At 34.9% G+C, this 72,089-nt stretch overlaps 2 protein-coding genes, 2 long non-coding RNA genes and 1 pseudogene across 4 annotated transcripts in view; 1 reads left to right on the forward strand and 4 right to left on the reverse strand.

Annotated features, from left to right (window-relative positions):
• Positions 1-1,632, reverse strand: part of LOC145120377 (uncharacterized) — a 1,782-nt gene extending 150 nt beyond the window's left edge. Inside the window, exons 1-2 of the long non-coding RNA XR_013714174.1 lie at positions 688-1,632; positions 1-396 (exon numbers count right to left, since the gene is read on the reverse strand). The exon at positions 1-396 is cut by the window's left edge and continues 150 nt beyond it. This is a non-coding gene — a long non-coding RNA (uncharacterized LOC145120377). The remainder of the gene's footprint in view (positions 397-687) is intronic.
• A 19,299-nt stretch (positions 1,633-20,931) lies between these two features.
• LOC145120659 (uncharacterized) lies at positions 20,932-23,598 on the reverse strand. Its single transcript, XR_013714291.1, has 3 exons — positions 22,942-23,598; positions 21,138-21,868; positions 20,932-21,067 (listed from the first exon to the last, which is right to left on the reverse strand). It is a non-coding gene; the product is annotated as an uncharacterized LOC145120659 (long non-coding RNA).
• Positions 23,599-33,734: 10,136 nt separating this feature from the next.
• On the forward strand, positions 33,735-34,242 carry LOC145121812 (17.4 kDa class III heat shock protein-like). The gene is made up of 2 exons (XM_079057513.1): positions 33,735-33,936; positions 34,046-34,242. The coding sequence occupies exons 1-2, from the start codon at positions 33,735-33,737 to the stop codon at positions 34,240-34,242; spliced, it is 399 nt and encodes a 132-aa protein (XP_078913639.1).
• An 807-nt stretch (positions 34,243-35,049) lies between these two features.
• Positions 35,050-36,825, reverse strand: LOC145121813 (receptor-like protein EIX2). Its single transcript, XM_079057514.1, has one exon. It carries the CDS (start codon positions 36,823-36,825, stop codon positions 35,050-35,052), a length of 1,776 nt encoding a protein of 591 aa, XP_078913640.1.
• Positions 36,826-52,904: 16,079 nt separating this feature from the next.
• On the reverse strand, positions 52,905-57,110 carry LOC145118739 (receptor-like protein EIX1; annotated as a pseudogene).
• Positions 57,111-72,089: the final 14,979 nt, after the last annotated feature.

Below are 72,089 nucleotides of genomic sequence, written 5' to 3' on the forward strand. Positions count from 1 at the left end.
CAAATTAATTGCACCGCCTACAACTTTCATACCCTTGCTAGCGTTCGCACCTCCCCCACAGACTGTCAATCCTTACTTCCCGTCTTCGCTGAAGGAAACACACACAGATCCGGTATCTAACAGGCAACCATCTAGACATTTAGAAGAAGAACAAGAAATCGGTATACTGTCTCGACCATCTCCTGGAGACATGGATTTTTTTTTGCAAAAATCCTCATGGTGAAACTCAAGTTGCTTTTACTGGGAGTGACATTATCGGTTGGTTTGAGGCTGGGTATTTGGGAACAGATTGCTTGGTACGATCTGCAAATTCACCACAAGACTCAACATTTCTTTCACCATGTGATGTAATGCCCCACTTGTGTACAAACGCCCGACTACCCACTGGATTTATTGCTACAAAAGAAAAACAAATAAATGAGAACTCAAGTATACCGAACACTGAAGTTGAGAATAGATTCAACAAGACCCTTATGTCTAGTAAAATTTGTGGCGAAGGTAAGCAAGGGTTAAACAAACTTCAAGATAAACATGTTCCTCCTCGGGAAGCCTTTGGGGTCCACCATAGGCTGGAATCATTGAATCTGCCCTCACGGAAGGTTCTATATTCTGGTCTTTCTCATGTTCAAATCATAAGTACATTTCAGCAGCAATACATAGGCCTTGAAAATGTACCACAAGACTCACCATTTACTCTACTCGGTGATATTATGCTATATATGTGTGCAAAACTGCCACCTGACTTCAGTGCTGCATCACAAAGTGATGTCAATTAGGTAAGTCAAAATTCACTCATACCATGAGGAGAAATGGAACTGGATTTAAACAAGGGGTGGCTATGGAGGCTGAGAAGGGGATTAGTGAGTCATTGACCTTTGGTAACAAAGGTGAGGGCAACTCAGACATGAGTACATTTCATGCAAATGAAGAAAAAAATTGTCAAGGCAGGTCTTGGTTTATACCTCCAAAATGATGACAATTCAAAAAGCGAAAACTGTTATATACCAAAAAGAATGATGCAAACATGGAGTGGGCACACAAAGGGGGTTTCCGCTATTAGGTTCTTACTTAATAGCAGTCACTTGCTTTTGTTAGCTGGAATGGATAGCAAGGTCAAGATTTGGGAAAAATTTAATTCAGACAAGTATGATGAATTAATGGAGGTTGATATTACTTATCCCATGAAGATGGCGATATCTTATTTGGAGTATGTGTCACATGTGGCAAAGACATCCCTCACATCAGATCCAGTGGAGCAAGCAAGTGGGACATATGTAGGGAGTGCTGATCATAGTAAGGCAAAGGGCAAGACAAAAAGGGTCACAAGGAGAGTTTGGATGCTATACACCATTTCTATCCACCTTGAGGACAAGGTGGTTCTTTTGGGGTGGTGTATTGTTATACATCAACTTACGTCACATATTCTACATAAGGGCAATATGGGAAATTCAATAAATAAAGAGAATCTTATTAGTTCAGGGGCAATTTAGGTATTTTATATTATTTAGTTTGTTAGGTAAGATAGTATAAGAGGGTAGTGAGAATGGGGAGTGAGGAATGAATCTTTTTGTGAATTTTGGAATTTATTCATTGTGAGAGTAGCTATCTCGAATCAGCTAACCTATCATTTGTTTTTGTAATCTTTTGGATAGAATTGAGGTTATCAATCAATATTTGAAGTTGTTGGTTGCTTTTTTTTTTATGTTATAGAATTTGCTCTTATAAGTCCAGTTCATAACAATTTCCTCATTTATTTGCAAATGTAGCATTTGTTTTATGACATTAATATGTGTCTTAACCCTAATCATACATACTTATAAAGCTAGCATTTTTTCTTGAATCTCATGCATTTGAAACCCCATTTTTTAACTTCCTCAAACCACATTCATTTGAAACCCCTTTTTTAACTAATGCAACTCAAAAGTTTTCTTAATTATGATTTAACACTCAAAGGTTTTATAACTTATATTATGTTTAATTAGCATTTAGTGAAAAGTTTACTATAAAAAGGTCAATCTTTTGTGTCTTTTGTGTTATATAAAATCTTACATGTAAGAAGAATGTCATAAGAAAATGAAAAGAAATTTTTTTCAATAGGCACAATTCTTTTAGAACGTATTTGCAGTGGAGTCCCTAAAATAGCTCTACAAATCAAGGTTGTTGATGAATGTATCATTTTTTTACTCATAATTTGATCGCGTTATATTTTTTTCCAGTAATATAAATAAGACCATTCAAAATAATATGTTTAGAGATATTTTGTTTTCTCAAACCATATCATTCAAAATCATATGTTTAGAGATATTTTGTTTTCTCAAACCATATTGATTTGAAACCTACATAATTTTTTATATTCCTTAATTAAAACCATTTATAGTATTTATAAATTTCCAATAATTCTTTTGCATTCTTTTATTATATATGTAGTTATGTTAGTACATTTTTCTTACAAAAAGGCGTCATTTGGTTGAAGATATTGTGATTCAAAAATTTTCATATAGTTGAAGCATTCAGATCCAAATATGATTATTTGAAGAAATAGGTGATGTCGCATCGATGGTAACTGTAATATGATTTTTTCTTTCAACCAAAACAAATGAAGCTTTTCTATTCTTTCTTTATATTCAGTTTCTCATTTAATATTTATATGTGATTTGTGTGTATTACTCAATCTTGAATGTGACTCTCCAAACATCAATGTTTTGCTTGGAATATCTTTATGCTTCTTCTTTTTCAAGAAAAATATTTTGATTGCAGGTTAGTGAAGAATTGTCATCAAGTTTCTATGGTTGAATGGTGTTAAATGAAGAAAGAAGATTCATAAAATGGATATATGTTTTTTTGTTTGAGCAAAGTTGACGAATGTTAATTTTTTCTTTTGATTTAAATGCATGTTTATGTAACATCTTTATTTATATATTCAACTACCCAATGATCTTATTTATTTGATTGTAGTTTTTCTATTTTGATTTTATTTATTTTCTATTATTTTTTTGTTGGGTTATTCTACACAACATATTTAAAAGATAATATTTAAAAGATAGCATAATTTTGAAGATTTGATATGTAATTATGATAGACTTATCATGATATGTTCTTCATATGAAAGTAATTTATCCATATTACTATGACAAGAATTACATATAACATTTACGAAAATATATATATTATATGCGATTTGTTTAACATGTATATGCACCTATGTATGTTATAAATTTATAATTAAATATCTTTATGTTTAATAATTGAAGCGATTAAAATGATGCATCAAAACCAATTATTTAGACGAATATAATAATAATAATAATAATAATAATAATAATAATCATAATAATAATAATAATAATAATAATAATAATAATAATAATAATAATAATCATAATAATAATAATAATAAATATACATTTCCAAGTACCGCATTCATTTGAAACTCACACTACAACTCAAGAGTTTTCTAATTTATGTGTATTTATTAGTTACAACTCGAGTTTTTAACTTATGATTATTAATTAGTAATCACTAATAACTTTTTATTTTCCTTTCTTTTATAAGGTTGTAAAGTTTTGCTCATTAAAAACATTAATGTATTTGAAGAGATTTGTGATTTAAATATGAAGAGTTAATATAAATGTTATAATAGATGTTTTAGTGTTTTTATGTTATTAAAAGTTATAGTGTTTATTTTTCATATTTTTTATTATTCGTTGTATATATATCTTTTTTAATACAAATGTTATAATATATGCTTTTCTATTTTTATGTTACTAAAAGTTGCAGTTCATATTTTTGTTCATACGTTTTGTTACCCGTTATATTATCATTCATTTGATATATAATTTACACAATTTTAAACGGTTTATAAAATTATCAAATAATTGTATATATCACAATGACATAAAAATTAAACTATAATGTTTGATAAAACTAATATGTTAACTATATGTTTGTTTTACTACTAACATTTTGTTTCAAAGTAGAAATATTAAATAATAATTTGAAAAAGTTATTATTTTAACTATATAATTCTATTCTCGCGCAACGCGCAGGGATCCGCCTAGTTATATATAATACTTTCAAATTTGATAAATTTGGGGTATTTTGTCCTCTCCATGTCTTCCATAGGCTTCAACGAAAGAATTACACCACCATCATTCTTCTCACTTAGGCAGCGTTTGGCACATGGACAGAAGTGGACTGGACTGAACAGGACAAAACATAACTGATTATTTGTGTAGCGTTTGGTAAAAATTGGACATAATAGAAATGACACGTCAAAATTACCACATTATCCTTATATCAAATACCACAAAACAACAAACGTTGTTTTGAAACTAATAAAATCTGTAATAAATCGTTTAAATCGTAGAACCATATTTGGGTATATTTATTTTCTAATTCAATTTGAGTGTTATCAATTAAAATGAAACCTCTATTCCAACAAAAAGAATTATATATTAAACAGTTATATAGACTTTTTGATTCAACAACAAATTTATATGATTATAAATAATGGGTCGGAAACATAAATATATTACAGGTTTACTGTCAAATATATAAAACAATGAGCTCCGTTAAAAGAAATCAAACGATGAGCTGTTAAAAAAACCTCAAGCACAATTCCCAACTTGAAAACATGTTAAAGACTCCTGAACAAATCATAGAAACTACAACCATGGAGGATTCAAGAACAAATCGCACATCAACGGGAGCAGGTGACTGTAAAAACATATTGACCCTTCCCTTTCTTCTAAATCGATTATTGTGTAAAACATAATCGCCCTCTTTTACAACCTAAATCGAATTTTAAAATTTCATCTTCCGTTAGATATGATTTCAGTCAATTGTCTGATTTGTTGAATGATAAAGCGCATGAAAGCACACGACCAAATGCTTTGAGGGTTTCTGGAAAGATATTGATGCGCTTAGCAGCTTTATCGTATCAGGTGAACTCGTGGATGTATGCCCTGTGAAGATACTGGAATTCAAAGACAGAATGGACGAAAAGGAAGAATTCTCGTGAAGTACGACCAACATTGACGAATTGAGAGAGGCAATAGATAAAAGAATTGTTCATATTTATGATTTGTATAATGATTAGAGACGATAGCAGAGAAGATGGGGGTATTTTGGTCTCGGTAAAGATGGTTTTATTTAGTCCAACTCGGTTCCACCCTTTTGGGTGGGACTAAATTTACAAATTTTAGTCCCATTGACCATATTTTTGTCCCATTGACTTTTTGTTCCATCAACGCCAAACACCTTCTTAAATGGTTTTGTTCCGTCCAGTCCAGTTCTGTTCCGCGTACCAAACGCTACCTTAATGACCGATTGTTAGCACCGATGATACCATTACCATTTTTTTCGATAAAACTCATCAGAAACCAAATATAATAGAACAAGTTAGGATGTGTTTGGCACGCCACAACTAGATTACTTTTTCTTTTTTCATGTTTGGCAAGCCAAAAAATAGTTATAAGCTACTTTTCAAAAAAGCTACTTAGATTAGCTTTTTAGGAACTTTTTAAAAATATTTCAAATATAGCTTTAATTAATTATAGAAAACTCATTATCTATCGTAAATGTCTTTTTATGTTATTTTATATCTTTTAGCTAGCTTATCAACTAGTTTTTATCAATCGTCATTTTTTTTAGCTTGCTTATAAGCTCACGGCTACCTTTTTAGCTATCAGCTAGTTTTTCAGGTAACAACTCGCTGTCATAGTGGTAGACTATTTGGGTCAAAATTATTATTAGTCATTAATATCAATGATAGTTCAAGATTTTATGCCAAACATCCTTAATTATGCAATTTCTACAAGAATATAAATGAGTTCAATCTACTGTTTACATTGTTGTTACGGATAAAGATTCGACTAAAACCCTCACACAAGCGGGCAATCTAAAAAATTAAAGAGGGGATGAGATTTACATTTAGAAATTGACTATAAATTTCCTTAGAAGGGGTGGATTTTTATTTAATTTATGATCAATACACTACTACATGATGTGGTAATATAATCTGATTTTGCAACCGGTCTCTATGTTATGAATAATACATACTTTTTGTTATAGCTCTTAATAAATTAAATTAATACATTGAAATAATAAGATTATACAATAGAGTTAAAAAAACTACTTCTATAATTACCTGCTATTATGTAAATAACAGACATATAAATGAAAGTTCTAAAAGGTTATTGTACTGTGTAATTGAACCTATCCTTTTCAAAAAAAAAAATTTAAATTAAAAAAAAAACTAAAAAAAAATATTTTAAATCAAACAATAAACCTTTTAGTTTTTGATTAACTGAAAAAGAAAGTAATAATCAATAATATTAAAATTTATATCATTTTAAATGATTGATATCTTTGTAGTGATTTAGCTTGCTAAAAACAATACATATCTTTGTTATTTGTCACTAAGAGCTAGGTTAACTTAAAAGTTAATACAATGAACTGATAACCAAATAAAATTTATGATGAAGAATTGAAACAGAAAAAACAACAATTGATGATTGATAGAGAAAACTGGAATTGATATTGATGACTGAATGAAACCAGATAGAGAATACAATCTTGTGATAAGATGATTGCTCAGGGATGAATCCCTCTCTCAAAGGCCTAGCCAATGAGCCAATCTCACTCTAGAGACTAACACCAATCTAAGATATTTCTCACTCAGTAACAATGCAATCATACCCTCTATTTATTAGCAAACCTCTACCAAACTCTCTTACGAATTACCCTTTTACCCCTTTAAGTATTTAACTATCTAATTCCTATCAATTTATATACAGTAACTATTATGCAATTAAAATGAAGGTAAATAAAAATTTCAAAATACCTTTCTGTTAATAGACCAGGTAAACATGCCTAGTTTTTTTTTTGTGAGTGAAGACCGATAGTGGCCCTCTAAATTCCAAAAGACAAAGTAGGACCTAATTTTGTGAATGGAAGACTCCAAGTGGCAGATTATTAATTTGGGTCAAGTATCATGATAATGTTCCAATTGCTATAGGAGTGTAAACGTGCTCAATCCAGGCTTTAGATTGTTAATTGTTACAAAATAAATATTTTAATAAAAACCGTGCAATAGCATGGAATTTAAAAAAAAAAAATAAGAGGGTGGTAAATCTACAATTTTTTTTTAAATGGGTGAAAATTTTAAATTTATGGTCTACAAAATTCCAATATGGCACTCTGATTATAAACCCTTGTTTTGCACTGTGTGTAATAGGCAGATAGAGTCTGCTACAATTAAGCAAATATTTATTGTTGAATGTGAAGCCACAATTGTTGAATGTGAAGCCACAATTGTTGAATGTGAAGTTTTTTTTTTCAAAGGTTGGCTGAAGACCCGGTTGTGTTTTTTGACTACTTCTGATTTCCATCTTTATATAAGAGATTCATCTGTATTTGTAAAACTTGTATCTAGAGTAACACAGAAAGAGTGCAGATTAGCACCAAGAAATATAAATTCCTAGTTACCGGTGGACGTAGGTCAGAGAAGGACCGAACCACGTTAAATCCCTCGTGTTCATTCTTGTGTTCTTGTTTTTCGTGAGCTGTGTGTGTGTTTAGAGTCGCGTGTTAAGTGTCTCGATCCTAACAAGTGGTATCAGAGCCTTGGTTTTAGCTCCAAAGGGTGATTTTCAGTTTTTGGTCGAAATTGTTTTTCGTCAAAAACGATTTTGGTGTATACCGTTGGAAAGGTCTCGTTCCGAAGATTCCGAAAATAATTTTTTCTAAATTTTTTGACCACCGGAAGACGTCCAAATCGCCGGTCAAAGGTTTGCCAGAATAGTTACCGGGAAAACCAGTTGCCGGAGAAGACGACACTGTAGCACCGAAGTTCTGCCGGAGAAGACGACACTGTAGCGCCTGAACTCGCCGGAGAAGATGACACTGTAGCAGGAATTGTAGCACGACGTCAGCGGTAACGTCAGCAGACACTGTAGCAACACTGTAGCAGATTTGAAAATTTGCAATTTGGCCCCTAAATTTCCAGAAAATTGCAAGATAGGTCATTGTTCTTTCAGAAAATGGCAGAAAGCAGTAAGCTTCAGACTGAGAAGTTTGATGAGAAAGATTTTGGTTGGTGGAAGATGCAAATTGAAGATTTGCTCGTGCAGAAAGACTTGGACGCAGTTTTAGGTGAAAAACCGGAGGCGATGACACATGCAGACGGGGAGACTTTGGATAAGAAGGCCAAGGCATTTATTAGACTGACGTTGTCAAAGGATGTTGCCTTCAACATTTTGAAGGAGACCTCGGCAAAGGGAATAATGGAGGCATTGTCTAATATGTACGAGAAGCCGTCGGCAGCAAATAAAGTCTTCCTGATTTGGGAACTAGTCAACACGAGGATGAGGGAAGGAAGTTCAGTTACAGTACACATCAACAATTTGAACTCGATTTTATCCAGACTTGGGTTAGTGGGAATAAAATTTGAGGACGAAGTTCAAGCTTTACTACTGTTATCATCATTACCTGACAGTTGGTCCGGAACAGTTACAGCCGTTACTAGTTCCGCAGGATCAAAAGAGCTCACTTTTGAGGGAATTCGGGATTTAATTCTAGGAGAAGACGTCATACGAAGAAATTCCGGGGAATCATCAAGTGAACAATTGAATGCGGTCAGAGGTAGAAGAAATAACAGAGGTAGTGGGAGCGGGAACAGGAGAAGGAGTCAGTCGAGGACTCGAAATGATGTGACTTGTTGGAACTGTAAAGAGGTTGGACATTTCAGTAATCAATGTCCAAAAGACAAGAAAGAAGTTAACTTTGCAGTAGACCATTCAGATGATGATGTTTTGATCTGTAGTGTGGAGAGCAATGTGGATTCCTGGGTTATGGATTCGGGTGCTTCATTTCACGCTACCCACATCCGTGAAGCACTGCGGAATCTGAAAGAAGGGGATTTTGGTAAGGTAAGACTGGCGAACGATGAGGTTCTTGATGTGACGAGCATAGGTGACTTAAATCTGAAGACTCCAGTCGGTCCATGGACTTTGAAGGATGTCCGGGTAATTCCAAGTCTGAAGAAACAATTGATTTCTGTTGGACAGTTGGATGAACAGGGACACGAGGTTAAGTTCATGAATGGGCGGAAGGTTGTCAAAGGAAATCTTGTGATAGCTCGTGGACATAAGAGGGGTTCATTATATTTGGTCAGTTTACCGTCTGAGGGAGTAACCGTCTCAGTTTAGAAGAAAAACAAAATCCGGTTCATAGAGTCTAGTGGACAGAAGAAGGTTTGCTTTGCAGATGGCAAACCCAGAGTCACAGGTCAGATTCAGGTTGAACGTGTTTGGAACGGTTCAGAAAAACCAGTCAAGGGCATTCATAGCAGTGGGAGCATGGGCTTTGTTTCAGCTAGAATACCCAGAACACAGTGGGTTAAGAGAACCAGTATTTCATCTGTAAAAGTCTCTCCAGATTATCTGCTTCACATGGAGAGTGTCGTTTGTTCTCAGGTTGTTCCAGGATCGAGCAGTTCATTTCAGTGGGAGCCGGTGGAGACAGAGAACAGGTCAGTAGCAAACTTAGCCATGACTGATGTGTTGGAGCTAACGAAAGCTTCAACTGGCCTTCAGGTTAATTGAAGAGAAGGCCAGGGTAACTAGGAAGGAGTTAAGATCAAATTTTTTTAAAATACAGATGCACAGTTGAAGCACAGGTGAAGATTGTTCCGTGGCTTCAAGTGGGAGATTGTTGAATGTGAAGCCACAATTGTTGAATGTGAAGCCACAATTATTGAGTGTGAAGCCACAATTGTTGAATGTGAAGTTTTTTTTCAAAGGTTGGCTGAAGACCCGATTGTATTTTTTGACTACTTCTGATTTCCATCTCTATATAAGAGATTCATCTGTATTTGTAAAACTTGTATCTAGAGTAACACAGAAAGAGTGCAGATTAGCACCAAGAAATATAAATTCCTACTTACCGGTGGACGTAGGTCAGAGAAGGACCGAACCACGTTAAATCCCTCGTGTTCATTCTTGTGTTCTTGTTTTTCGTGAGCTCTGTGTGTGTTTAGAGTCGCGTGTTAAGTGTCTCGATCCTAACATTTATATCATCTCAATTTTTTTTTTAAATAATAGCAAATAAAGGAACCTGACATTCTTCAGCTGTCAGTAAGTTTAACTTCAAGAATACAAGCCTCACATATGCCTACAATCATCAATTTAAATTATAAGTTTAACTTCAAGAATACAAGCCTCACATATGCCTACAATCATCAATTTAAATTATAAGAGAATGGGTAACAGCATTTTTGAAAAAGAAAAACTTCAGTTCAAGGAAATATTAATTTCATTGTCTATGAATCCAACTAATATATTACAAAGCATGACATGTCAAACAACTGAGGTAAGAAAATCATTTGCTCAAACAATATTAGTCTTTGTTCAAATTTCAATTCATAAAACTAAGGTCTTAAGATCACAAACTGGATCAATGTATTTGGTCTCTAATAATGGCAATTCAGGAAACAGGACTAAAATCGTTGACATTATTAAAAAGTGAACAGTTACAACTTGACCTTAATATAAGATCGATCTAAGGTCTTTCAAATGTCACAATGACTAGAATTTGTTTGTTTGTTACTCATCTTGTCAAATAAAAAACATTGATTTCATTCAAACATTATATCAAACACGTCATATGCATGTAAAAGTACAAAACATAACTGAAAGAATTAATCATCTTCAAACATCCTCTTACTTCCTAAATCCAAATATAACATGGATAGCATCAGAAACTTGACATCCTCATATTTCATATCTGAGAAGAATTTGTTTAATTTCAACACAATCAAGAAATACACAAAAAATATAAGGACTTTAAGATTACTCTGATGCAGACTTACAGAATTTAAGACGAATTAAGATGTACTAGCATAAACAAATATCACGCATGCTTAACATTTTGGGTCACTTCCATGTTTTTTTTTTTTTTTTTTTTTTTTTGCAAGTATTACATCATAAAATCATTCAAAATAACACAAATCCCTCCGAATATCACTACAACTATAGATAAAACACAAAATAACTTTTTGGATTTCGAAGTCGAATTGGTACCATAGATATGCAGAGACGAGAAGTTACATGAATTTCAGCAGGGAATGAAGAGGCGTGATTCAGAGATGGACGTAGGAGAAGGGCGTCAAATACTCAAATGTTTCATTTGCGATCTCCTAAATTTGAGCGACTAAATCTGAGCGATTCTGATGGTAAGTGACCAAGGGGTGCTTTGGATTGTTTATATAACCAAACACGTATTTATAAAATGAGTTTTAAAAATAGAAATTAAGTAATCATTTTTGTATTGTTTATTTTATAAAATAACAGGTTTGATTTTTTTTAAATGACCCTCTTGTTCGGAATGGACTATTGCACACTGATGTTATCCGGTCCGACCCATTCCGACTGAGTTCTGGATACATAGTATTACATAATTTATTTCGGAATGCATACCGAATATTATCATATTTCAGACTCAATGAACAAAGAAGATATGACATTTTATTTCGATGAGTTCGAGGTTTTATGAATTAGTTCTTGACTCCTTTGCTTCTATTTATTTAATTTACTGATTAAAGTTGTAAAATCGTTAGTCCGGATCTCGAAGAATTACTCTAGAACATGAAGAACAGATCCAGAATGCTATATTGATATTTAGAGTGTTCCTAAATTACGTCTTTTTTAGTGTTAGTACAGACCAAAGTATCAGCGAAATAGTTTTTTAGTTCCTTAAGTTATTCCACATTGATTTTTTCTTATTCACACACACAAACAAATTCCGAAACATATTCTGAATACAACGAACTAGTCTACGTACAGTTCAGGATTATCTTGAAAGTAATTTTTTCTTTTCTCAGCATGACGACATATTTATTGTGTCTCTTACAATATCTTGCAAACCATATATTGTTGTGAATATTCTTACTAAACTCAGACTCGACCACTATGCGAGACTATGTTCCGAAAGACGTGTTTTGGTATGTAGTTAGATATTTCTCCAGGCATAGAAGGTGATCATTTGTTTATACATTATGTATCCTGCAAAGAAACAGACCCTTAAAGCCCGATACAACAAAATGCTTTTTAAGATCCTTTGCCTTGACATCGTCTTGCAATTTGGTGAATATTTTGCAGGCTCTCATTGAGGTCATGCCTTCTGATCATGCGTCTTTCCTATGGTTAAGATAACCGAGTCTATAAAATTGCAACATGTTGTTGATGCGTTCCAAACACCACTTCATAAGTTATCGGATGAGGATGAAGATGCGGTCGGTGTGTGTATTAAATTTGTTGGATACGGATTTCAATGACCAGTTGGCTCGTCAACTTGTCAAAGATGAGTATTTGAGTTTGGTATCCTGCTTTGATGATTTCAAAATGTATCATATCGTTAATTTATAATTATCATTAGTAACATTTTTTATGGAAATAATTGTACACTTTTTTATGTCGCGGATATGAGTGGGGGAGGATAACTTGGTATTAATTGTACTCTCTAGATACACTATTTGTCATAGATGATACAACTACTTTATATTTTCAACTTTACACCTGTAACATTCGGATTCCTTAAGGTATTATTATTTTATTTATTTAATTTATTATGTTGAGTCCGAGTGGCCACTACGTGGTGGAGGCACCACCACGACGTGCCATATTTGGAAATGTTCGTGGGTATTAAGTTGGTTCCCACGGCGTGGCAACATGATGGCCACGACGTGGCGACCATCTGATGAGAAAACCCTAATTTTCGAGTGTTTAAAGGAAAGTATGGGCTAGGGTTTTTTCACCCTCAGCCTCCATCACTCTCAAACCTCAGAACCTTGATCATAATCCCTTTTGGTGACCTTTAAGTGTATTTTGGTGATTCTTAAGCTCTCTTTGGTGTTTTGGTGTCATTTGAAAGAAGTAGACGAAGATTTGGTGCAAGAAGAAAGCAAGCAACGCTCCCCAATCTTTGAAAGTACCTTGCTAGACCATTTGTAAGGTTTCTTCATCTAATCTTTTAGTTCCATATTAGTGGATTTAAGGTTATCTTGCATATTATAGGCCTTTGGTGGATTTTGACTGAAGCAAAGAGATAAAGTTTCCCACTTTATGATTTCTCTGAGTCCCAAGAACATTATATCTCATAGATCTAGGAGTTTGTTATGGTTTGGAAATCATGCATGATTTTGAGTCCTTTTTATTCACATTTTTGACCTAAAATGGAAGAGACATGCATTGGACATGCATGTCCATAAAGCACCAATCTTTATGATATATTAGGTGAAGCAAAACCTTCTGGAAAGTTTGGAGGAATGTCTTTAGTGATTAACGGCTTTTTGGCTTGGTCTTGCTTCTTAAAGCCTTTAAGGACCTAGGTTTGGAGATCTTGTCTTATTGAGATGTCTTAATGGATAAAGTTGGAAACTTTATCCATCAAGACCTTGGGAATGCTCGCATTGAGGTCATGCCTTCTGATCATGTGTCTTTCCTATGGTTAAGATAACCGAGTCTGTAAAATTGCAACATGTTGTTGATGCGTTCCAAACACTACTTCATAAGTTATCAGATGAGCATGAGGATGTTGTCGGTGTGTGTGTGTGTGTATTAAATTTGTTGGCTCATTAAGTACCAAGATGGTCCATCTTGCGTCATTATGGCGCAACAGGAATATGGATGGCGCAAGTGCTTCAAGTGTTGCACAAAAACATCAAAATTGGAGCAACAGCACCATCATGGCGCAATAGGAACATGCATGGTGCAACAAAGGGCATGCATGGTGCAAGAGCATACCTCACGAAGCAATAGGGATCCTCATGGTGTAAGAGGAACCCCTCATGGTGCAAGAGGGAGTGTTATGGCGCAAGAAGGAATGTCATGGCGTAAGAGCATCCTTCTTGGCCCATCCCTTTATCATATGGCGCAACAAGGTCCCCTTGATGCTTCATATCACTCCCAAGTGCTCCAAACCTTTTCCAGGTGCTCGAGACCCCCTTCTATACAATCCGTACCTTTGGTACTTGATCCGTTCCTTTGTCAGATGATCAATTCCCTTATCAGATGATTCATTCTTTTGTCACATGCTCCATGAACCTCAAGTCGTCCATTGAGTTCTAAGTGCTCCAAATGAACTCAAAATGTTTCATCCAGGTGCTCCATGTTGGACAAGACTTCATACTAATATAGTTGGTAAACAAATACTAATGGACCTGTGAATGGTTCCATTAAGATTTTTGCTTCCAAGTTTGAGGTACCGTAATTTGGTCATGAACCAGTTGACCAGAGAATGTTTCCATGAAGAGAGTTATTGATAAGGTCAATGTACCTTAATTCGGTCATGGAACCAATGAAGGTGTGAATACTTCCATGAAGAGAATGAGAGTGAAGATCAAGACGATTCAAGTAGCTTAAGTTAAGCAAAGAATTGTTCATCTCACCATTAAGGCCAGCGGAGCTAATACTTAGCTTAATGACACGGTTGTTGTATGTGACTCCTCTCAATTTACAACAATCATCTTCTTCAGCTCTCCATGTAGAGAGATTTTCACAGGGGTCTTGGAAGTGGGATTTGAAATGATGAAGAGCATGTCCCTCCTTATCCAAACACTTCTTCATGACACCATTATCATCTTCTTCTCCCGCTGCTACCAACTGGTTGGCAGTTGTAGTCTCAAGACGTAGCAGGAGAAGTGAGAAAACTATAAAAACACAAAGATTCATTATGTTAATGAAAATCTTGGTGATTTTTTGCTTGAGCTTATGCATATATGAACTGCCCCTCATGATGGTTGAGAAGAAGAAGGATTCAAGTGAACAGCTTCAAATTGATGGCCTGTTTGTGTGGGGCATACAATACTTAATTTCTATGAAATTTCAACAAAACCACAAAACAAATTAAAGATGATGAACCTGAATTATATATATATATATATATATATATATATATATATATATCCATGAGATATGTGATATGATATTATTTGGGTCTAAGAATTTAATGACTATGAAATGAACTTTTCTCACTTAAATTAATTAAGCTGTGAACTTCTTAGACCATCTCCGACCATAACACCATTTTTTGAGTAACTTCATTTTTAGTGCAAACGAAGTGGAGTTGGTGAACAGTATTACACCATTTTTGGAGTTGGAAAGTTGAATTGGAGCATTTTAACTCCAAAATGGCGTTGGGCTAGAGATGCCCTAAAAAAGAAGCCAATTTGGTCCATTTCGGTTTGATACATGCTCTTTTACGTTGTTAAAAATACATATGTTTGTTAAAAGTGCCATAATAGTAGAAACTTAAAAAAAAGGGTAAGAAATCTAGTGATTGTTATAACTTCAAAAACAATTGAATGGATTCTTTTCATTAACCATCTATACAAAAAAACCAATAACATCTATATTAACTAGATAAATTAAAGAGTGGGCGATCACACTTTCTAGACCTCCCTGAAAAATATTTGATCATATTTTTATTGCCACATACTATGAACATCCCATAATGTATTTCGTAGAAAAGAATGAAATCTTGATTAATAATGCAAACAGAATGCAATGTTTATTCAATAATGTAATAATGAGAGCAACAAGACATTTAATTAACTGTAGTTGCTAGCCCAAAGTGAGAAGAAAGCTTTGGACAGACTGGGACTACACACCAACTTTTTCTTTATCTTGGGAAATCTTTCTATATCTTGAGAAATATTCCTTCTCAATAACCACATCTTATAATAATTTCTTGGAGAAAAATCAAGAAAAACAGCTAGATTCTAAGCGGCGTTTGGGATTTCTTATTTAACTCAATAAACATTTTTTCAGTAAAGTGCTTATTGTAACATCCTGATGTCAAGGTACTTCTAAGTTTAGTCCTTTTATTTATTTATGTCACATTTTGGTCCCTTATTTCAAGAATGTATGCAATGGAACCCTAATGGCAATATTGTAATTTCGGGGACTTCGGAGTATGCCATGCATATGTGGTGTACGTTGAGCATACTAAGGCGCGCCCTAGTACGCTGTGCGTACTTGCTAGAATGAGAAACCCTAGTCTTTAGGGTTTGTCTAGTATTTAAACATCCATAAGTCTCATTCATTCCCTATTTTTCAGCCTCCATTAGCAGAAAACGTGTTCCCTTATAACCCTAGCCTCATTTGAGTCCTTGGAAGGTTGAGTGTGAGTTTTTGAGTGCTCCAAAAGAAGAAGTAGGTGGTGGTAAAGCTTGGAAGCTTAAAGCAAGGCTTGGATCTGGAAGTTTTGCACCTTTCTCCATCATTTCATGGTATAAAGTTCATACTTTGATGGCTAGTTTACTAGATCTTGCATATGTGTTGATTTCATGTGCTTTTTGGTCCCAAATGTCTCATCTTCAACATGACATGTTCTTGACTTTTTGAGTTGTCCTTTCAGTGCCGCGGAGGGGTCCTAAGTCACAAAAATGAAGTCCCATTGGTTAGTTTTGCTCCATGCATCTTGTAGAAGGCATTAATAGATTAAGACCTTGAGTTAAGCTCTTAATAGGTGTGTAAAGTCATAAAGTTGGAAAGTTTATGACTCTAGAGTGCATTTGGCCACGGATCTGATGTTGGGACGTAAGAGCTTAAGCCATTCAGCTCTTAATAAGGTTTTGGACTTGCGAAGGTATGCCCCGCGTACTCGGAGTACGACCAGCGTACTCGGTCAACCACCCCGATGGTGGTCAAGCTGCGAGGCCTCATGTACGTCCTGCGTACCTCAGGAGTACGCCCCGCGTACGCATCCCAAGTTGATTCGGTCGAGTTAACTCGGTTGGGTTGACTCGACTGGGTTGACTCAGTTGACTTAGTGGGTTTGACCAGTTGACTTTAACCAAGTTTGACCAATTTTGACCATTGAGGGTATATTGGGATTTTGATGGAATTAGTCAATTGGTGGTAATAGGTGTCAGTTAGAGTGCTGATTTTCAAAGTCGGGACCTCATCAGCTTCTATTCAGTTTGCGAGATGGGTTTTCCTCACTGTAATTGCGGGTCGAAGGCACCAAGGCCGACCTATTGGTTTGATACTCAATGGTATGTTGAGTAGGGGATATATATGCATGTTTGTGCTACTTATTGATATGCTAGACTGGTAGATCTATAGGACTACCTATGACTTTGTTGCATGACTATCTGTTATGTTTATTTTCTGGTATATGTCGACATATTGTGTTGGGTTGGGTTGAGGTTGTACTGCGCCATGCGATAGCCAACAAACCCTGGAGCATTCCAAATATGAGATGAGGGTCGGGTAGGGCATGCCAGACTCATACTGAGGGCTCATGAGCATTCCAGATACAAGCTGACGGCCAGGTAGAGCATGCCAGACTCGTACTAAGGGCTTGATGGTATTCAATCCAAGGACTGACGTAACCGGGTAGCAAGCCAGACATAAGATGTGGGCCTCGAGGGCAAGCCAAACTTATGCTATGGTCTCAGGGGTAATCCAGACTTTTACCTATGGACCCATTGCACGCTGTTATTGTGTTGGTATTTTGGGGGGACTCACTAAGCGTTGACTTACATTTTTGGGTTATGTTTCAAGTACTTCGGATGACCGCGAGAAGGCGAAGGCGTAACCGTACACATCCTCTTGCTATGATCTATGATTTTGGGAAAACTTTGATGTTGGAAATGTTTTGAAAATTGTTTTTTAAACACTTTATGTTTTGGGTTATATTTAAAAAGTTTAAATTTATCATGATTTTTATGAGTGTTACACTTATTAGTTTATTTAGTAACAAAAAAGTTTCCAACAAAATGTTTGGTTTAACTTATGTAGTAACATAAGGCAAAAGTATATAAGCTAATAGATCATTTAAAAAAAAACTATTTAAATTAACTTATAGTCATTTATAATTGTTTTAAATTGTCAAAAGAATTTTTCAAAAGTCAGGAGCGTGACTTTTTAAACTTGTTTTCAAAATTCTTTTTCTATTTTCCAAAACAACACTTTGTTAAGTTTAGGCCGTCTGGTATACATCCGACACAGGCAATCCTGGTCTACGTGGCCACAAATTTTTTCCGTGCAAACCATCCCGGCTATTCGTGGTCGGTCGTGGTTGTGCTCCCTCGTGTTGCCGACAACAAACATAAACGCCCAATCACATTTCGTTTTCCTTTCTTGACCGTTTAATGATAAAATTTAAATTTTTTTAAATATAAAAACATTACCTATATATAAACACATCAATTTAACAACCTATATATTCAAACCATTCTCTTTCACCCATTTTCTCTCTACCTTTATTCACTTTCAAAAACCATGGCTCCCAAAATGCAAAGTTGGTCGGAAGAGGAAGAAGTGAACTTAGCACTTGCATGGGTGACAGTTTCGGAAGACCCAGATAGTCGAACTTCTAGGGATTTTGGGCAAAAGTTGGAAACGTTTTCAAATATTAATGGGTTGTCGCAGTCGTAATCTTGATGCAATATACTCTATGTTTTGTTTTATATGTTGCGAGTTCAACGGAGTTTATAACCATGTTATAAACAACACACACTAAGACGATCTGGTTGTTGTGGTCATGCATCAATATGAAGAAATAAACCACAGACCATTTAAACACCTCAAAAGCTTCTCTAACACTTAGGGAGGCCCCATGGTGGGATAATTTTAAAAAAGGGGTTTAGAAACTAGTTTAAGTGGTTTTTGTGCTTGCATTTTAATGTTTTTTTTACTTTATTTTATTTTTTAAATTATTTAATGTTTTTTAATTGAATAAAAACTAGTTTATAAAAAATATGTTTCTATTGTATTTAGACTTTGTATATATTTTTTAATTAAATTTAATTAAAAAATAAGGTGGAATGGTGTGGTGGTGATGGGTATCCCATATGTTTAGTGGTAGTTAGTGGTGATGATGTGGCACCCACCACTATAGTGGTTAGTGGTGGGTATAAACTATAATGGATGGTCTTATAGAGTTTTTGAAAAATTAAACTAAATCCCAAACATGTATTCTCTATTGCCTAGTTTCCGCATTTAACAAAAGTAAAGAAAAGAAGAGAAAAGAAAGTCATGAGAGAAAAGAAGAGAAAGGAAAGGAAAAGAAGAGTGTCATAAGAGTTGTACTATGGAATACTTTAAATCAAAGTAAGAGTCTCACATAGCATACTTATCCAATGAACACGGGTAATTCTTCATGAATTTCGGAAAGTGGCATCTCATTTTACAAAAAAAGAAACATAAAGTTTGAGAAACATGATACTAGATCCTCGAGAAGAGATTTTTAGTGCTGATTTCCCTTTTGCCTGCTATTGCTTCTATTTCACCTTCAGTCACCCCGACGCCTCTGTAGACCAAATTCATCGCTAATTTTCATCTTCCAATTCTCAAACCTGAAGCAACATAGCCAACCCACAAACAATGTAACATGGGTTGTTAGGCGACCACTATGAAGGCAAGCCATACATATACTTATGTATAACAACAAAACTAATTGGACCTCCTAAAATAAGCCTTGTATTTGTAAAATCCCACTCTGAAAACACTTGATTATGACAAGATTTTTGTCAAGTATGTCCACTTTCATTATGGTTTTTCTTAAATATATTTTTATCAATTTAAACCAATTAATAGCTAACCCATCAATCATATAATTTTTGTTAATGCTTAGGTTTTTTATTTGAATATTAAGAGTTGGGTACTTGATTATTTTGGATTTAAACTTTTTCTTGCACCAATGTTTTTTTTTCTTTAATAAATTGAGTAAATACCTTAAAATGTCTTGTAACTATGTTAATTTTCGTACAAATTCATACATTAATTTTAATTCTATGGGTTTAACCGTTTAACTTTAACCACACCGTTTTGCTTCATTTTCTTAAATGGCAAGGATGTCACTTTAGGGACTAAATCAATCTAATACTAAATTAGGTCAGTGTCCTTACAAAAAGAAATGAAATGAAACAATATTTTCCTCCCAACAACATGGATTGTTTCTGTAATTTACACATAAAACAATTACAAAGCTTAATAGTTTCTTAACATGTAAAGCGTTGACTGTCTGTTTCACAAGGAGTTTGTTTTGTTCATAGCTCCGGGTTCTTTAAAGAACATTCACAATCAAAATAAGGTGTCACATGAGCATTGGGTGGTAGATGCCTTGAGCAGTAGAAGTAACTTGCTAGTTTATATAAGGATTAGTGTGTCAAGGCTTGATATCCTCATGAATAGCTCACAATTGATCTTAATTTTTCTGTTATTTTGTAGGATGTATAATATGGACAAATGTCTTCATCTTCAAATTATCAAAGAGTTACTTTGCTTCTAGTTATTCTGGTTCATGATGTTTTCCTGTTCAAAGGGAGTCAATTGCTTCTAGTCTCCCATGTTCAAATTATCAAAGAGTTACATAGTGAAGGGAGTGTTGGGAGATATTACACTTTATAATTGGTGCAATAAACCTATTTTTGGCCTAATATGAAAAATGAGGTAGATCGATTTGTTAAAAGGTGCAAATCTGTCAAGTCTCAAAGGGCATAACTGCAAATGGTGGACTGTATATGCCTTTACCTTTTCCTGTAGAATATTGGGTGGATATCATCATGGATTTAGTGTTTGGGTTACCACGTACTCAACGAGTAATGAATCATTACTTTAGTTGTCGACCGATTTTTTCTAAAATGTTGCACATTATCCATTGGAAAAAAAAGAGGAAGAATGCGACTAATATGGATCAGTTGTCCTTCGGAGATATCTATCGCTAGCATGGTTTACCATCTTCTATTGTTTCTAATCGATACACTCGGTTTATAGTCATTTTTTGCCTAGTTTGTGGAAAATGGCGAACACTCAACTTAATTTTAGTAGTGCCTATCATCCCTAAATAGATAGGGAGAGTGAAATTGCTAATTGATCCCTATGTTGTAACATCCATAAAATTCAAGCCAAATTAAAACTTTTTTAAAACATTTCAAAACCAATAAGTATTACAATTGTATTTCCAAAATAGTTTGTTATCAGAGTTTCCCAGAACTAAATCATAAAACATGAGGAAGTGCACGATCACGCCTTCGCCTTCCCGCGATCATCAGAAATACCTGAAATAAAATCAACAACTGTAAGTCCGAAGCTTAGTGAGTTTCCCCCAAAATACCAACCCATACTAACCAAAACAATTATCATATCAATACAAATACAGAACAGCATGCATATTGAGCCTTCAGTCTGACTGGACCGCCTCGTAGGACTTCAGTCTATCTGGACCGCTCTCCGAGCCTTCGACACGTCTGGACCGCCTCATAGGGCCTTCAGCCTATCCGGACCGCTCGTCGGGCCTTCGGTCTGACTATCATACCCTCATGGGTCTGTAGTCTATCCGGACCGCCCTGGGTATGTTGGCCTTCAGCACAAAGCAGGACCGCCTCAACCCAAACCCCCAATCAAACAAACATGTGCACATACATATCTTACGCTAGCATATATAACAGTCAACCGATCTAACAGATCAAATAGCATACTGACCTAACCAGGTCACCAACATATGTAGAGAAAATCATACGGATCTAACAGATCACATAGCATAGCAACATCCTATAACCAGGATACCGACCTAACCAGGTCACTAACATATATACAGATAATCATACGGATCTAACAGATCACATAGCATAACAACATCATATAACCAGGATACCGACCTAACCAGGTCACTAACATATATACAGATAATCATACGGATCTAACATATCACATAGCATAGCAACATCCTATAACCAGGATACAATCATAAAGGGTCGGCCTTGGTGCCGTAGACCCTGTTGATATAGTGAGGAGAACTCACCTGGCACTGCTGAAGTCCCGCAGAATAAACTCCAGCTGCTGGTCGACAGATTCCCGAACTGTCAACATCAAACAATACCCAATTAATAATTGGGTTCCAAGCTCAAAGTCCAACTCACACTCCAAAAGCACAAAAGTCAAGTAATGGCCAAAGCCCAGTATATGGCCCGATTTTCCAAATTGGGCCCAGACCTCTACATGGTCTTTCCTTAAGGCCCACCCAATTATTCTAATCCAGTTTCCATGGCCCAATATCACATAATCATAAGGCCCAAATATGGCCCATCAATGGCCCAATTTTCCAAATTGGGCCCTAGACTCTCACATGGGCCTAATCCTAAAACCCATATAACTACTTAGTCCATTTGCTTATTCTTGGAAGCCCATTAACATTCCAATTACTAAAGCCCACTAAGAAAACCCAACCCAAGTGAAATTAGGGTTTCCACATGAAATGACGATTAGGGTTAAGTGTTTCTTACTTAACCCATTAAAGCTTAATCCATTAAGGACTTAATCCATTAAGTCCAATCTTATCTTCGGTTAATTTGCAATAATTGTTAATTATTATTTTAGGTTGTTAAATAATTTCCGCATGTGTCCCGATCAATTCCCGAAATTAGGGTTTTAAGTCATTAGGGTTTTCCAAACCCTAATTAGGGTTTCCTACCCAATACTAGTCCATTAATCAACCGGTTGGGCTTTTAAGTCACTTTGGGCCTCATTGGGCCCATTGGGATTTCATTAGGTCAAATAGGGCTTTATTGGGCCCATTAAGCCCACTAGAGCTTCATTAAGCCCATTAGGGTTTCCAAGCATCCCGACGAATCAACACCACAATGCAAAGCACACCGCCACCCGACACGGCGGCCGGTGGCGGTAGGATGCGGCAGCCACCACCTCACGGTGGTGGTTATGAATTTTTCTATTATTATTCTTATACCGATTACAATTTACAACCCAATCTGAAACACACTCACACACTAATCTAATAAAACACACACACAACCGCACTGTGGTGGTAGATGGAGGTAGATGGTGGCAGCCACCACCTCACGGTGGTGGTGATGGCTCACTTTTATCCGATAATACACAGCATATACTTAATACAATCCAATAACAGTACACACACCTAAATACATAGCAAAACACACACACAGCCACCTTCCACGGTGGCTGATGGTGACAGAACGATGGCAACAAGCGGCGGCCACCATGGCTGGCTTCCATGGTGGTTACTTTCCTCGATCTCCAGCTAGCATCACACGCATACGACATCTCTTTACTAAAACACATACCCAAACGGACATCTTGAGGCAACAACATCAGCGGTCGGTCGACAATGTATCAGTTATTTGCGATGACAGCCACGGTGGTGGCGAGTTTTCTTCCCTGCCAAGCAACACACATCCACACGATGTCGCGAGCATAACATTGATATGCACTCCGATCTCAGCCACACTCGTGGCGGCACAAGGTAGTCGAGAAAGAACACCAGCCGCAACAGCCGATGGAATGGCGACAATGGCGACTGAGCAGCAGCAGAAGAAGACAGGGAGGAATGATGCAGTTCGACCGGTTGTTGGAAACGGCGGTGACAGAAAGGAAGAAGAAAAAGATGCCTGCCGATGGCTCTCGTCGGCGGCTGGACAGCGACGGCCAAAGGCCCATGGCGGCGACTCAAACGTTGGCTGGAACAATGGTGGAGAAGAAAGAGGATGGCGAATGTCCGGTGGTCACTGTTGTCGCCTGTTGATCGGAACGGGAGTCAAAGGAGGGGGGTGGTGGCGTCAGGGGGGGGGGGGGGGGGGGGGGGGACATAGTGAAGGTGACGGCTGTAGTTTCCTTAGGGTTAGGGTTTAGTGGGTTATGATGAATATATATGAAGGTTAACGTGGGTGACGGATACACCCGTATCCTTCTTCAACCATTTGAATATTTTACGCATTCAGTCCCTTTCCATAAGAGATCTTATCAAATTTAATCCAATATATACAATTTAAACCCTGAATATTAAAATCCATTACACTTAGGTACGGAAATTACCAAACCGGACCAAACCCAAAACTTCATTGTGCAAATCGGACCAAACCCAAAACTTCATTGTGCAATAGTGACATTATCCCTATTTTGTAAATTAAAAACATATATCATAGAAAAATGAAAAAAAAAAATCACTAGTCACATAAATTAAGTTTTTTTGGGAGGTATTATAACTACAATGATGGCTAGCTAACAAGATTTGTAATTGTTGCTTGGAATTTGAATATATTTTTAAATAAATATTCTTCCCTTATAACATAAAATCTAATTTGAGAAAATACATAGAAAGACATCTTAACCACAGAATCTGTATGAAATATACTCTAATTGGAGGAGTTTCGTATTAAACCTAATGTATGACAATTAAATGCAATCAAAATGATATAACTATTCTAGCATATATCGATATTCTGCTTTAATAGAAAGTCTAAACTGAAAACCCCAAATTTAGAGTTCATGTTCTTTGCGTATCGATCTATTAGTCCGGTTTAGCCAATTTTTGTAACACAGCCCACAAACTAAAGCATGTTAGTAACAAGTGTATATGGATGGACCATTTTTCAGCATCAATTCCACTGATAACCTACATTCAGTATTGTCCTATAAAATTGTTTATTAAAAAAAATACAAAATTAACTATATTTGAAATATAAAGTTTTCATGGTGTTGGTGGCAGTTTTATTGATATTAGGGACATAAAAACCCCTGTCAAATACAAGTGTAGCACGATTTTACAAGACTATCTACGTTCAACCATTTGTAGATAGGCAAAGAACACCATCACCTTCACATACACCAAATCTTTGAATCTATCATAAAAATGAAAAAATGTATGTCTCCCACGACGGTTTAGAAGCAAAGCACCACATGCAATCCAGAATCTAGTAACAAAACCAGTGCCTTCACCAATATAGAACCACCCCCAAAGTTCATGTGTGTCTTCCTCACTATCCTCCCTCTCATCAATGACAGGTGGTGGTTCTGATTCTTCATCTCCATGACATTTTTTGGTAAGGGGAGGTCCACATAGTCTTGGGTTTCCAATGTATCTTGAATGATCAATAGACTGCAGTAGGAATGAACATATGGACCGGGGAACCGGTACCGGAACCAGCACCGGAACCGGCACCGGAACCGGAACCCGATGGAACTGTTGGATTAGGTGTCTAAGCCCATAACTATAATTGGTATGTACTTGAATTGACAGCAGCACAGTCCTTTTGGGTTGCCCTCAACCTAGCAACTGGACAAGGAAATTATGAAAGGAGAGATATTAATTTATAAGATTAATAAATTAATATATATATATATATATATATAAATGATTTATTAATATGTTAATGGATTAACATATTAATTAGAAATCATTATGTTTAATTATTTGTTAGCCAGAAATTAATCAGAATTGATTTTGGGGTTAAAAGAATTAATTATAAGGTACAGGGACTAGTTTGCAATTATCTAATAGTTGAGTGGAAGGCTCTAGAACCCCCTTGGAAGAGGGTGGACGAAATCTTTAGGGGAAACCCTAATAATTTCGTCCATAGGGGCTTGGATAAGGCCCTTGGGTTTGCTTAGGCCCTAAGCAAAGGATAACTAGGGTTTCCCTTAAACCCTAGATCCCTCAGCTATATAAGGAGCCTCCTGGTTCATGTTTTTGGTCACTCTTTCTTTTGAAGAAACCCTAAGGCCGAGATTTTGCATACTCCCTCTCCCCTCTCTCTTCTACTTTCCTTCTTGCTAGTTTGGGTGTGATTCCATTAGAGGCATTACACTTGTGGTGCTAAAGCTTCCAAGAAGATCAAGATCAAGATCAAGGGAATATCAATTGTTTGCTATAACAATTGAAAGGTATGTAAACCCTAAACCCTAGTTTGTTAATTTCGAAATTAGCCTCTCTCCTCTAGGGTTCTTGTTTTGCAATTCAAAGTTGTATGTTCAATAGTTAAAACATAGATCCAAAGTAGGTTGCATGTGAACTTAGGAATTGTTTTCTAGTTTATTTGTTGTACCTAAAACCCATCAGTGGTATCAGAGCCATTGTTGTTTTAAATTGAATTGCTACAATTGTTGAATTGCAAATTAGGGTTTATAGCTATTAAACCCTAAAGGCCAATCTTTCGATTTCTAGGGTTTTGGATCAAAGGGTTTTTTCGAAAACCCTAGCCTCCAAAGAACCCTAATCGAAATTAGGGTTAGGGTTTTGAAAACCCTAGCCTCCTCCCTTATGAATTTCGAAATATGCTAAGAGGATAACTAGGGTTTCTTGTTTTTGGATAATTGTTACTTAATTAGATTAATTGGATAATTATCCTTACCCTATTTTTCGAAATTAGAGGGATAAGGATTAGGATTAAATTAATTGATTAATTTAATTAGATAATCCTTACAAGATTTAATAATTTGATTAATAGTTAATTAATAGATAAATATTAAATCTAGTTAATTGGTTTATTTAAATTTGAAATTAATAGCTTAAATTTCGAAATTTATATAAACCCTTGAAGTTTTAAAAAGTTTTAAAACACACCTTATATATATTATAATTAAAGGTTTAATATTATATGTATAAGAATATGGTCAGTCAAATCGCTAGTATGCCTCATTCACGAAGCTAATGTATAAGGGGGGTATAAGGAAACTACCTATAAAATGGTAGTTGAATGAGTGTCCACTCTCACCCACCGCTTCCTTGATTAGTGGAGGGTCGTTAGCAGAACGGATTTGATAGGACAACTACTTCTCATTAAAAGTATAATGATATTAAAAGTACTAGAACATTGTTTTCAAAATCCCAACTCTAGTTACTTTAGGAAAAATGTGAAAAGTATGCTAATCCATGAAATTGCACATTATGCTTTATTGGTCGTTAGTGGAGCGTGTGTGGTTAACCAGCACACTAAAAGGCACCAATAAAGAGTAGTAATGGGTATCTCATAATTTTCATTTTGATGGAGCGTGTGTGGTTTACCAGCACATCAATAGTTAATGATAAAGACAATGAGGTTACCAAGCATATTTGCATGGTTATTCACATCTTGTTTGTGATCCTCGGCATCCCAGTCACAAATAGAAGAGCATAATCTGAGATTAAAACATGCCATTGAATAGTTTCAATGTATCTCAAAAGAATTAGGAATTTCACTTCGTTTGTTTCGTCTAATGGTGGAATTGGTGAATCGTCATTCGCCTACCTTTATGAAATTTGCACTTGGATCTCGGCATCCCATTTTTGAGTTGTGAATCTTCATAGTTGGATCCTAACCTTGATATTATATCTTTGGGTTATTCTATTAAGGTATCTTGAAATCTAACTAAAACTTTCTTTCTTTTCAGATGTCTACTCCTGGAAACACTTCTACTTCATCCTCCTCCAACCAGAACTTCTCCTTGCTCAATATATGCTCCAAAGTCGTTATGGATGGCTCAAACTATAACGATTGGATGCGCAATATCAAGATGGCTCTTCGTTTCGAGAACAAAGAATATGTTCTTGAAAAGGAGCTCAAAGAGCTTGATGAGAATGAAGCTACTCCTGAAGATCTTGCTGCCTACAAGAAACATTACGATGATGCTACCAAAGTGGCATGCATCATGGTGGCAACTATGTCCCCAGAACTGCAGAGGTACTATGAGGACTACTGGCCTTTCGAGATAAACAAGGACCTTATGGAAAAGTACCATAAGCGAGCTCGTCAAGAAAAGTTCAAAGTAGTCAAGTCACTCATGGCTTGCAAGATGAAAGATGGGGAGTCGGTTGTGTCACATGTGCAAAGAATGCAACGCTACATAGAGCGTTTGGTCAAGCTCAATATTCACTTTGATGAGGAATTGGCCATTGACATGGTCTTGAACTCACTTCCTGAATGTTATGGTCAGTTTATTCTAACTCACCATTTGAACAATACTGAGCAGACCTTGGCCCAATTGCACAACTTGTTGCAGACAGCTGAGGCAGGGATGAAGGGTAAAAGTATACCCTCCACACCTGCTAGTGCCCCTGTTTTGGCTATTGGACAGGGAAAGGGGAAAAAGAGGAAAGGTCCTCCCAAGCAAAACTGGAAGAGCAAGGCTCAAGCTGGGTCATCTAGTAATGGCCCAAAGGCTAAGCCCAATGGTTCCACTCCCCATGTTTCTGATCCAAAAGAGGCAGTTTGCTTTTACTGCAACCAAAAAGGTCATTGGAAGAGATCTTGCCCACAATATCTGCAAGATATCAAGGATGGCAAAGTGAAGCCATCTTCGGCAGGTATTTACACTATTTCTGCTAATAACTCATTATCTTCTCGTTCATGGGTCCTTGACACAGGATGTGGTTTTCATATCTGTTCTGATTTGCAGGGTCTAAAGGAAAGTGAGGAGATAGAGCGAGGAAGGATAAACCTGATCATGGGAAACAAAAAGTCTTCACCAGTAACCAAGTTCGAAGTTTATCAGCTTCTGCTTAGTAATGATGTTAGATTAGATTTAATAAATTGTTGCTATTCGTCTGAGATGACGAGAAACATTATTTCATTTCATGCATTGTTCAGACAAGGTTTTACATATTCTTTTAATGATTTGAATGGTTCAATTTCTGTTTATAAGAATGGTGTTTTTATGTTTGAAGCTTTGTCTTGTAATGGTGTGTATGAAACAGTGACTTGTGTTGATAGCTTAGGAAATAGTGTACTTAATATTGACTTGTCTAATAGTGTAGACAAGGCATGCTTGTGGCATTGTCGTCTTGGACACATTAACAAGAAACGCATAGCCCAACTCCAAAAGGATGGAGTGTTGGAATCATTTGACCTAAAGTCAGATGATATGTGTGAATCTTGTCTTTTGGGAAAGATGACAAAATCACCATTCACAGGGTCTTGTGAAAGAGGTGAAGGTCTGTTGGATCTCATACACACAGATGTGTGTGGGCCCTTCAGATCAACTACAAGAGATGCTAATCAATTCTATGTGACTTTCACTGACGATTATAGCAGATATGGATATATCTACTTGATCAAGCATAAGTCAGAAACTTTTGAAAAGTTCAAAGAGTTTAAACATGAAGTCGAAAATCAATTGGGCAGAAAGATAAAGATACTTAGATCCGATAGAGGCGGGGAGTATCTTAGTATCGAGTTTAACGACTATCTGAAAGAATGTGGGATAGTCTCACAATTGACTCCTCCTAGGACACCACAGTTAAATGGTGTAGCTGAGAGGCGCAATCGAACCTTGTTAGACATGGTTCGTTCTATGATGAGTCGGGCTTTGCTTCCTATTCACTTCTGGGGGTATGCCTTAGAGACAGCCGCCCACATCCTCAATCTTGTCCCTACAAAGAAGGTTGCCAAAACACCTCACGAAATGTGGACAGGGAAAGTTCCCTCGTTAGCACATATTAAAGTCTGGGGTTGTGAGCTTTCGTAAGACGAGAGACTCACGACAAGCTAGCAGCTAGAAGTGAGAAATGTGTTTTCATTGGTTACCCAAAGCAGTCTTTTGGATATTTGTTCTACAGGCCTAGTGAAAACGTGGTCTTTATAGCACGAAGAGGAGTCTTTCTTGAAAGAGAGCTCATATTCAAAGAGGACAGTGGGAGCACTATTGACCTTGAAGAAATTCAAGATTCAGCCAATGAAGGAACCTTAGATGACACTAGCACTCAACCAGAGGAAACAGTTCCTGTTGAACCAATCGATAACTCATTACCTCTTAGAAGATCCACTAGGGTGAGTGTGCCACCTGAGTTGTATGGTTTCCATATTACTTCAGATGGTGACACATTCATAAGTGACAGAACACTGGTAAACTTAGATGAACCAGTCACTTATAAGGAAGCAATGGAAGGTCCAGAGGCTTCCAAGTGGAAAGAGGCAATGGACAGCGAGATTAAGTCCATGTATGACAACCAAGTTTGGAATTTGGTTGATAGTGCACCAGGTCGTAAGACAGTTGGGTGCAAATGGATCTTCAAGAAGAAGACAGACATGGATGGAAATGTGCACACATTCAAGGCTCGACTGGTTGCAAAAGGTTTCACTCAAACCCCAGGGGTTGACTATGATGAAACCTTCTCGCCAGTGGCTAAGATTAAATCTATTAGGATATTGCTCGCCATAGCTGCCTTTCATGATTATGAAATCTGGCAGATGGATGTCAAAACTGCTTTCCTTAATTGGAAGTTGGCTGAAGATGTTTACATGAGTCAGCCAGAGGGTTTTGTTGATGCAAAGTTCCCTAATAGAGTGTGCAAGCTTGAGAAATCCATTTATGGATTGAAACAAGCATCTCGCAGTTGGAATCTTTGCTTCCATGAGAAAGTCAAAGAATTTGGTTTCTCTAGAAGTGAAGATGAGTTCTGTGTGTATATCAAAGCTAGTGGGAGTATAGTAACTTTTCTGGTGTTGTATGTCGATGACATATTACTCATTGGTAACGACGTTCCAACCTTGAAAGAAGTTAAGTCTTGGCTTGGAAAGTGTTTTGCCATGAAAGACCTTGGAGAAGCTGCCTATATTCTTAGGATTAGAATATTGAGAGATAGAAAGAAGAGACTAATTGGACTTAGTCAGAGCACATACTTGGATAAGGTACTAAAGAGGTTTAGTATGGAAAATTCCAAGAAGGGAGAGCTACCTATCCAGAGCAATACCAAATTGAGTAAGACTCAATGCCCGAGTACAGATGTTGAAATAGATGACATGAGTCGTGTACCTTATGCTTCCGCTGTCGGATCGATCATGTACGCTATGACATGTACTCGCCCTGATGTGGCATTTGCTTTGAGCATGGTCAGTCGCTATCAGGGAAACCCAGGTAGAGCTCATTGGATAGCAGTTAAGAATATACTCAAGTATTTGCGAAGGACAAAGGACTGGGTTCTTGTGCTTGGTGGCAGTGATACTTTGAGAGTAGATGGTTACAGTGATGCCAGCTTTCAGACGGATAGAGATAACTTCCGTTCTCAGTCGGGCTGGGTATTTTTACTGAATGGAGGAGCAGTTACTTGGAAGAGTTCCAAGCAAAATACGGTGGCTGATTCTACTTGTGAATCAGAGTACATTGCAGCAAGTGAAGCGTCGAAAGAAGCAGCTTGGTTGAGGAACTTCATCGGGGATCTCGGAGTTGTTCCAACCATCCAGGAGCCTATGGAACTGTTCTGCGATAATGAAGGAGCGGTTGCCTTGACAAAGGAACCGAGAGATCATGGTAAGACCAGACATATCGACAGAAAGTACCATTTCATCAGACATAGAGTTGAAGAAGGCCATCTTATAGTAAAGAGGGTGTCATCTGAAGATAACCCAGCAGATCCCCTCACAAAGGGTCTGAGTAGGGCTAAGCATATTCAGCATGCTCGGAGCATAGGACTGAAAGATGATATTAGTTTTAGTAGTTAGATTAGTTTTTGAAACTTGTAACAAAGTAAATGTAATTGACTTTTGGTGATTAAATAATAAAGTATTATTTATAAGTTTGGCTACTACCTTTTGTCAATTGTTTATTATTGTGTTTCATTTTTGCATGTTTTACTTCCTGAATAATGAGATTATTCAAACTCCACAGTCGCTCGTACTCTTGGAAGTAAGTAGTGAATTAAGACTGTCATGAATTGGATTGCAGATTGTCTAAGGATAGACATGGCAATAGAATTGCTGCAATGTTCATGAGTACTCAGAAATTGAGATTTGAGTATTGGATAAACCCACGCTCAGAGTATTACTTCATGGAATTCATCACGAGTAATACTGAGACGATAATATCTTATAATCTTGAAACGAAGATATATGAGTTGTAATTTACAAGTCGGTTGTGCATTGGTGATACGAAAACGCATCAGTAACTTGGTGTTATAAAACGTATTGTCATGCATAATTTGATGAGTAAAAGATACAAGCATATGAGTCAACGTTTATTCGTTCCTTTTGCCCTAACAGGAAAAGCGATATCTGTGGGCCCCTCGATGATTTGGTGTTGACTTATGTGCTGGGCCCAGCCAGGACTAAATTGATGTGTTCAATTAGAAGTCCTACATCATCACAAATCAGGAATCGGGAAACATAGATTCTGGACAAAGAGATTGATTATATTCCATGTCTTTTGTCTGGGGATATCAAGCAGAACGAAGGGTTATATGATCACTTATCTTAGGACACATAACTGACTGGGTCAGAGTTCGGCAGCAGCTTTTTGGAAGCTACAATTTGCTGGTCAAATTTAGAAGGCATACTAGCAATTATAGTTACAGACTTATCCAAGTGGGAGACTGTTGGATTAGGTGTCTAAGCCCATAACTATAATTGGTATGTACTTGAATTGACAGCAGCACAGTCCTTTTGGGTTGCCCTCAACCTAGCAACTGGACAAGGAAATTATGAAAGGAGAGATATTAATTTATAAGATTAATAAATTAATATATATATATAAATGATTTATTAATATGTTAATGGATTAACAAATTAATTAGAAATCATTATGTTTAATTAATTGTTAGCCAGAAATTAATCAGAATTGATTTTGGGGTTAAAAGAATTAATTATAAGGTACAGGGACTAGTTTGCAATTATCTAATAGTTGAGTGGAAGGCTCTAGAACCCCCTTGGAAGAGGGTGGACGAAATCTTTAGGGGAAACCCTAATAATTTCGTCCATAGGGGCTTGGATAAGGCCCTTGGGTTTGCTTAGGCCCTAAGCAAAGGATAACTAGGGTTTCCCTTAAACCCTAGATCCCTCAGCTATATAAGGAGCCTCCTGGTTCATGTTTTTGGTCACTCTTTCTTTTGAAGAAACCCTAAGGCCGAGATTTTGCATACTCCCTCTCCCCTCTCTCTTTTACTTTCCTTCTTGCTAGTTTGGGTGTGATTCCATTAGAGGCATTACACTTGTGGTGCTAAAGCTTCCAAGAAGATCAAGATCAAGATCAAGGGAATATCAATTGTTTACTATAACAATTGAAAGGTATGTAAACCCTAAACCCTAGTTTGATAATTTCGAAATTAGCCTCTCTCCTCTAGGGTTCTTGTTTTGCAATTCAAAGTTGTATGTTCAATAGTTAAAACATAGATCCAAAGTAGGTTGCATGTGAACTTAGGAATTGTTTTCTAGTTTATTTGTTGTACCTAAAACCCATCAGGAACCGGTCGGGCCGGACCAGGACGTTATTTTTGTGGATTTTTGGAACCGGGAACTGGTAGGAACCGGAACCGATATAACCGGAACCGGTAGAACCGGAAAAAACCAGGACCGTATGATGCTATTTTTTGAGGACCGGTTCCAACATTTGAAGACACGACAAGAACCGGTAGGAACCGGGAACCTGTAGAACCGTCGGGCCGGTTTGGTTCTTGATTTTGGCCGAAGCCGGTTCCCGGGTCGGGTCCGGTTCCGGCCGGTTCCGGCCGGTTTGGTCCTTTTGCTCATCCCTAGACTGCAGTTGAGTGCTGGATGGAATTCTCCCTCGCAAGCTATTATATAACACGTCTAGATGATTTAAAAAATTCATACTAGACATGCTTAATGGCATCTCTCCAGACAAGTTGTTTCTAGATAAATCCAAGAACAAATTACATGAATGGTCCTTAAGGTTTTGTTTTTTTCCCTAAAGTAGTCCCTACGAAATTTTTTTCCCTTAGATGGTACCTACGGAGCAAACATTGCACACAAAAGGCCCCTATGACTAACTACAAATTCTGTTAAGTTTTTTTAAATGACAAAAATACCATTTGTTTTATGCACACATATGGTCCTCTCTCTCTCTCTCTCTCTCTCTCTCTCTCTCTCTCAAGGACCATTCGTGTAATTTGTTCTCAATAAAAAAAATACTCACCCCACCTCTCTCTCTTTCTCTCATCAAGAAATCAACTGATTAATTCTCAATTCTAATCTCAAAAGAAACAAAATCATGAGCAGGGTTGTGATTTCTTCTCCAGGAGATCTTGATTGTGGTGGTTTAGTGAGCCATCAGTTGGATGTCCCTGACGCAACTGGGAAGGTAATCTTCCCTTCTTCTCGTTCTCATCATGGAAATGAAGAATCGGAAGGCAACATTACACTGGATATACTGGAGACAGCCAAGGAACTAATTATGTACATGGACGTACCTGGTTTATCCAAATCCAACATCCAGATAATGATTAGTTGATGTAATTTGAAGAAAATTAGGGATTTAGAGAGATCGACCGAAGTTGTGTGATTGTTTGTTGTATGTGACAGCGGAGGATGAAAAATTACTGGAGGTGAGAAGCAATGGGAAGAGGAAGCATGAGGAAAATGAGGAGGAAGGTTGCAAGTACCTGAGATTGGAAAGGAGACCTCCTCAGAAGCTGATCACAGTTGCAATCACAGTTGCAGGTGACGTTTGGAAAAGAAAATTCAAGAAATCACAGTTGCAGGTGGCGTTCGGAGGTTAGGAACACGATTGGAAACATGCGGCCAACAATGGAGGCTTGGTGGTGGTTACACAGTCGTGAGGAGGGAGATCCAATCTACAACGACCCTATGGGGGTTTAATATGCGTCGTCGCCGGTTGAGAACCAAGGGAACAAGTCTCCGTCTTCATCTGATCGGGGAGCAAAATAGAGAAATAGGGAGGTCCGAGGCTGCTTAACCCCATGGAAGGGAACGAGCAGTAACGGTAGCGAAGGAAGGGAGGTTCGTGGGTTTCTTTAACAACTGGATGAGAGATTAGAAGCGGCGGTGGCAGCTCCTGGTTCGCCGGCAGCTTCTTTGACAAAAGGAGCCCTCGACAGGACTGCTAAGTGACGGAAAGAACAACAACAATCAGCTCTGATTAGGGGGTGTTTGTGGCTATTGGGTATCGACAGGAAGGAAGAAAAAGACGGGCTATTGCCCTATTCTGGTGGCCAGAAAACGTACCTCCGGTAGCTGGTTCTTCCACCTTGTGAGAGAGATATAGGTAGAATGGTCAGAGAGAGAGAGAGTGTCTCACTTTTATTTTTAATTTCAAATTAACAAAATATTAAAAACAAAATAAATAAATAAAAACAAAGGGTATTTTCGTCTTTTCACATACACTTAACAGAGTATGTTAACAAATTTAGTCATAAGGGCCTTTTGTGTGCAAGGTTTGCTCCGTAGGTACCATCTGAGGGAAAAAAATTTCGTAGGGACTACTTTAGGAAAAAAAACAAAACCTTAAGGACCATTCATGTAATTTGTCCTAAATCCAATGTTTCAAGTTGTTTCATTTGACCAATTTAATCCGGAATCTCTCCAAGCAGACCATTCTTTGACAAGTTGAGTGCACGCAGTCCATAGAGATTGGTAAGTTCATTTGGGATTTGTTCTGTTAAGTTGTTGCTTGACAAGTCATTGCTCTTTAACAATCCCAGATTACTAATGAATTCACGTTCATCTCCTTTCCACTCGATCGTTGCATGGTCAACATAGTCATTATAAAGTTTAGCGTACAAAACACCCGAGGAAAACCATTCAAATGAAGAGGAATGTACATTATGTGTTGGTAATGATGCTGCTTGAACCATGTCTGTAAGATTATCCAAACACGAGGGGATGGTTCCATGTAGATTGTTCATTGACAAATCGAGAATTTGAAGATTAGCTAACTGACATAACTTTAAAGGGATGGTTCCAATGAATTTGTTTGATTTTAGGATAAGAACATACAACCTTGATAAGTTTTCCCCAATCCAAACAGGTACGTTACCAGAAAACTTGTTGGCCCCCAAATTCAAAAAACTTAAACTCTTGCAATTCTTTAAAGACAAAGGCAATTCTCCAGAAAAGTTGTTCTCGTATAGATACAGTGCCTCGAGTTTGATCAAAGATCCAACAGAGGTAGGAAGCCTTCCAGATAGATTGTTGTCTTCTAGATTAAGAACAATTAGTTCTTTGAAACACCATAAACAGTCTGGAAGTTGTCCGCTTAGAAAATTATGGGAGAGGTAAGGAACAACTAAAAACCCAGGGACAATTTGGCATAAGAAGGAGAGTCCACCATAGAATTTGTTTCTAGAAAGATCTAGTAATGCCACAGTGGAAGAGATATTTGTTATTGGACCATAAAATTTGTTGGAACTCAAATCTATCCAAGAAGTGCTGCCAATATTTGATGATAAATCTGATGCTTTCCCGCTGATGTTGTTGGAAGAGAGATTCAGATATCTTAATTGAGAAGGCCACATGTCCCAAAACCCCGGAGGAATTGTGTCTGAAATTCCATTATTGCCAATATCAAGATACGAAAGATTTTTCAGAGTTTGAATCCATCTTGGGAAGTAAGGCCCTAGATTGCAAGAGGTCATATCAAGAGTGGCAAGATTTTTCAATGTTAGGGTCTCATTGGAGCGTGTCCCTATAAATCGGTTATGACGAACAAACAACGCTTGTAATGTAAGCGATGTGCATCCAGAGAAGTTGTTAAGAAAATCAGGAAATTTGACAACAGAGTTGTTATCGAACAACAAAATTTCCAAACTACAGAGGCTAGCAAGATATTTGGGTATCCCATCTAACAAATTTCCAGAGAGCTCAAGAATGCGAAGCTTATTGCTGGTTAATGGGAACAACCAACCATACATGGATGAGTTGAGATTGTTGTTTCCAAGAAAAAGGTATTCAATTAATGAAGAAGAGTTGAGAAATGAAGAAGAATATGGATACATGACCTGTGAGAGCTCACATCCCCCTAAGCTTAAAAAAGATAGTTTCCGGATATTCAAAATCACATCCACCCAATAATTTTGTTTGGCTAGAGAAATCCCATGCATATCAAGTGCCTCCAAATGAGAAAGATGAGATAACCACTCTAGGTTCCCAACTCTACACGTTCCAAGGGATCCAAGATTAAGCACTTGCAAGTTTGTGAGGTTTCCAAACTCTAGAGGGATGATTCCATAAACAGAGTTATCAGAAAGGTCAAGGTGCCTTAATTCTGTCAAGGAACTAATGGACCTGAGAATGGTTCCATTCAAATGCTTTGAACCAAGGTGAAGGTACCTTAAACGAATCATGGAACCAATGAAGGTGGGAATGGTTCCATGAAAAGAATTATCGAAAAGATTAAGATGATTCAAATTGCTTAAATTAATCAAAGAATTGCTAATCTCACCTTCAAGACCATATCCGGAAACATCAAGCCCTGTGACATGATGTGTTTGGTTGTTGCACGTGACTCCACTCCAGTTATGAACTTTGAAATCAAGAAGAGCACATTGGGGTCTTGGAGGTGAGCTTTGAAATCAAGAAGAGCACATCTCTCCTTATCAGAACACTTTCTCATTATAACACCATTATCATCTCCACCTCCCAATTGGTTGGAAGTTATAGTCTCAGCGTGTAGCAAGAGAAGTGAGAAAATTATAAAAACACAAGGATTCATTATGTTAATGCATATCTTTGTGACTTTTTTATTTTATTTTTTTGGTAGTGATGCATATTCAAACTGCCCCTCCTGAGGGTTTATATAGTCTCAATTGTGAAGACGAAAAATTCAAATGAACAACCACAAACTGGTGACATATTTGTGTGGGGCCTACGATATGTAATTTCTATGAAATTTTAATGAAAATGTAAGACAAAATAAATATGAATTGAAACAGAGATTGCCCCAAATTAGACTTTTAAAGACTTACAAGACTTGGAAATTTGTATTTATGAATTGTATATTTTCCCATCCTGTGGTAGTTTTTGATCCTCTAGTTATATGAAATGAGTCCCTAAAAACGAACTGATGGAATCAAATATAGTAGATATAAGTGAGAACAGTGATATGATATCATTTGGGTCCAAGAATTTAATGACCATGAAAAGAACTTATCTCGCTTAAATTAATTAAATCCTAAACTTGTTAGAAACAAGTCAAGTTGGTCAATTTCAGCTTTGATCCATGGTCTCCAACATTGTTAAAAATAACATTTTTTTGAAAAAGTGCCTAACTAGTAGTGACTCTTTAAAACAAGAGGGTAATAAACTTGCAATTTATATATTTTGAAAAAAATTTGAATGAATTCTTTTTATTAATCAGTCTTATACTAAAATGTTTAACGTCTTTATTAACAACAAAATTAAAGAATGGACGACCACAGTTTCTAGACCTCCCTAGCATTGGTGCTATGTTAAACAAATTAATTTTTTCTTTTCATACACAAAACAATAAAAAATATATAAATGAATGAACAGTTCAGAAACATGCAACCATAATGTAATGTACTTCGCATAAAAGAATGAAGTGTTAGACTAATAATGTAAAAAGAACAAAATTTTGATTCTAACAATGTAATGATAACAACAAGACTTTTAATGAATTGTGTAGCTGGTGGTCCTGCCAGAGTGAAAAGAAATGCGACAGACAGATTAACCGGATCTGATCTCAATATTGGATCTCATCTTAAAATCTAAGAGTAACATCAAGAAAAACAGCTAGATTAGATTCATTCTAATATAGCTAATTACTTTACATGATCATGAGATCTATAAAACTGTGAGCCTCACATAGCATCAATTAACCAATTAGCATAAGTTATTCTTCATATATTTCCGAAGGCGGGGTCTAATTCTACGAAGAAAAAAAAAAAAAAAAACAAAAAAATTGAAAAAGATAGTAGCGGATTTTCAACGAGAGACTTGCTACCAATATTATCAACAGTACGCTTGAATTTGGGGCTTCATTCCCCTTTGACTGCTTCTGCTTCTGTTTCACAGTCTCCGGCGCCTCTGTACTGCAGTCGGAGTTCAACGATTTTCGTGTCAGATCCGCCCGGCCAACAAACTGTATAACCTGCGCTGTTTAAGCAAGCGTCCTGGCCCATGGAAAGCAAGCCGTACATATACTAGTATAAAACACTTATTCATGGAACAAAATCTGTGTATATCTATTTTCTATTTTCATTTTGATTAAAAAATATTTTTATCCATTCAAACGAATTAATTAATTAATTGCTAAGATGTCCATCCGTTTTTTTTTTGGTATTGCTTTAGATTTTATTTAAATACTAGTTTATCATCCGTGTGAACCACGGTTATAAAATTAATTAAACTTTCATAATAAAAATTTATAATTATTATTCAATTATTTTAAATAAATTATTAATTAGGAGATATATCAAATTTTTATAGTTGTTATAAATTCAAATTTAACATATGATTAGAAAATGTAAATTTAAATTTTGAAATGAGTTGCCTAATATATCTACATGATACATGACATAATATTAATGAGGAGTTATATTAGAATGACACTTGGTAATGGAGATTAAAGCTATTCATTTATTAGAATAGGGATTAAGGGTTTGTTTTTTGATTATCTGATTTAGTGGTTTATATGTCTACAACATTTCTTAAAGTAACCTTTTTTTATTGTTTCTATAATTGAGTAAATACCAAACGTTTAGGATTTTCTGTATAGAAGTTACTGTACAAATTCATACTTCGACAATTTTTAGTCTATTAATTTTCTTAATTTTATTCGTTGAACGAAAGTTTTGTCATAAAAGCTTTTATGTTTTGTAGATATGGACGAGATATGGACGGTTTTACCTTAAATTGAAATTTATGTTCAATGTCTTAATTTTGCACACTTTTTTTTTCCATTTTTGAGCTTTTGGAAGGTAAAGTACAGGCAGGCGTGCCACATCAACGACTTGGCATTTTCGAGTGAATGGACGCCGATAAAACTATTTTAAATAATAAATACACATCGTTACTTATTAATATGTACAAATACATAAATATGTATTTTAAACAATATAAACCATATGAATAAATGTGAGCCAATCATTTTACTTATTTTAAGAAAATGTGATTAATACATATTATTAAATTAAATATAATTGATAAATACCATCAAATTTAACTAGAATGGTATTTTAGTCAATTAATATAGATTTAATAAAGTAAATTTGCATATTTTAAGGGATCATAGATTCTATTAATTTTAAAAATCCGATTTTACGAATTATAATGTTTTTAATTCGGACATTCTAACAGAATATGTTTGAGTATGTTCAAAAATAAAAATATTGTAGAACAATAAAATAATAAAAATATTATTGAACATATTTCTTGATCATGACTTTAAAAATTTCTTGTAGAATAACAAATTTTCGAACCAGCAATTGAACAATTAAAACAAAAAATTACATTATTTCTTATAGAATACATGTAACAATTGCTAGGAATTACATTTATTATTAAAGAATAAAACTAAAAACTTTCAAATCGGGAAAAAAACATCAAAATCTAACAAAGACACTAATACATTCTAAAAGAATAATGTTGCTAAGAGGCGTCGTTCAAATTTCGTGGTCCGTTCTTCAAGCATCAGCTTCTGTGGAAACAAATCCAATGAATAAATTAGTGAGAAAATATCTATATTCCATTCCAACATAATTGGAATTCTGATAGAATTGGAATTCCATTCTAATAGAATTGGAATTCATTTATCAATAATTATATTAATTCGGGGCATTCTAACAGAATATGTTCATGATTATCATAAAAAACATTCTTTTCTGATAGAATACTATAAACGAAGAAATACGATTCAGTTGAACCATTTTAGCGAGCGCTTGGTGTGCATCAAAACAACTTTCAATTTCCTGTAAAAATTAAACAATCAGAACAAATTCCCAATTCACCAAAAATATTTCACCTTGAAAGAATTAGACAATAAACCTAAACACATCCAAAATTTCTTTGATTTCTGTCAAACAATCAACCCAAACATCCATTCTTTATATTGAAATCAAATCAAATTATAAAACCCATTTGAAGATTAAACTTCATTGGTTTACAGTAAATCAGTCAAAGTAAGAAGAAGAAGAAAGAAACTTGTACCCATCGACCTCCTTGTCTCTCGTTCTCACCTCACCAGAAAAAAAGGAAGAAGTGGCAGAGCTGCCTACTGCCGCCGCTGATTTTGCTTGTCCCTGCCTAATCGATTTTGTTGTAATGGAATACACAGTGGTGTATGGCAACGATCAATAAGAGAGTCACCGGAGAAGGGTGACTGCCCCTCTCTTTCTCGTCTTTTCTTTTTTCTGTCAAACACAACAATCGAACGCCCCTGGATCGATGTTGTCATGATGCTTCTTCCCTCCGCACCTCCTCGTGATTTCCCAACTATCACAGAAGCTCCGTCGACATGCCCTGTTCCTTCGTTTCCCTTACCATCAGCGTCTTCGACTGATTAGAGGGGTGGGGCACCGATCGATAACTGCTTCCTTCAAACCAACTGCCGCCTTTTCATCCCGTCGATTGAACCACCCACCTCTCTTCCCTTCACACACTATGCCGAAATTGGGAGAGAAGCAACCGAGAGCTGCTTGATTGTTAAAGGTCGATGTTTCTGTTTAGGGTTTTAAAGCTGTAATGTAAACGATTTTGCCTAAATTAAAGGGTTTATGATTTGAATAATTAATTACCAAAAATAATTAAAAGCTAGGATTACAAATTTACCCCTATCTAGGTTTTTAAAATGATTGGTCCACATTTACGCCTACAATAACTTAATAATTACTTTAAACACCTGAACCTAAGATTACAATTTTACCCCTATCTAGGTTTTTAATATGATTGGTCCACATTTATGCCTACAATAACTCAATAATTACTTTAAACACCTGAACCTATCTCTCTCTCTCTCTCTCTCTCTCTCTATATATATATATATATATATATATATATAGGGCTAGGTTAATATGTTTCTTATATTTATTGTGTGCTAGAATGCACTAATAGGAATTTAGTAAAATTAAATAATTCTTTAATTAAATAAGGATATATATTAAATGATTTCCATAATTGTATGTATATTAAATGATATTCATAATTATAATTCTCTTTTTATGGAAACTAATTAAATTTGTTATTAATGTCAGCAATAACATTCTTTCAAAATGAATTCATACCTAGGTTTTTATGTATGGGTTCGTTGTTTGTTTCAGTACTCACTCACTTAAAATACAATAAAGTTGCATGGAATATGAAGAACAATAGTGCATTCTACTAGAATACATTCTCATTCTGCTAGAATACACTCTCATTCTTCTAAATACGAATTCATTTTGAAAGAATATTATTGTCGAAATTACTAACGAATTTAATTAGTTTCCATACAAATGAATTATAAGTATTGATATCATTTAATATACATATAATTTTTACTAAATTTTTATTGGTGCATTCTAGCACACAATAGATGTGAGAAACATTTGAACCTACATCTCTCTCTCTCTCTCTCATATATATATATATATATATATATATATATATATATATATATGTGTGTGTGTGTGTGTGTGTGTGTGTTTAATTTGTATAAATACATTTTCTTTTATAAATACCTGTAAAATGTATTTATATATTTAAAAATATATTTATATGTTTAAAGACCTATTTAAAAAATACATTCATAATAATAATAATAATAATAATAATAATAATAACTAGAAAGGTTACCCCCGCTACGCGGGGGCCAGAAGCTTTCAATGTTGTTTCCCGATCGATAAATATGACAGACGTAGAAAGTGCAAGGATGACAATCCCGGGCTTTGCCCCGGACCGTTTTGTTCATGTTTTTATGAAAAAATGTAAAAGTTTTGACTACAAGGACCAGAAGTGTCAAAATGGCTAAAGAATTAAAGCGGTAGGAATTAGCAAGTTTTTAAAAAAGGAATCAAAGTTGTCGAACCGTTACAGTTTTGTGGCCAAACTTTAAATATTAAAAGGTTCCTAAGTAGAAAAGGGATCAAAGTTGTCAAACCGTTAAAGTTTTGTGGCCAAACTTTAAATATTAAAAGGTTCCTAAAAAATGTAAAAATATCGATTATAAGGACCAAAAGTGTCAAAATGGCTAAAAAATGAGGACTAAAGTTGTCAAACCGTTAACGTTTTGTGGCCAAACTTTAAATATTAAAAGGTTCCTAAATAGAAAAGGGATCAAAGTTGTCAAACCGTTAAAGTTTTGTGGCCAAACTTTAAATATTAAAAGGTTCCTAAAAAATGTAAAAATATCGATTAGAATGACCAAAAGTGTCAAAATGGCTAAAAAATGAGGATCAAAGTTGTCAAACCGTTAAAGTTTTGTGGACAAACTTTAAATATTAAAAGGTTCCTAAATAGAAAAGGGATCAAAGTTGTCAAACCGTTAAAGTATTGTAGCCAAACTTTAAATATTAAAAGATCCTAAAAAATGTAAAAATATCGATTACAATGACCAAAATTGTCAAAATGGCTAAAAAATGAGAACCAAAGTTGCCAAAGTATAGGGACCAATTCTGCCAAAAAAACAACATAAAGTCCAGGGACCAAAAGTGTCAAAATGGCTAAAATATGAGGACCAAAGTTGTCAAACCGTTAAAGTTTTGTGGCCAAACTTTAAATATTAAAAGGTTCCTAAATAGAAAAGGGATCAAAGTTGTCAAATCGTTAAAGTTTTGTGGCCAAACTTTAAATATTAAAAGGTTCCTAAAATATGTAAAAATATCGATTACAAGGACCAAAAGTGTCAAAATGGCTAAAAAATGAGGACCAAAGTTGCCAAAGTACAGGGACCAATTCTGCCAAAAAAACAACATAAAGTCCAGGGACTAAAATAGACAAAAATTATGGAAGTTCACTATTCATAAGAAACAATTTCCATAATATATATATATATATATATATATATAATATTAATATTATTATTATTATTATTATTATTATTTTAATCATAATAAAATTTGAATTTTAAGTCTTCCAGTATTTTAAAATATATGGGTGGTTGGTGGTTCCAATCCCACCACCAGTCCCTTTCATCCCTCTATGCCTCGATTTTTAAGCAAGTGAAAAACTCAACGTCGACATGTCACACCTACTTATATAGGTTACCGATTTTACCTACTAAAATCTCAAAATGAAAAAAACAATTGTAGACTGAAGCCATTAATGAACATAAATTTCAATTTAGGGTAAAACCATCAATTTCTACAAAACTTAAGAGCTTTTATGTTGGTATCCCAAATTAAAAAAATCACATACTTAGGTCTGAACAAAAACATGGAAAAAACAACATTTTTTGGTCAACCACGTTGACCATTTATGCAAATTACTTAGAAAACAATAATAAAATCCAATAATTGCTCGAGAAAAAGAATACACAAGCCAAGATCTCAAGGTTAAGTAGCTCAATTTGCTAAATTTATTAAAGTTGACACATATTGAATAATTTTGTGTATTGCGGTTATTATTTTTTTAAATACAGTATCCTCCGCAATACATGTGATGGATTCTATTGAATGCATTGGTAGTTGCTAAAGATTTTACTACACGATTTTACAATTTTTTTCTTAAATATACAATTAGCATAAACTGGTATATTCCAAATACGCCAAATACGCCAAGCTATAAATTGGTATTACAATCTTTGAGAACAATTAACATAGAAAATGGACAAAGTTAGTGTTTTGTGAATCTGGAATACTCATTTAAACGAATTATTGTCAAGTGACACTTGACTTGTTTAAAAGTGTTGGATACGAGGAACAAAACATCCTCAAAGCAATCTTCAAAGTGAATGAGGGTAGACTGAGGATAGAGTTAGGGTCAAAGTAAATGGGTATCCGCAAAAAATGGCGTAATATAAAATAAGATAAAAACAAAAACCGCAATTTCATTAGACATAAAGTTCAACTTCCATAACAAAGTTACATTTTAAAGTTCGCATCTTCGCTCTTTCATTTTACGAAAGCGAGTATTTACAAAGATAAATTTTTATTTTCAAATTTTCATGATTGTGCTCATTTTGTAGAGAATTAAATTATAAAAACTTTGGTTTTTTAGATTTGTTTTATAAAGGAAAAAAATATGGATGAAAAATAAAGTGGGTAGAAAAAAAAATCACCAGCCAATGGTAGCTTGCCATGCCATGTGGCTGGGAGTGGGGGAAGAGAGGGTGAAGGTGCATGAAACGCGTGTATGGCCAAATATTCTTTTTTTTTTTTCATTTTAACTCTCCAAACAATTAATTTTTATGGGAAAATACCAAAATCTCACACAAAGGAGATTTTGTTTCAAAAGGACCCGGTCAAGGTTCTTTTTTTCCGACCACATTAGATGCTACTTACAGGGTCGGTCCAAACATATATGAGGCCCGAGGCGAAAAGAAAAAAATGGCCCCTTAAAGAAAAATATAATAAAGATTCAAAAAATATATATATCAATCTTTTTTCACTATAGACGTGTACAATTAGCAATAGTAAGCAAGCCAAATTGTTTATCTTTTGAGCTAATTTGTGTTTGAATCAACTTTACGACCTAAAAATCATTTAGGTTATCATTATATATATATATATATATATATATATATATATATATATATATATATATATATATATATATATATACACACACACACACACACACACAGAGAGAGAGAGAGACACACACACACACACTACATAACCCATAAATTTTTGGCCCCCTAGAGACGTGGGCCCTGGGCGGTCGCCCGGGTTGCCCACCGTCTGGGCCGACCCTGGCTACTTACCTATTCATGAATTTTTGAGACATGGTACCAGATCTTGGAGAAGATACGAGCTATGATCAATATTACGCTTGAATTAGGGGTTTTTTTAGTGCTAATTTCTCGTTTGCCTGGTACTTCTGTTTCACCTTCACAAGTTCACCCTCACCGGTGCCTTGGTAGCGGAAATTCATCAAACCAAAAAACAGTAAGACGAAGTGGCCCACAAACAGTCTAACCAGTTTTTGCTAGGAAAATGCGTCAAGGGCCATTTATGCAAATTACTTAGAAAACAATAATAAAATCCAATAATTGCTCGAGAAAAAGAATACACAAGCCAAGATCTCACGGTTAAGTAGCTCAATTTGCTAAATTTATTAAAGTTGACACATATTGAATAATTTTGTGTATTGCGGTTATTATTTTTTTAAATACAGTATCCTCCGCAATACATGTGATGGATTCTATTGAATGCATTGGTAGTTGCTAAAGATTTTACTACACGATTTTACAATTTTTTCTTAAATATACAATTAGCATAAACTGGTATATTCCAAATACTCCAAGCTATAAATTGGTATTACAATCTTTGAGAACAATTAACATAGAAAATGGACAAAGTAAGTGTTATTGTATGCATAAATGTGAGCCAATCATTTTACTTATTTTAAGAAAGCGATTAATACATATTATTGAATTAAATATAATTGATAAGTACCATGAAATTTAACTAGATTGGTATTTTAGTCAATTAATATAGATTTAATAAAGTAAATTTGCATATTTTAAGGGATCGTAGATTCTATTAATTTTAAAAATCCGATTTTACGAATTATAATGTTTTTAATTCGGACATTCTGACAGAATATGTTTGAGTATGTTCAAAAATAAAAATATTCTAGAATCATAAAATAATAAAAATATTATTGAACATATTTCTTGATCATGACTTTAAAAATTTCTTGTAGAATAACAAATTCTCGAACCAGCAATTGAACAATTAAAACAAAAAATTACATTATTTCTTATAGAATACATGTAACAATTGCTAGGAATTACATTTATTATTAAAGAATAAAACTAAAAACTTTCAAATCGGGAAAAAAAACATCAAAATCTAACAAAGACACTAATACATTCTAAAAGAATAATGTTGCTAAGAGGCGTCGTTCAAATTTCGTGGTCCGTTCTTCAAGCATCAGCTTCTGTGGAAACAAATCCAATGAATAAATTAGTGAGAAAATATCCATATTCCATTCCAACATAATTGGAATTCTGATAGAATTGGAATTCCATTCTGATAGAATTGGAATTCATTTATCAATAATTATATTAATTCGGGGCATTTTAACAGAATATGTTCATGATTATCATAAAAAAACATTCTTTTCTGATAGAATACTATAAACGAAGAAATATCATTCAGTTGAAGCATTTTAGCGAGCGCTTGGTGTGCATCAAAACAACTTTCAATTTCCTGTAAAAATTAAACAATCAGAACAAATTCCCAATTCACCAAAAATATTACACCTTGAAAGAATTAGACAATAAACCTAAACACATCCAAAATTTCTTTGATTTCTATCAAACAATCAACCCAAACATCCATTCTTTATATTGAAATCAAATCAAATTATAAAACCCATTTGAAGATTAAACTTCATTGGTTTACAGTAAATCAGTCAAAGTAAGAAGAAGAAGAAAGAAACTTGTACCCATCGACCTCTATGTCTCTCGTTCTCACTTCACCAAAAAAAAAGGAAGAAGTGGCAGAGCTGCCTACTGCCGCCGCTGATTTTGCTTGTCCCTGCCTAATCGATTTTGTTGTAATGGAATACACAGTGGTGTAGGGCAACGATCAATAAGAGAGTCACCGGAGAAGGGCGACTGCCCCTCTCTTTCTCGTCTTTTCTTCTTTCTGTCAAACACAACAATCGAACGCCCCTGGATCGATGTTGTCACGATGCTTCTTCCCTCCGCACCTCCTCGCGATTTCCCAACTATCACAGAAGCTCCGTCGATATGCCCTGATTAGAGGGGTAGGGCACCGATCGATAACTGCTTCCTTCAAACCAACTCCCGCCTTTTCATCCCGTCGATTGAACCACCCACCTCTCTTCCCTTCACACACTATGCCGAAATTGGGAGAGAAGCAACCGAGAGCTGCTTGATTGTTAAAGGTCGATGTTTCTGTTTAGGGTTTTAAAGCTGTAATGTAAACGATTTTGCCTAAATTAAAGGGTTTATGATTTGAATAATTAATTACCAAAAATAATTAAAAGCTAAGATTACAATTTTACCCCTATCTAGATTTTTAAAATGATTGGTCCACATTTATGCCTACAATAACTCAATAATTACTTTAAACACCTGAACCTAAGATTACAATTTTACCCCTATCTAGGTTTTTAATATGATTGGTCCACATTTATGCCTACAATAACTCAATAATTACTTTAAACACCTGAACCTATCTCTCTCTCTCTCTCTCTCTCTCTATATATATATATATATATATATATATATATATATATATATATATATATATATATATATATATAGGGCTAGGTTAATATGTATCTTATATTTATTGTGTGCTAGAATGCACCAATAGGAATTTAGTAAAATTAAATAATTCTTTAATTAAATAAAGATATATATTAAATGATTTCTATAATTGTATGTATATTAAATGATATTCATAATTATAATTCTCTTTTTATGGAAACTAATTAAATTTGTTATTAATGTCAGCAATAACATTCTTTCAAAATGAATTCATACCTAGGTTTTTACGTATGGGTTCGTTGTTTGTTTCAGTACTCACTCACTTAAAATACAATAAAGTTGCATGGAATATGACGAACGAGAGTGCATTCTAGTATAATACATTCTCATTCTGCTAGAATACATTCTCATTCTTCTAAATACGAATTCATTTTGAAAGAATATTATTGTTGAAATTAATAACGAATTTAATTAGTTTCCATACAAATGAATTATAAGTATTGATATCATTTAATATACATATAATTTTTACTAAATTTTTATTGGTGCATTCTAGCACACAATAAATGTGAGAAACATTTGAACCTACATCTCTCTCTCTCTCTCTCTCTATATATATATATATATATATATATATATATATATATGTGTGTGTGTGTGTGTGTGTGTGTGTGTGTGTGTGTTTAATTTGTATAAATACATTTTCTTTTATAAATACCTGTAAAATGTATTTATATATTTAAAAATATATTTATATGTTTAGAGACCTATTTAAAAAATACATTCATAATAATAATAATAATAATAATAATAATAATAATATTAATATTAATATTAATATTAATATTAATATTAATATTAATATTATTATTATTATTATTTTAATCACAATAAAATTTGAATTTTAAGTCTTCCGGCATTTTAAAATGCATGGGTGGTTGGTGGTTCCAATCCCACCACCAGTCCCTTTCATCCCTCTATGCCTCGATTTTTAAGCAAGTGAAAAACTCAACGTCGACATGTCACACCTACTTATATAGGTTACCGATTTTACCTACTAAAATCTCAAAATGAAAAAAACAATTGTAGACTGAAGCCATTAATGAACATAAATTTCAATTTAGGATAAAACCATCAATTTCTACAAAACTTAAGAGCTTTTATGTTGGTATCCCAAATTAAAAAAATCACATACTTAGGTCTGAACAAAAACATGGAAAAAACAACATTTGGTCAACCACGTGGACCATTTATGCAAATTATTTAGAAAACAATAATAAAATCCAATAATTGCTCGAGAAAAAGAATACACAAGCCAAGATCTCAGGGTTAAGTAGCTCAATTTGCTAAATTTATTAAAGTTGACACATATTGAATAATTTTGTGTATTGCGGTTATTATTTTTTTAAATACAGTATCCTCCGCAATACATGTGATGGATTCTATTGAATGCATTGGTAGTTGCTAAAGATTTTACTACACGATTTTACAATTTTTTCTTAAATATACAATTAGCATAAACTGGTATATTCCAAATACGCCAAGCTATAAATTGGTATTACAATATTTGAGAACAATTAACATAGAAAATGGACAAAGTTAGTGTTTTGTGAATCTGGAATACTCATTTAAACGAATTATTGTCAAGTGACACTTGACTTGTTTAAAAGTGTTGGATACGAGGAACAAAACATCCTCAAAGCAATCTTCAAAGTGAATGAGGGTAGACTAAGGATAGAGCTAGGGTCAAAGTAAATGGGTATCCGCAAAAAAAATGGCGTACTATATAAAATAAGATAAAAACAAAAACCGCAATTTCATTAGACATAAAGTTCAACTTCCATAACAAAGTTACATTTTAAAGTTCGCATCTTCGCTCTTTCATTTTACGAAAGCGAGTATTTACAAAGATAAATTTTTATTTTCAAATTTTCATGATTGTGCTCATTTTGTAGAGAATTAAATTATAAAAACTTTGGTTTTTTAGATTTTTTTTATAAAGGAAAAAAATTATGGATGAAAAATAAAGTGGGTAGAAAAAAAAATACCAGCCAATGGTAGCTTGCCATGCCATGTGGCTGGGAGTGGGGAAGAGAGGGTGAAGGTGCATGAAACGCCTGTATGGCCATATATATATATATATATATATATATATATATATATATATATATATATATATATATATATATATATATATATATATATTTCATTTTAACTCTCCAAACAATTAATTTTTATGGGAAAATACCAAAATCTTACACAAAGGAGATTTTGTTTCAAAAGGACCCGGTCAAGGTTCTTTTTTTCCGACCACATTAGATGCTACTTACAGGGTCGGTCCAAACATATATGAGGCCCGAGGCGAAAAGAAAAAAATGGCCCCTTAAAGACAAATATAATAAAGATTCAAAAAATATATATATCAATCATTTTTCATTATAGACGTGTACAATTAGCAATAGTAAGGAAGCCAAATTGTTTATGTTTTGAGCTAATTTGAGTTTGAATCAACTTTACGACCTAAAAATCATTTAGGTAATCATTATATATATATATATATATATATATATATATATATATATATACACACACACACTACATAACCCATAAATTTTTGGCCCCCTAGAGACGTGGGTCCTGGGCTGTCGCCCGGGTTGCCCACCGTCTGGGCCGACCCTGGCTACTTACCTATTCATGAATTTTTGAGACATGGTACCAGATCTTGGAGAAGATATGAGCTATGATCAATATTAGGCTTGAATTAGGGATTTTTTAGTGCTGATTTCTCTTTTGCCTGGTACTTCTGTTTAACCTTCACAAGTTCGCCCTCACTGGTGCCTTGGTAGCGGAAATTCATCGAACCAAAAAACAGTAAGACGAAGTGGCCCACAAACAGTCTAACCTGTTTTTGCTAGGAACATGCATCAAGGGCCATGAAATTCAAGCCCCCTATTTACTAAATGATTACAATTACATAACCACAAAAAATATGGGGCTATATAGAAAGAAAAAACTACCACCACCTACAAAGAAAAATCAGATAATTATACCGGCTTACTCAAAAAAAAGGTTAAAAACTTTTTATATTGATTGTGGGCAATGATTTTGTCAAGTAAGTCTACTTCCACTTTCTAAATATATTTTTATAGTTCAAACCAATTAATTTCTAAGATGACAATTTAGAACTTTTTTTTTGTTATTGCTTTAATTTTATCTAGATATTGAGGATTGGGTCATGATTGCTTGATTATCTTGGATTTATATGTATATAATATTTCTTGAAGTAGTAATTTTTTTGTATGTATGTTAGTGCAGGGGTGAAGGCAAAAACATTTTTTAGGGTGTTCCTCGTAAAATAATTGAAATATATATATATATATATATATATATATATATATATATATATATATATATATATATATATATATATATATATATATATATATATATATAGGGCCGGTTTATTGATTTTGAAGGTCTTATGCGAAAAGTGAAAATGAGCCCCCTAAATACAAGTTTTTTATATATAAGCAAAATAAATCATAAAATGAAAAACTAAAAACTAAATTAAATTAGTTAAAAATGGAATTATGGAAATTTATAAAATTTGAGGTGTGAAATATATAAATTTTGAAAACTAACTTACTAAAAGAATTGAACTTCTAAATATGATGAGCTTAAATGTAACCTTAGAAATGAATTACCTAAAAAAAAGCATGCCAAATGTAACACTATGGAATCAAACTGCCATTGTTTGCGAAAGGGATAAGGCGTTTTCCCAACTGAACTACAAATGTTTTTTTAAAAATAACTTGCAAATGGTTTTTATTTATAAAAGCAAATAAAATAAAAAAATAATAAAAAATTAAAAATTTGAGGTGAGCCTAGGCTTACACATACCATTGTATTTTTTTTGTTTGCTGTTTTTCTTCTATGGGTTTAACCACACCATTTGGATTGATTTTCCTTTTGAGGGAGAGAAGTCGTTTTACAATCACAACGACCAAGACCGAAACAAATCTCGTATGCACATTAGCACACCCAGACCGATCTAGAAAATGTTCAGTCTTTTCTAATGGTGTTTGTGTACTTCTTTCTTTGTTGAGTCAATGTGGGACACACAACTATCCACCAAAATGCTACACATGCCCTTTGATCTCTCTTCACATGTTTTTTTTATAATTATATTAATCACATTATTTAGAAATATGTAAAGATGACTATTCTTATAAAACAATATGTTATTTTTTTTTATTAATTTTTTTTGTGAAACTTTCATTCACTGGCTGCAAGGAGGTTATTTTTATATTTTGTATTTTTTTTATAATTTTATATTTAATTATAAATAATAATGATGTCATCCAGGTTTTTGGACCGGTCCGACTGTTTGACCATCGAACCACTAAGATGACCAATCCAGTTTTTAAAATATTGGCTATGATGGATTAAATAGTAAATTCAAACATTTTAAGATTATTGTTTTTGTGATTATTTTGTAAATTAAATACTTGTATCATATAAAAATGCCAAAATAATAATAATAATAATAATAATAAACTTTTTGGGAGGTATTATAACTAGAATGATGCCTATCTAATCAGAAATCTAATTGTTACTTGGAATTTGGATATATTTTTCTAATAAACATTCTTACCTTATAACACAACGTGTAATTTGAGAAAATACATAGAAAGACATCTTAACCTCATAATCTGTATGAAATACTATAGTTTAATTTGAGGAGTTCCGTATTAAACCTAATGCATGCCAATTAAATTCAATCAAAAAGACATAATTATTCTAGTATATAATGAAATCCTGCTTTCATAGAAAGTCTAAACTGAAAATTCCAAATTTAGAGTTCATGTTCTTTGTTTATCGATCAATTAGTCCACTTTAGCCAATCTTTTGTAAATTACCCACAAATTAAAGCATGTGAGTAACAAGTGTATATGGATGGACCATATTTTAGTATCACTTCCACAGATAACCAACATTAAGATTTGTCCTATAAAATTGTTCATTAAAAATATACAACATTAATTAAATAGATTTAAAATATAAAGTTTTCAGGTTGCCTTAGTTGACACAAATAGAGAAAGGCCACCCATGGTGTCGGTGGCAATTTAATTGATATTGGGGACATAAAAACTCCTGTCAAATACAAGTGAAGCATGATTTAATTACCATACTATCTACGTTCAACCATTTGTAGATATGCAAAGAACACCATCACCTTCACATACTCCAAATCTTTGAATCTATCATAAATATGAAAAAAAAGCATGTCTCCCACGACGGTTGAGAAGTAAAGCACCACATGCAATCCAGAATCCAGTAACAAAACCAGTGCCTTCACCAACATAGAACCACCCCCAAAGTTCATCTGTGTCTTCCCCACCATCCTCCCTCTCATCAATGATAGGTGGTGCTTCTGATTCTTCATCTCCATGACATTTTTTGGTAAGGGGAGGTCCACATAGTCTTGGGTTTCCAATGTATCTTGAAGGATCAATAGACTGCAGTTGAGTGCTGGATGGAATTCTCCCTGACAAGCTATTATATGACACGTCTAGATGATTTAAAAAATTCATACTAGACATGCTTAATGGCATCTCTCCAGACAAGTTGTTTCTAGATAAATCCAAAGTTTCAAGTTGTTCCAATTGACCAATTTTTTCCGGAATCTCTCCAAGCAGACCATTCTTTGACAAGTTGAGTGTATGCAGTCCATAGAGATTGGTAACTTCAGATGGAATTTGTCCTATTAAGTTGTTGCTTGACAAATCAATGCTCTTTAACAATCCCAGAGTACTGGTGAGTTCACGTTCATATCCTTTCCACTCCATCATTGCATGGTCAAGATACTCATCAACAAGTACAACATAAACACCATCTCTTGGGAAAAACAATTTAATTGAATAGGAATGTACATTATGTGTTGGTAATGAACCTGCTTGAGCCATGTTTGTAAGATTATCCAAACACGAGGGGATGTGTCCATGGAGATTGTTCAGTGACAAATCCAGAATTTTAAGATTAGCTAACTGACATAACTGTAAAGGGATGGTTCCAAAGAATGAGTTTGATTTCAGGATAAGAACATACAACCTTGATAAGTTTTCCCCAATCCAAACAGGCACGTTACCAGAAAACTTGTTTGCCCCCAAATTCAAAAAACTTAAACTCGTGCAATTTTTTAAAGACAAAGGCAATTCTCCAGATAAGTTGTTCTTGTACAAATACAATACCTCTAATTTTATCAAAGATGCAACGGAGGGAGGAAGCCTTCCAGATAGATTGTTGTGTCCTAGATTAAGAATTTTTAGTTCTTTGAAGTGCCACAAACAGTCTGGAAGTTGTCCGCTTAGAAAATTATGGGAGAGGTCAAGAAAAACTAAAAACCCAGGGACAATTTGACATAAGAAGGAGATTCCACCATAAAATTTGTTTCTAGAAAGATTTAGTAATGCCACAGTGGGAGAGATATTTGTTATAGGACCATAAAATCTGTTGGAACTCAAATCTATCCTAGAATTGTTGCCAAAATTTGATGATAAATCTGGTACTTTCCCACTGAAGTTGTTGGAAGAGAGATTGAGATATGTTAATTGAGAAGGCCACATGTCCCAAAACCCCGGAGGAATCGTGTCTGAAATTCCATTGTTGGCAATATGACAATGGAATTTCAAGACTGGTAAGATTTTTGATTTTTTGAATCCATTTGGGGAAGCGAGGCCCTAGACTGCAAGAGCTCATATCAAGAATGGAAAGATTTTTGAATGTTAGGATCTCATTGGAGAGTGTCCCTATAAATCGGTTATGTCCAGCAAACAACCCTTGTAATGTAAGCGATGTGCATCCAGACGACAAGTTGTTGAGAAAATCAGGAAATTTGATAACAACAGAGTTGTTATCAAATGCAAAATATTCCAAACTACAGAGGTTACCAAGATATTTGGGTGTCCCATCTAACATGTTGCTAGATAGATCAAGAAGATGAAGCTGATTGTTAGTTAATGGGAACAACCAACGATACATGGATGAGGTGAGATTGTTGTTTCTGAGAGAAAGGAAAGAAATAGATGAAGAAGAGTTGAGAAATGAAGAAGAATATGGATACATGACCTGTGAGAGCTCACATCCATCTAAACTTAACCATGATAGTTTCCGGAGACTCAAAATCACATCTAACCAATAATTTTGTTTGGCAAGAGAAGTCCCATCCATTTCAAGATGCACCAAATGAGAGAGATGAGACAACCAGTCGAGGTTCTCAACTCTACATCTTCCAACATCTCGAAGGTAAAGGTATTGCAAGTTGGTGAGGTTTCCAAACTCTGGAGGAATGGTTCCATAAAAGGAGTTATAGGAAAGGTCAAGGGACGTTAACTCTGTCAAGGAACCAATGGACCTGGGAATGATTCCATTAAACTGATTCCAACCAAGGTCAAGGTGCCTTAAACGAGTCATGGAACCAATGAAGGTGGAAATGGTTCCATGAAAAGAATTGTAGGAAAGATCAAGATGATTCAAACTGCTTAAATTAAGCAAAGAATTGCTAATCTCACCTACAAGACCAAGTCTGTCAACATCAAGCCCTGTGACATGATGTGTTTGGTTGTTGCATGTGACTCCTCTCCATTTACAACAATCTTCTTCTTCTTCTTCTTCAGCTCTCCATGTAGAGAGAGTTTCATCGGGGTCTTGGAGGCGAGCTTTGAAATCAAGGAGAGCACGTCTCTCCTTATCAGAACACTTTCTCATAATAACACCATTATCATCTCCTCCTCCCAATTGGTCGGAAATTATAGTCTCAGCGTGTAGCAATAGAAGTGAGAAAATTACAAAAACACAAGGATTCATTATGTTAATGCAAATCTTTGTGACTTTTTTTTTTCAATTTTTTTGGTAGTGATGCATATTCAAACTGCCCCTCATGAGGATTTATATAGTCTTAATTGTGAAGACGAAAAATTCAAATGAACAACCTCAATCTGGTGGCCTGTTTGTTTGGGGCCTACAATCCGTAATTTCTATGAAATTTCAATGAAAATGTAAGACAAATTAAAGATGAATTGAAAAACAGATTGCCCCAAATTAGACATTTAAAGACTTACAAGTCTTGGAAATTTGTATTTATGAATTGTATATTTTCCCATGCTGTGGTAGTTTTTGATCCTCTAGTTATATGCAATGAGTCCCTAAAAACGAACTGATGGAATCAAATATAGTAGATATCAGTGAGAACAGTGATATGATATCATTTGGGTCCAAGAATTTAATGACCATGAAAAGAACTTATCTCACTTAAATTAATTAAATCATAAACTTGTTAGAAACAAGCCAAGTTGGTCCATTTCAGCTTTGATCCATGGTCTCCTACATTGTTAAAAATAACTTTTTTTTTTTTGAAAGAGTGCTACATTAGTAGTGACTCTAAAACAAGAGGGTAATAAACTTGCAATTTATATATTTTGAAAAACAACTGAATGAATTCTTTTTATTAATCTGTCTATACTAAAATGTTTAACATCTTTATTAACTACAAAATTAAAGAACGGACGACCACAGTCTCTAGACCTCCCTAGCATTGGTACTATGTTAAACAAATTAATTTTTTCTTTTCACACACAAAACAATAAAAAATATATAAATGAATGAATAGTTCAGAAACATGCAACCCTAATGTAATGTAGTTCGTATAAATGAATGAAGTGTTAGACTAATAATGTAAAAAGAACAAAATGTTGATTCAACAATGTAATGATAACAACAAGACTTTTAATGAATTGTGTAGCTGGTGGCTCTGCCAGAGTGAAAAGAAATGCCCCAGACAGATTAACCGGATCTGATCTCAATATTGGATCTGATCTTAAAATCTAAGAGTAACATCAAGAAAAACAGCTAGATTAGATTCATTCTCCTATAGCTAACCGAATATGATCATGAGATCTATAAAACTGTGAGCCTCACATAGCATCAATTAACCAATTAGCATAAGTTATTCTTTATATATTTCCAAAGGCGGGGTCTAATTCTACAAAAAAAAAAACAAAAAATTTGAAAAAGATAGTACCGGATTTTCAACGGGAGACTTGCTATCAACATCAACAGTTCGCTTGAATTTGGGTCTTTTAGTGTTGATTTCCCTTTGACTACTTCTGCTTCTGTTTCACAGTCTCCGGCGCCTCTGTACTGCAGTCGGAATTCAGCGATTTTCGCGACAGTGATAGCTGCCCGGCCAACAAACTGTATAACCTGCGCTGTTTAAGCAAGCGTCCTGGCCCATGGAAAGCAAGCCGTACATATACTAAGATAAAACACTTATTCGTGGAACAAAATGTGTGTATATCTATTTTCTATATTCATTTTGATTAAAAAATATTCCATTCAAACGAATTAAATCATTAATTGCTAAGATGTCCGTCGGGTTTTTTTTTGGTATTGCTTTAGATTTTATTTAAATATTGGGGGTTTGTTTCTTGATTATCTGATTAAGTGGTTTATATATATATACGACATTTCTTAAAACATTGGCTATCCGGTTTAAGATGAGTGATCCAGTTTTTTGATTATCTGTTTGATGTCATCCGGGTTTAAGGACCGGTCCGACTGTTTGACCATCGAACCACTAAGATGAGTGATCCAGTTTTTAAAACATTGGCTATGATGGATTAAATTGTAAAATCAAACACTTTAAGATTATTTTTTCATGATTATTTTGTAAATTAAAAACTTGTATCATATAAAAATGAAAAAAAAATCACTTTTTGGAGGTATTATAACTAGAATGATGGCTATGTAATTTGTTGCTTGGAATTTGGATATATTTTTTTAATAAACATTCTTACCTTATAACATAAACTGTAATTTGAGAAAATACATAGAAAGACATCTTAACCACATAATCTGTATGAAATATACTCTAAATAGAGTAGTTCCGTATTAACCTAATGCATATATGCCAATTAAATACAATAAAAAAGACATAATTATTCTAGTATATACCGAAATCCTGCTTTCATAGAAAGTCTAAACTGAAAATCCCAAATTTAGAGTTCATGTTCTTTGTTTATCGATCTATTAGTCCAGTTTAGCCATTTTTTTGTAAATTACCCACAAATTAAAGCATGTGAGTAACCAGGGCCGGCCTTATTTTGATTGAAACAAAGTTAGGGCTTAGGGCCCCCACATCTAGAGGGCCCACAAACCAAGGAGTCCATGTATATCCCTATTCCCTAATCGGCTAAGGTGCCTAAACTAATCGCAACACCAAAAAAAAAAAAAACAGACGCTAGATCTTCTTCCTCTCCTTTCTTCAATTCTGCATACGGATTTTGTGAAGTGTGAACTACTGTTGAAATACTTCTTCTTCTTTTGATTCACGGCACAAGGCTTCTTCCAAGTTCCATCTGTTGTTCGTCTTCTTCCTTCTCCATAAAAGGTAATATATGTTAACATGTGTTGTTTTTTCACCATCTTGAAAATCTCCACCATGTTTATACATTGAGTTAATCCCAAAAAGAAAGACATCTATCACAGAAACTTAAAAGAACGGGACTCCACCAAAATAAAAACAAGAATTTCAAAATACCTAAATAACCTAATTCAAAGGAGATAAGATATTTTACCAAAATTAAATACCTTTCGTCCATCAAGATATAAAAGAAACAGAAAAACGGCTCCTGCTTCCGTCACAGTTGGATTATGGCCTCTCCATTACACCTGATTAGTTGTAAGTTTACACTAGACTTCTTTTTTCCCATTTTGTATCTTTTTTATTACAGTCGGATAGTGTTTGTGTAAAGAAATCAGAAATTTTAAGAAAAGATATGATATTATTTCCTTGATGGATTGATGGTGCACACTGTACAATAATATATGCTAGTTGTCACTTTTTACTTTTATCCTTTATGTGTTTAATATTTAAAAATTTAGCATGTTTAGTATGTTTTCCTTTTTATTCTAATTAACTATGTTCAATCTATTGAAAATATATCCTAGAAACTATATTAATTTAACAAGTTGTATAATGAAATTGTAAAAACCATGTTATATGATACACCTAGAAAATTGTGTAAAGATAGAATCTAATTATTAAACTTGTTCATAGGAATGGTTAATTGAGGCTGTTTTAAATTTGATTTAAATGCTATTAAACCTATTTATATAGCTTTAAATATAATTTTGATTCCGGCCCCTTTGGTTATAGTGTTCGTGTTCCGCCATTTATAAACTTTTTAATTTATTATTACCGGTCTCAAGCCCGGATAAATGAGGAGGATTATAACATTAACTATACTAAATCCGGCTTTCTAACTTGTTAAGTTGTTGCTTGCCAAGTCAATGCTCTTCAAGAATCCCAGATGTTTAATGAATTCACGTTCATATCCTTTCCACTCAATCATTGCATGGTCAATATACTGATCATCACATTCACCATAGAGATAACCTCCAGAATAAAAAAATTTAAGGAATGCCCATTATCTGTAGGTAGAAATCCTGCTTGAACCATGCTTGTAAGATTATCCTAACATGAGGGGATTGTTCCATGGAGATTGTTCACTGACAAATCTAGAATTCGAATACCTTTAAGTTGACATAATTGTAAAGGGATGGTTCCGAAGAAGTTGTTTGATCTTAGGATAAGAACATACAACCCCAATAGGTTTTCCCCAATCCAAGCAGGAACATTACCAGAAAACTTGTTGGCCCCCAAATTCAATGAGTTTAAGCTCGTGCAACTCTTTAAAGACAGAGGCAATTCTCCGGAGAAATTCTTCTTGTATAGATCCAATGACTCGAGTTTAATCAAAGAACCAATAGAGGGAGGAAGCCTTCCAAACAGACTGTTGTGACCTAGGTTAAGAACTTTTAGTTCTGAAACATCCCAAAATACGACCCAAAAATTTTCGTTTAATTAATAAATAAAATCATGCACCGAATATCATATCATAGAAACCGTACGTCAAATATCTCAAACCATAGTAAAATATCATAATAAAACCGTATCAAACTGTATCATCTCATATCAAAATAAACTGATCAAACTCCCAGGACTAAAACTGAAGCTGTGGTGTGTGCGATGCCATCATCCCGAGCTCTTCCCTTTACTTGCGGAAGTACCTGAAACCAAAACTGAAACTGTAAGCACAAAGCTTAGTGAGCTCCCCCAAACTACCACATACCATACAATAACATATAAGCAACTACTGGGCCTTGCCCACTGCATCAGACCGAAGTCCGGAAACTGCATCGGACCGAAGTCCGGAAACTGCATCGGACCGAAGTCCGGAAACTGCATCGGACTGAAGTCCGGAACTAACCAGGGTCTTGCCCTCTGCATCGGACCGAAGTCCGGAAACTGCATTGGACCGAAGTCCGGAACTGACCAGGGCCTTGACCTCTGCATCGGACCGAAGTCCGGAAACTGCATCGGACCAAAGTCCGGAAACTACATCGGACCGAAGTCCGCACTGACCAGGGCCTTGCCCTCTGCATCGGACCGAAGTCCGGAAACTGCATCGGACCGAAGTCCGGAACTGACTGAACATAGCATAACATAATCACAACTACTGGCACAAACACATATACTACATACTGCATCAGACCGAAGTCCGGAACACATAATCACAAATTCATGCTTGAATCACAAAGACGTCAAGCACACTGAACTACTGCATCATACCGAAGTCTGGAACTACTGCTAACTAAACGGGCCGGCATTGTGGCCGTAGACCCATTCCTACTGGAAGGAAACTCACCTCGTAATTTGGCTGCTGAACAAACTGATGGGGAAACTGTCTGCTGCTGCTCCGGTATCTCCCCGGCTACAACTTCCCATAAATACACTCAATCAATTTTACCCCTGGTCAAAGTCAAAGTCCAGTCAAGGTCAACCCTCTCCAGTTGACCCTACTCGTCGAGTCCTCCTACTGACTCGCCGATTTCTCGAGCTCTTAACTAATTCTACTCACGATCCGACTCGCCGAGTCACCTCCTGACTCGTCGAGTCTCTTGACACCGAAATATGATGCTAGTCACGACTCGACTCGCCGAGTCATGCCACGACTCGCCGAGTCTCCCTATTTCCAAATCCTGTCTCGTTCTACTCACCGAGTCCTTTCTCGACTCAATGGTTCAACTCAGTAACTTGTCGTAACCCTAGATTCAGGATTCACGACCAGACTCGCCGAGTCCTATGAACGACTCGCCGAGTCCTAACATGCAATCACCATACAGTCGATTCTAGATCGATTCAACGCATCCAATTCATAGATCTGGGTTCTAGGACTAACTTAACACGTAAAGTTGCTAACTTTACGTGTACTCATGGTGTAATGAAGCAAGAACACTAAAACTTGGCTATTATCGAGGTTACTTGACTAGAACAAGGTTATGGCTGCCAAAAGGTGGTTCTACTGAGCTTCTGGAGCACAAGAGAGATTAGATCTGAGACAGGAATCGACTACAAAGCTCCAACACTAAGGATTTGTGGTTTTTGAGCTCCAAAACCACCAAATTTGGGACAAACTAGATTTATAAGTTCAATAACCAAGATGGAAACTTTATTACCCGAAGTTGAAGCAAATGGAGCCTAGAATCTGGATCTCCTTCCTTTCCTTTGGACCTTCTCTCCTTCCTTCTCTTCTTCAACACCAAAATACACACAAAACACACTAATTAGGAAGAACTCACTCAAACTCAACAATGGTGGGCTAGGGTTTACAGGGAGAGACGTTCAGAGGTGATGGAGGCTGGAAAGGGGCTATAAAGACGTTTAAATAGGGTGTAAACCCCTGAAATTAGGGTTTCTTCCAGGCTGGCAGACTCGCCGAGTCCGAGCATATGGACTCGCCGAGTAGCCGGCTCCAAACGCGTGCTCATCCCGTCTCTACTCGACGAGTCGGGCTACTGACTCGTCGAGTTCCTCTTGAAAACTTGAAAAATAATTATTTAAATAACATACCAGAATTGGGGTGTTACAACTCTCCCTCACTTGTCTCAGACTTCGTCCTCGAAGTCTGCTGCTGCTGAATCTGGAAACAACTCTGGGTAATGCTCCCGCATCTCCTCCTCGGACTCCCACGTCCACTCTGAACCCTTCCGATGCTGCCACTGCACCTTCACTAACTGAACCACCTTATTCCTCAAGGTCTTCGCCTTTCGATCTAAGATCGCAACTGGTCTCTCGATATAATTCAGACTGCTATCAACCTGAATATCCTCCATGGGTACTACTGCTGACTCGTCCACCAAACACTTCCTCAACTGAGAAACATGGAAAGTGTTGTGGATCTGGCTAAGCTCTGCTGGAAGATCCAATCGATAGGCGACCCGAACCACCCGGGTGTCACACCCCGATCCTTGTCGGAATCGATCGAGGCGTGATATATTGTTCAAAGTCTCATGACAACTATGTTATAATATGATTAGATTCAATTAAGTACTAAGTATGCAAACAAGATCCACAACATACAAATACAAATCCAAATACGAACAACATTTATTACATCAAATTTAAATAGTCTTGTGGATTTCTAAGGCACAACCTATTTTTCATCAACTTCATTCTTCAAATCTGCATCATGGGTAAAAACAGGTCAACTACGAGAGTTGGTGAGTAATCTAATTTTAGTAGAGAAAATTATGAAGTTGAAACCTTTATAATTGGAAATTTGTTTTCTTTTGAAGTCGACAAACAATTGTATTTGAGATAACGGTTTATAAATCAAAAATTGATTAACAAATGATAACAACAACAATAAGTCCTCACCCTATATATACATATGTATATATATATATATATAAAAATATATATAGGATGGAGCATCTAATCATCATACACACTCAACCACGTGCGATCAATCACCTTAGCGTCCCAAGGCGGGGTGGTCAACCCAATAGCGCTATTATTGTCCATAACGTACCTCAAGAATACGGGCATAGTCATGGAGATTAGACTAAAAATGGTAATGCACTACAAGTACATGTAGCGTAAACAAACAATAGTTATACAATTAATGACTCACGTATAAATGTCCCAACAATGTGTCAATTGTGATAAAACAATAAAATGAAGTTGGAATATATTAGAACCACATGATACACCCCAAAAGTATTGAAAATTATAAAGTATGGGGTAGATTACTCACTTTAGTCCCAAAACGAAATGCGTGTGTCGTACGATAGACGGTTCGGGTCAAAATGACGTAGAACCTAATATAATTAATAGTTTTGGTTTAGGAACTGCTAAACGAGAATGGAGTATTAATACAAATAATTAGACACATATTATTATATTAGATGAATTAACAATAATTCATTTCGATTATAATATTAAGGTATTTATTTGTTAAATAAATTTTAAATTGAATTAATTACTTTGCATAATTAATTTATATTTTTAATTTAGGCCAGATTTTAATAATTTCTTATTAAAATAATAACTTGCCCAATTATAATTATTTACAGATTTTAACAATTATTTATATAAAATAATCATTAAAATGCATTTTTACATGCTTAAATACTTAGAAAAATAGTTTTAAATAGTAAACAGTATTGAAAAATTATGAAATTATTAGGAAATCATTATTTCATACAATATGAATTACTGTAAAATTTTTATATTTTTCTGAACTGTTTTAGTATTTATTTAATATTTTAATGATTAAACAACACAAAATTCGGGAAAAATAGTAAATGATTCTCAAAAAATCTGTAAAATTAACCATAGTTTTATAACATGATGTAGAGCTCAGTGTATAAGTTTCAGATATTTGTGACTATGGGAAGTATTTTTTATATATTTCATTATTAATTAATCAATAAAATCATAAATAATAGTAAACAGTAATATAAATGCATGAAACTTCATATATCATGTTTAATCAGTATACATGTCATCCCAGAATTTTCTCATAATTTATTGAATGCAACAAGTATTTTATGTGAATTATTGCCCTACTTTATTGAAATAATTATGATAATTCAATAAAAATAAGTTATTTTCTGAAAATTTCCAGAACTTCTTATTTTATTGATGGTATTCTGAGAAAAATCAGGTTTATGAAAAAAATGAGTTTTAGATATTTTGGTGGATTTAATTTGTTTCTTGTATGAATTTGAAACTTTTAACAACATACCTTGATGAATGCTTCAAGAGGGATGAAGATTTGAGTATAATAGATTGTTCTTGGCTGGAATATGAGTATTTCTTGGATGAATTTCGAGATTGAGAGTGAGAGAAAGAATAGAGAATGTTTAAGTGGTGAAGAGAATAATGTGTTGGGAGAAAAATGAAAGGAAAGTGGATGGGAGGTGTGAGTGGGAGACCATGGGAATAATCTTTTTGCTTTTGGTGGTCTTCATAATTTCCCACTAACACAAGCATCTTTTACATAATTAATATAAGAGTTTTATAAAATTTAATGTAAAGTTTATAAAAATAGAGTTTTATAAAATTTAATGTAAAGTTTATAAAAATGAAGTTTTATAAAAGATGAGTTATTATTTGATTATAACAATCTACTTTGATTTGAAGTTTAATTATAGCATTCAAGTTTGATTCTTTTAAATTTAATTAGAGCATTATACTTTGATTTGATTTTAATATGGTATCATAATTTAATTTGATTATAGTTATAACGTTTGTACTATACTATGTTGCTATTAACGTCAATTTATATCGTAGTGTATGAGTTTTGATCCTATTAGCATCAAGTAATCTTGAGTAGGGTCTGAATGAGATCGCGAGAGGTTTCGTTTGTGATCTTTTTGAGTGACCGGCTTCGCAACGCAAGGTCCATAGACCCCGTTAAGCCATGATTTAGTGTCCTACACAATCCCGATGATTGTGCAATAGTGTTTTATCGCTTTGGTTCATTGTTTAGCACTGTTAAGGCTAAGGAAAATCAAACACATGAACTTTCCAAATGATGTTTTCTCATTAAAATAGCGAATTGTACAGTGATTAGATAACGTAAACCCTATCATACAAGGGTTAATGGAGTTGACCGGTTTGACTAGTTGACTTTGTTTGACTTTGACTTGACCGAAATTTGATGGTCGTCACATCATCCCCCCGTTAGAGGGAATTTCGTCCCGAAATTTGCATTTTGATTGGGACTTCAAGAGTTTGGAAAAAGATATGGAAAACTTTTCGTAGTACAAGAAATTGATTATGGTGAGGAACAACCCTCCTGATGTCACATGATGACCTTGGAAATTTCTTATTGTAACTTGAACTGAGTCAATTTAAAAGGAGTTTATTGTTTTGTGATGATAGAGTATTCTATGTGTGCTTTTATACTCCCTGTTTTATCCTTGGTATTACCACTATGAATATTTTATAACGTAGTTAGCGAGTTCCATCATTACGAATGTTTCAACAAATTTTGACGAAATTTGCATTATAAGTCCTACAAGTTCTTTTATAGTCGATTGACGTAAACTAGTCGTATATCATTAAGATTGCAAGGGCATTTTGGATGGGTGACCCTGCCTTAAGCCCACAACTAAACAAGGAACAGTGAATGAGGCGGAATCACACATTCTAAGTCCATAGAATCTTAATGATATATGACCATAATGTTTACACTAGCCCTCATAGATTCTAGGGGAGTAGTTTTATTGGGCTAGAAGTAGGAATTGTAGTTTAAAATAAAATAGTTATAAGCCTGCTATCTTCAAACTTGGGCTTTGGCCCCTCCCGATTCCTAATCAGAATGGTCCAATACTCCCAATTCTCCAAGCGACCAAGCGGTATCAAGAAATCAAAATCGATTCATCCCCATTTTCCCAATTCGCTGCCTATCTCGCCTGCTTTTCGTTTATCTCTGTCTCGCCAAGTCAGTCGCTTGGTCTCACTCTCGCCAATCACCATCGCCAAGTGCCTAAGTCCCCATTCACACTTCACAGAAATCAGGTATGTAATCCCGAGACCCAAATCCTGTTCAGATGTTCTTTCTTTTCTGATTGTAAGATTGTTGATTGTTGGTGTTGGCGTATTGCACTGCTGCTGCTGTTTTCTGTCAATTTGTTGCCTATTTATGCGTTACTACTGTCTTACTGAGTTTCCTTTTAATTTGGCTGTCATTTGCGATTTGGCGATTTGCCAATTTGATTTATAAGTTATGAACTTATAGATTTGGTTATTGATTTGGTTATGCTTAACAGCTTGTCAGCTTCAAACAAAACTGAAAAGTGACAACAAAGATTGATTTGGTTATTGTTAAATGAGTTATTGGTTATTGTTCTAATTTTGATTTTGATTTTTTTTTTGTTAATTTCAGTTTATAATATTTTCGGCCCCCCTCCCCCAAGTTAATTGTTCAAGCTCCGCTACTGATAGATTCACTGGTAAAAAACCCTGAGTTTTTACATAAATGATAAGACTTATTTGGGTTTTGCCGTGTTCCCAAGATTCATGGTTTATAGACTTGAATAGATGCTAGTTTTAGTAATAAAAAGAAATTTAGAATTTAAATGTCGATGTTAGATGCTTGTACTGATATTTAAGGGGTTAAAAAAAATAAAGTTTTATTAGTCAAGAATATGTAGCTTCAAAGTCAAGAATATGCAGTAGGCATGTGATGCATTAAATGCATGAGGCACAAAAGTCCTAATTTGCAGCAACATATACGTATATGTGTGTGAATTGAAGAAGAAGGTTACGGCTCAAAGACCATTCATTTCCTCTTTATTTTTTTATTTATTACTCCTCCCACTTACCTTATATAAATCATCACAGAAGAAGGTAACGGCTCAAAGACCATTCATTTCCTCTTTATTTGTTATTTATTACTTCTCCCACTTCCCTTATATAATTCAGCACATTCTTACCGCGACTCTTTAACTTCTCCCTCACAAATGGATCCGCCTGCAGATCATCAAAACCCCATAGATGACCTCGATCGGTTTCAGTACTTTGATCATCAGGATCTGTTCAGGTATATATAAATGTCACTCATTACACCATCTTTCGCACAGAAAAGTGATTTTGTTTATATTGATCAAAACATGGTTTGATTTTTTTGCAGTGGTGACCTGCTCAACCATCAGGATTTCGAGTTGTCGGAAAAATCGCATGAAGTGCTCGATCAGAATGTTTCCACAGTACTTAACAAAGATCAAAACATCATTTCTAGAAATGAGTTTCATGATCTTGATCCCCTTGAAGACCCCCTTGAAGATATCAGCTTATGGGATTGTTGGGAGGATGGTAATTTACCATTGGTTAGTTTCAGTGAAGATTGTAAATCCGGTGGTGAGGCTATAGGTAGTTCTAGTGCTGCCACCACTGATCACGGTGACCGGAAGGTGGCAAATAGATTGAGACCATTGGAGTTTGAAGAGATAGCGAAGTACTTTGAGATGCCGATAATCATGGCAGCAAAGGAACTAGGGATAGGGTCAACATTGTTGAAGAAAAGATGCAGAGAGCTAAACATAAACAGATGGCCTCATAGAAAACTTAAGAGCCTTCAATCCCTCATTCAAAATGCCAAGGTAAACTACGATAATAACCTTCTATACATTACTCATGCATGTATGCATGCACTTGGTAACCAAAGTAGTTTTGGTATTTTCTAAAATTTTAATTATTAGTTTCTTTATAACATAAACATAGGCCCTAGGCATATGCCACATCGAATCAATTGTTTTACTACGATTTCTGATTTATATTTACATAAACTTAACTCATTGTAAATTTTATGAACTCACACGAAAAATATATTGCATCTACCTAAAAAAAATAGGAGTTGGGATTAAAGGAGGAGGTAGAGACGTTAGCAGGGCACAAGAAGATGATGGAGAAATTGCCAGGTATGGAATTGACAGAAAGAACAAAGAAGCTTAGGCAAGCTTGCTTCAAAGCCATTTATAAGAAGAGAGGACTTAACAATCCTTAGTCCTTACCTTTTCTTTTAGCCATTTTGTTATAATTAGTGGATTTTAATCTACATTGTATGTGTTTTTTCTCTTGATAGATTGATACCCTTTTTAGTTTCATTGTGTTTGTCTATTGATTTTTTTAATGCAGAAAAGTTTGTATAATTTGGGTATTATAGTTTGTATTATGTATTTAGCTATATTCTAGATTGCCGACACGACTACGCTGACGACTCTATACCAGAGGTCTATATAAATAGACTTATGAATTTAGTAGGAATAACTTGATTATAATCTTGTGATTTGTTCCATGTCTGATCCACTCCTAAGATTCACTCGACATGCCCCCAGTTATGTGTAATTAAAATTTTATTAGACTGTTGATCCAAATGAGTCTACCCTATGTCCACAACCAAACAAGGAACATGTCAACTATGAGAAACACGCATATGGACTTGTGAGTTATTTGTAAATTGATTATGGAAATAAAGTTTTTAGACATTCTTGGGTAAAATAATTGTAAAACACTTGTTGGGCCATGGTTAGGAGTGTTGGGCACCTTTTGGGCTTTCCATGGTTACTAAATGTGAAACATGTAGCACTTGCGTGGGCCCCCACAAAACTAAGTTTTCACATTTCTTTCCCACTTCTAGGCCCATTAGGGAACTTAATAGTCCAATGAGTTGGCCATTTTGGAGTGTATCCTTTCGGATACGTTTGATAAGGTCGGGTATTTTGATGGCTCAAAAGTAATGTGAATGACGCGCTTTGGCCTATAGGTTTGGGAACTCTCGCCTTTGGTCCCCAGATAAGCAAACTGGTCCCTCGGTTGATTGGGATGTATACGAATGCTTACCTAGTCAGGACTTTCGGGCTACCGGCACCTCCCCCTTCCAGTTACTACGCGTCCATTACTATGATCCTACCCAACTAGAGTGGATGACTTTGAATTTCTATGAGATATAAAGAATACATATATGTATATACATTTTGTTAAACAACTTGAGTATGTGTGTGATTTTCAGAGAAAGTGGAGAATATTCACAAGTGTATGCACACATATAAGTGTCAGGAGTAATACGTATGCACATAAGGGAGCAATTAACACACAAAGGTATTCCTAGGATTTTCTAAGTGTGAATTGCATGCAGTTGTGTGTGCATTTTATAAACTAGCATACGAGAGGACCCTAGAGGCTATAGACTAGGTCAAGGCAATTAACCTAATTCCCTATAGTCAAGGGCTCTGATACCAATCTGTCACACCCCGATCCTTGTCGGAATCGATCGAGGCGTGATATATTGTTCAAAGTCTCATGACAACTATGTTATAATATGATTAGATTCAATTAAGTACTAAGTATGCAAACAAGATCCACAACATACAAATACAAATCCAAATACGAACAACATTTATTACATCAAATTTAAATAGTCTTGTGGATTTCTAAGGCACAACCTATTTTTCATCAACTTCATTCTTCAAATCTGCATCATGGGTAAAAACAGGTCAACTACGAGAGTTGGTGAGTAATCTAATTTTAGTAGAGAAAATTATGAAGTTGAAACCTTTATAATTGGAAATTTGTTTTCTTTTGAAGTCGACAAACAATTGTATTTGAGATAACGGTTTATAAATCAAAAATTGATTAACAAATGATAACAACAACAATAAGTCCTCACCCTATATATACATATGTATATATATATATAAAAAAATATATATAGGATGGAGCATCTAATCATCATACACACTCAACCACGTGCGATCAATCACCTTAGCGTCCCAAGGCGGGGTGGTCAACCCAATAGCGCTATTATTGTCCATAACGTACCTCAAGAATACGGGCATAGTCATGGAGATTAGACTAAAAATGGTAATGCACTACAAGTACATGTAGCGTAAACAAACAATAGTTATACAATTAATGACTCACGTATAAATGTCCCAACAATGTGTCAATTGTGATAAAACAATAAAATGAAGTTGGAATATATTAGAACCACATGATACACCCCAAAAGTATTGAAAATTATAAAGTATGGGGTAGATTACTCACTTTAGTCCCAAAACGAAATGCGTGTGTCGTACGATAGACGGTTCGGGTCAAAATGACGTAGAACCTAATATAATTAATAGTTTTGGTTTAGGAACTGCTAAACGAGAATGGAGTATTAATACAAATAATTAGACACATATTATTATATTAGATGAATTAACAATAATTCATTTCGATTATAATATTAAGGTATTTATTTGTTAAATAAATTTTAAATTGAATTAATTACTTTGCATAATTAATTTATATTTTTAATTTAGGCCAGATTTTAATAATTTCTTATTAAAATAATAACTTGCCCAATTATAATTATTTACAGATTTTAACAATTATTTATATAAAATAATCATTAAAATGCATTTTTACATGCTTAAATACTTAGAAAAATAGTTTTAAATAGTAAACAGTATTGAAAAATTATGAAATTATTAGGAAATCATTATTTCATACAATATGAATTACTGTAAAATTTTTATATTTTTCTGAACTGTTTTAGTATTTATTTAATATTTTAATGATTAAACAACACAAAATTCGGGAAAAATAGTAAATGATTCTCAAAAAATCTGTAAAATTAACCATAGTTTTATAACATGATGTAGAGCTCAGTGTATAAGTTTCAGATATTTGTGACTATGGGAAGTATTTTTTATATATTTCATTATTAATTAATCAATAAAATCATAAATAATAGTAAACAGTAATATAAATGCATGAAACTTCATATATCATGTTTAATCAGTATACATGTCATCCCAGAATTTTCTCATAATTTATTGAATGCAACAAGTATTTTATGTGAATTATTGCCCTACTTTATTGAAATAATTATGATAATTCAATAAAAATAAGTTATTTTCTGAAAATTTCCAGAACTTCTTATTTTATTGATGGTATTCTGAGAAAAATCAGGTTTATGAAAAAAATGAGTTTTAGATATTTTGGTGGATTTAATTTGTTTCTTGTATGAATTTGAAACTTTTAACAACATACCTTGATGAATGCTTCAAGAGGGATGAAGATTTGAGTATAATAGATTGTTCTTGGCTGGAATATGAGTATTTCTTGGATGAATTTCGAGATTGAGAGTGAGAGAAAGAATAGAGAATGTTTAAGTGGTGAAGAGAATAATGTGTTGGGAGAAAAATGAAAGGAAAGTGGATGGGAGGTGTGAGTGGGAGACCATGGGAATAATCTTTTTGCTTTTGGTGGTCTTCATAATTTCCCACTAACACAAGCATCTTTTACATAATTAATATAAGAGTTTTATAAAATTTAATGTAAAGTTTATAAAAATAGAGTTTTATAAAATTTAATGTAAAGTTTATAAAAATGAAGTTTTATAAAAGATGAGTTATTATTTGATTATAACAATCTACTTTGATTTGAAGTTTAATTATAGCATTCAAGTTTGATTCTTTTAAATTTAATTAGAGCATTATACTTTGATTTGATTTTAATATGGTATCATAATTTAATTTGATTATAGTTATAACGTTGTACTATACTATGTTGCTATTAACGTCAATTTATATCGTAGTGTATGAGTTTTGATCCTATTAGCATCAAGTAATCTTGAGTAGGGTCTGAATGAGATCGCAAGAGGTTTCGTTTGTGATCTTTTTGAGTGACCGGCTTCGCAACGCAAGGTCCATAGACCCCGTTAAGCCATGATTTAGTGTCCTACACAATCCCGATGATTGTGCAATAGTGTTTTATCGCTTTGGTTCATTGTTTAGCACTGTTAAGGCTAAGGAAAATCAAACACATGAACTTTCCAAATGATGTTTTCTCATTAAAATAGCGAATTGTACAGTGATTACATAACGTAAACCCTATCATACAAGGGTTAATGGAGTTGACCGGTTTGACTAGTTGACTTTGTTTGACTTTGACTTGACCGAAATTTGATGGTCGTCACATCGGGCCAAAACCCTAAAAGGACCAATGAACCTGGGGCCTAGCTTGCCCCTCTTTCGGAATCTGATGACACCCTTCCAGGGTGATACCTTCAGGAGGACCATGTCACCCACCTGAAACTCCAAGTCTGAACGTCTCCTGTCGGCGTAACTCTTCTGCCGACTCTGCGCAGTCTGCAGTCTACTACGAACCTGCTGGATCAACTCTGTCGTCTTGAGCACCACTTCGGTGCTCCCAATGACACGCTGACCGACCTCGCCCCAACAAATCGGGGTCCTGCACTTCCTCCCGTAGAGCATCTCGAAAGGAGGGCGGTCAATACTCGCATGGTAACTGTTGTTATACGAAAATTCCGCTAACGGAAGATACGTATCCCAATTGCCACCGAA

The sequence above is a fragment of the Lactuca virosa genome, chromosome 6 (assembly GCF_052849685.1).
Source record: "Lactuca virosa cultivar CGN04683 chromosome 6, Lactuca_virosa_CGN04683_v6, whole genome shotgun sequence".
In the NCBI taxonomy this organism is placed as follows: Eukaryota; Viridiplantae; Streptophyta; class Magnoliopsida; order Asterales; family Asteraceae; genus Lactuca; species Lactuca virosa.

Excerpts from the sequence above, each read along its gene's own strand:
- LOC145121812 (XM_079057513.1), top strand. The coding sequence starts at position 33,735 with ATGAGCAGGGTTGTGATTTCTTCTCCAGGAGATCTTGATTGTGGTGGT. Across the intron at positions 33,937-34,045 it reads TATGTACATGGACGTACCTG|CGGAGGATGAAAAATTACTG; the intron begins GTTTATCCAAAT and ends TGTATGTGACAG.
- LOC145121813 (XM_079057514.1), bottom strand. The coding sequence starts at position 36,825 with ATGATTCGTTTAAGGTACCTTCACCTTGGTTCAAAGCATTTGAATGGA.